A 68556-nucleotide genomic window follows, 5' to 3' on the forward strand; every position below is an offset into this window, starting at 1 on the left:
GTAGATTTAATTGTTAATCTTAATTACTTAATCTATTAACTCCTATAGGGTATCTATATCTTCTATTAGAATCATTGCGTCCTAGACTTTAACCTTAAGTCCCTATTTATACTATACTATAAGCGCCCTATTATTCTACTTAACTTATATAGCTAGTGTCTAAAACTGCGTTATATACTTAATTACTAAGGTTTGTTGCGTAATATCTTAGAGTTTTCTTTCCGCTGTGGTTACTGCCTCTAGGTCTTTAAATATTTATATAAGTTACTCTATAAACCCCTCCTAGCTTAAGAATATAAATCATACCTCCTAATTAGTAGTTGTTATTCCGTTTGCCTGTATTTCCGTAAGGTAAGGCTTAAACTACTTAAGTGCCCTTCCTAATAGGAATAGTCCCGCATATGCTATTCGATCTATAAGTATTAGTAGCTTCGCTCCTTCTTATATAACTTTAAAGTGCATTTATATAAGAAATCCTTTAAGCTTTAATCTTTCCCCTAAGTACCTTTCGATTAATAGTAACTTAATCTTTATTACTCCTATTCTATTAACCCTTTCTTCTAGCGCCGCATTATTTGTTATTAACTAGTTAACTATCTCTTATAGTTATCTAACCGTTATAGGTTGTTATAAGTTAGTATCTGCTATACTAGTGTCACCTCCTAACCTTAAAGTAGTTGCCGCCGTTAATAGCGTTATAGTGGCTGCTTTTAGTGGCATATTATTCGACTTTCTGTATTTAATACCGTAATTAGGTAGTAATTATATAACGGAACCTTATAGCAAGTACTATAATAGGCTTATTATTTGGCTAGGTATATAGGTAATATAAATTAAAGTTAATAATATAATAATAACTAGTGGGGTAGTTACCTAACAGATTAACTCTAATTATATTTTAAGAATTACTATAAGGAAGGAACTATCTAGGTAGGGATTAAGGGTCCTTAAATACATAACCGTACTCCTATAAAATCCTTCTTATACGTAATATACGTATACTTTATCCGCTCTATTACGGATTATATAGATCCTATAGATTATATTACGTAACCTTAGTTACTATTCCTCGTTATATAGCTCTATCGGCTCTATCTTAGACCGTACCTAGATTAACTAACTAGCTTCTTCTAACTCTTCTCTAAGTAGTCGTAATATTATACTTAAAGCGTCCGTAACATAGAGCTTCTAAGAGCCTTATAGTAGCTTCTTAATATCTATTTTAAAGATAATTAGTTTAGGGCTCTTAACTTTCCAATCTTAGCCTTAGGGAAGCTCCGGCTATAAAGGTAATATTAATACTAGTAGCTAGTATAGATTTCCTCATAAGGCTTAGGTCTTAAGTTAGTAGTTAAGTTAAATTATTTAAAGGGATAGGCCTGCTTAGCTTATAAGCAGTCTATATACTACTACTATACTAATTATAGGCCGGTGGTATTCTAGGAGGGTTCTAGTTAGGTCCCTAGTTAAATATATTAGTATATTCCTTTAGTATTTCTAGCTTAAGAGAAGATCTTAAAGTTACCTCTATCGCTTAATTTTTTAATTGGCCTAGGTAGGGCTAAAGGGGCTCTAGTTACTTTCTAGTAGTATTATAACTATTATAGAGGGTATCTACGTTTTCCTTAGTAGTAACTATAGGTATATAAGAGTCTTTAAGCTCCTAAAGTATTTAGGTATTAGGGCTTATTCAGCCGTCTTACCTAGAGGTTTATATTATCGCAATCTCTTGCTATTAAAGGGACCTCTTACCTTTACGCGATAGCTTTCTATAAGGTGTTTATAGAGTTTCTATTTAGGTTATTATAAAAATTTTAAGGGAGAATAGTGGATATAAATAAAAGATAAAAACAAATAATCTAGTCCTTAAGCCTACTACTCTTTTAAAAAGGAGTAGGAAAGATTTAAATATAAAGGGACTTTATAGATAGGGGGCTATAAGGACACGATTATAAAATAAAATAGATTAGTAAGAGAGACAAATCCTTAAGGAGGTAAGGCCTTTAGGATTATAGAGACTATATACTATAGGCACGTGCCTTTAATACGTAACTAGTGACTATCTAAGGGGAGTCCGGGGGTTGTTCTAAGGGCAACCTAAGGTGTCCGTAATAATATCCCTTATACTAGGTATATAGGTAAATAAAGTTAATAAGCGTAATTATTAGGTAAAACTTAAGTAGATAGTTATATAGCTATAAGGTATAGGTGGCCTAAGGGCAATATAGGGGTAATTTACTTATAAGGCACGTACAAATACTTAGGGAAACCCCTTCCTTACCTTGCATACAGACTCCTCCTTTTCCCTTAAGGATTTATCTATCTATATAATATACCCTATTATTCTATTAATTGGACTCCCTATCTATACAGTAATATGCACAACTAGCTTCCAACCCCCCCCTTTAGCGAGGGCTCCAAATTTTTAAATTTGGTAAGCGCATCCAATCTCGCCTGGTTGCCACCAACTGTGCATAGTAATTGTAGCGAAGCCGTATGCTTGGCTGCAAGAACCTTGCTTCTGCAGTGTCGTGATCTTCGTTAATATCGTAAGGTTCCCACCCGAACGATATTGCCAAATTTCATCGGCAATTGCAGAGACAGCGTTTTATTTGCGTTTTGGCAGAGGCATAAGCAAAAGAGGAAGCGTGCGTTGGGGAGCGTACGTCGGGGGAGCGTTGTCAAGCAAGTTCTGAATTTGATTCTCCCGGTCAACTAGAATAATTCTCCAGGGCAACATCTAGTCTTTAACGAAAACCCCCCTCACCAAGATCTATTTCTGTCTTTGGACCTGAGCAGCGGCCGCTTTAACCTGAGCCGACCTTTTAGCCAGGTGAGCTTAACTGATCCCTAGGCCAACGCGCCTCTTTCCGTTTTGAAGCTGTTAGCGAGGGCTAAAGGCGCTCAATAGAGACGCCAAGCCTAATTTTGGAGATCGGGACACCATAACGCATGACGTTAGTCCATTATGGCGCATTAGCCCTTGTGGCACAGCGAACGTACACCCTTGCACATTTGTCAAGACGACGCAATCTACGTCAACGGGTAGAAGAATACCTGAAGGGGACAGAGCATCTTTTAAGTGCACGGCTTGTGTCACCCTCTAGGCAGGAGTGTACCTTAACCTTGGAACTACTTAACCAACTCCGATTCTTTGTGAAGCGCCTGCCTCCACCCTGTCCTCGACCTCACTCATCAGCCGTCTCCGTAATGGCACTCACTTCACCCTCAGTCTCCAAAACGGTGCACTTCGTCGGCAGTATCTGTCTTCCAGATACCCCAACAGTGTTTCAAGAACTTTGCTTGTCGCTATTACCTCACCTTCGTCGTATCCCGGATGGAGAAACAGGCAAGCGCGGCGGCTTTATTCAATTCCAGAAAGACATCTTTGCCGATTACCCGTTTCTTCTCCGTGAGACTATCTCAGCACCAGCAGAAGAAGCAGGCCTAAGTGAGGCACAAAAGTCCATCGAAATCAACCTGAAGCCATTGGAATATGATCAATTTGCAATCTCATCCTACAAAGAGTTCTGTAAGCTCCGCGATGGGGGCGCCATTCCACAGCATGTCAGATTCCAAGTGTGCCTTCCGACTCCAATTAACATCGTCTGCAACCTGGTTCACCCGGCTTGGAGAGCGAAAGTGGAACCAATCTACGAGAAAGCTATGCTGGGTGTCTTGCGACGCATTCAGGATAGCATCCCCGCCAAGGACTTGTCCATTCAGCTTGATGCACCATCTGAATTCGCCTATCTTGAGGGCGTGGCAACCGTGCCTGTGGATTGGTTTTCTCCTGTCAAAGAAGGGCTCATCGAGCGGATGGTCAAACTTGCTTCGGCCATAGATGATGGTGTCGAATTGGGATTCCATTTCTGCTATGGCGACTTTGGCCATAAACACTTCACAGAGCCTAAAGACGTTGGACTAATGGTTGAGGTTGGAACAGCACTTCTGCATGCCGTTCCCAGACCTATTAATTGGATCCATATGCCCGTTCCCAAGGACCGTACTGATGCAGCTTACTTTAGCCCGTTAAAGGAGCTAGAACTCGGAACTACTGAACTGTATCTAGGGCTTCTCTATATGAATGACGAGCAAGGAACTAGAGAACGGAAGGAAGAAGCGAAGAAAATTGTCTCTGAGTTCGGCATCTCTACGGAATGCGGTATGGGTCGAGCAACAGAAGATGAGTTAAATAGTGTCCTACAGATTGCAAAGAAAATTCTTAACTAAGGGTAGTATAAGACAAAGAAATTAAATCTTAGTAGGCTAATGTTAGATAAGCTTATATAATGTAAAGGCATATTGCTAGGATATATAGTAGGGAGTAGGTAAGCCGAGTATAAGTTATAAGGAGAGTTAATAGGAGAGGACGATATGGTAATAAAAGTAGGTAATAGCTTAAGTATAGAGACGAACCGATAAGGAGGGAAGGGCTATAAGCCTGAAGTGCTTATAAGGAGGTGCTAAGCCTAGCCGAAGGCTAGGCCTTGGCTATCCCTAAGCGGCCCTTAGGCGATATACTTAAGTAAGGGATTAAATACCCCTTATATATAAAGATTAATCTATAAAAAAAAATAAGCCCGTATATATTTAGTAAATAAGTTATAGGCACCTTAAATTTTATATACTAGCGTCTATATATTGCTTGGCAGTATCTACCTCAGTAACGCACAATGCTGAGACCTCCCGCAATATTCGCGAATATTAAACGCAGTCACTACGTAGCTAATTCGCTTTCAATATCGCTAAACTTATTAATATTTATTATACATTTATTATCTATTTGTTTAAGAATTATTTTATAACGCTATTACCGCTTATGACTAACTGGGAGACTTGTACGTGTGTATAATCCTAATGAGTAAACCCACCTGGACGACCTACCTTAACTACACTATTGTTTATAACCGCTATACCCTCCTCCATTGGTTCTATAATGCCGTCTAAGGCTAATATACGCGCCGCTGCCGTAGAAGAGCGTGAAATTGCTAAAGAGTAAAGGGAATAAGCCTGAGATAAAAGGGAGATTTAGAAGTATAAGGAAGAGCGTAAAGCCCGCCTAGCGGAGGAGGCTCGCCAGTATAAATACCACCTGGCTCAAATGGCTTAATTATAGTTAGGCTTGGCCGCTTCGGCCTTATAGGCCACTATAACAGCTGCTATAGCTAATATCCTTGGTGAGCCTCTCCCTCCTAGCGTAAAGTTGCTTAAACTCCGCCTTCTTGGCGTTATAAAAAGGGATTACCTGGATATTTTTAAGGGTACCTTTAATCTAGTAAACCTTACCCGTCTTTAAGTCTATATTACTTAAATTAAGATTGCCGATAAGATATAGATTAAGAATGGTACTCTAGTTATAAGGAAGGCAAAGGTAAATAGGAAGCTATTTGCAGATAAAGGCGTCTGGTTTAAAGGTTTTACTAACTACGTAGTTATTACTGGCACCCTCTATATATGCCCGCTGGACCTTATCGCTAGTATGCTTTTCTGGATAAATATGATTTGTACCTTATTAACCTAGTATATCTAGGTAGATTGTATACTTAACTTAGCACTTGACTATTATACCTTTATGATAACTAATGGCTAACTAGAGCCCACTAATTAGCAAATACTAGCCTAGTATATAGCGCCATACCTTATGATGTTTAGTGCTATTGGCTTTACCGCCTTAAAGAGACCTAGGTTAGATACCTCTTATACCTCTAATACCTGCTATAGGTTTAATAGTAGAGGCTGCGATGATATAGCTTATAAATACCCGCATAAGTGCTTAAAGTGTGGTAAAGATCATACTATATTATTTAAAGCTTGCGCCTAGGAATAGTAAGGCGAACTTTATAAAGTAGGGTCTAGCCTAATAATAACACCAACTTTAATTATATGCCTAGGACCTAGGCCTAATACGTTACTATTATTCTCTACCTTTATAGAGGTGAAGGCTCTCTACTACTCTCCATTACCCCTAAGGATCTTAGCGTAGCACTCCCTTCTATTTAACTACCTGGGCAATCTACTAGCCACCTTAGTAGGCATCCTAACCTATAGCTGCGAGATAGGAGCCGAGTCTATTCCTACTTTAAGATCTTATAGGAACTATAACTCCTCTTAGGATAACGCCGACCTTATCTCTAAGAAGATAATATTAGACCTTAAAAAAGGATATATTAGAATTGTAATAGGGCCTATTGTAGTTTTACCTCTTGGCCTAGTGCTAAAATTGGATAGAGGATACCGCCGAATTTACGATCTCTTCTTTCTACTAGTATTTTTAGTTAATGACGTAATCCTAGAAGAATATGGAGCACTAGTATATACTATAGTTACCGCTATTTAAGCTTATGTTATTTCTGTAGGTTATGGATGTCTGCTGCTTAAAAGAGATATTAAAGACGCGTTCTGTATAGTCCCCCTATCTTATAGGGCAAGAACATTAATGGGCTTCTTCTGGGAAGGTGTTACCTACTAGGAATGCTGCCTATCCTTTAGTCTTTGAACTGCGCCGCTTATATTTAACCTCTTCGCGGAAGGCCTGTACTGGATACTCTATTTATAACTGCTTTATGAGGTGGAATACTACCTAGATGACTTTATCTTTATCCTTACTAACCTGAATAACTTAGCGGCTGTTACCTAGACTTATATCTCTGTTACTAACTCCCTAGGTATCCCTTAAAATAGCTCTAAAGATATAGCAGGAACTGTTATTAAAGTTCTAGGATATACTATTAATACTATATAAATGCAAACGCGATTATCACTATAGAAACAATTATGTGCTATTAAGAAAGTTACTACCGCACTTTAATACGGCTTATTATTGTTCCTTTAAGCCTAGTAGCTTGCGGGCTACCTTATATAGTGCGCCTACATAATTAGACTTGGTTGATTTTACTCTAGATCCCTTTAGATCTTTATTACTGCTTAGCCGGAGACTTTAGTAAATAAGCATAAACCTAGGCGATTTAGTACTAAGTTGCGAAGTGACTTATATGTCTGGCTTAACCTACTTACTACGAGTAATGGGGTATTATTTTTTAACGACGTTAAGTGTACCCGTATTTATCTCTTTATTAACGCCTCTACCTAGTTCGGGTTTGGCGGCTTTTACTTTTTTAAGGAACTTAAACACGAGAATGACTGGTAGTGGTATATAGCTAACCTCCCTTAATCTTAGGCGTTTAGTATATTACTTAAGCCCAGTTAATAAGTAGACTATATTAATTTGAAAGAGATGCATGCTATTGCTTATGTATTTAATCTATAGTCTACTAACTGGCAGTATAGCGCGCTATCTATTTATACTGATAGTATAGTGGTTTACTAGGGTATTAAGAAGACCGTTGTCTGTGGTATAGCAAACGAATCGCTCTATAAGATTATGCTGGCTGCTATAGCTTATAATATCACAATATCCGTAAAGTGGATCCTAGGTAATTCGAATGGCTTAGCTAATATACTATCTTGATTTTAGGCCGCGGCTATCTATTAGTTCTGCCTATACTAGGCCCTTAATTTATTACTACTAAAGCTAATAAGTTTTTAATAGGTGCCGTAAACCTAACGGACTACTTATAACCGCCTATAAACTTTAAAGATAATATTAACGCGCTATCCGACCTCTACGCGCTCCTTCTTTAAAACGGCCTTGCGCTAGCAACCCGTAGGAACTATTCCTTAGTAGTTAACAGCTGGGAGTTATACTGCGTACTTAAAGGAGTCTCCCCTTACCTGGCTAAGCCGCGTAAACTAGGCGAATGGATTGCCTATTACGCGTTCGGTACCTCCTAGCTATAGATAGGCAGGCTTAAGGCCGAAACCTTATAAGCCTACGTCTCCGCAATTCGCTTGCGCCACGTAGATTACGGCATCTTAATTATAGCATTTAAGGATTCTATAGTATACCGATTACTCGCCGGAGCAGCCGCTATTTCTCCCTTAGTAAAAAAGGATAAGTAACCTATTACTAGGGATATTTTAGCCTAGGTAGTGATATACGGCCCATTGCTACTGGATGTTAATACTGATGCCGCATTTACCCTTGCATTTGCTAGATTTCTACGGATGGGCGAGATTATATATACTACGGCGGAGCTTAAGAACCGAACAACCTTTCTAGCGAAAAAGGCTACTTAACACAATATTACCTTTACGCCTGGTAGGATAACATTCTGCCTTAAATAGAATAAAGCCGACAAGTAATACTAGGGCGTTAACATTACTATTATGGCGGTAGGCGGCCTATTATGCCCAGTTGCTGCTATAATGAAGCTGTTTAATAGGGACCCTTAACCCCTTAACTCTCCCTTATTTAGTTTTAATGGTAAACCCTTTGCCTTTTTAGGGGTTCGCAAGATTTTTTCCTCCCGTTTAGTAGCTGCTGGGATTAACCTAAGTAGTTACTTAAACTACTCCTTCCGCTAGGGCGTTGCCTAGTTCGCTAAAGATTTAGGGTATTTATATTAGCAAATTCAGCAGCTAGGTTAGTGGTTATTAGAAGCCTTTCGTCTATATATTAGGACTAAGACCACTAACCTCTGTTACCTTAACTCTTACTTTTAGCGTAGTATACCGCTCTTAGCGTAAGGATTATTATGTAGTAGGTTAAGATGTTAAGAGGGCCGCTAAGGCGCTAGTGGTAAGTAAGCTAATAGCGATTTTCTATGCCGGGCATGGAAAATCCTAATTAGTTGGCTTATAACTTAGGGTTGGTAGAATATAGCAGAATACGATAATATGGCAGAACTTAGCAGAATGCGACAATATGGCAGAATTTGGCAGAATGCGACAATATGGCAGAATTTGGCAGAATATAATAAGGTGGCAGAATTTGGCAGAATATGGCAGAATGCGGTAATATCTTGTTAGGCGTAGGAGCTTTGCTTGGGGATATCTGACCGCTTTAGGGCAAATCCTTAGTAGATTTGAGTGCTAGGAACTAGTAAAACTGCTAAGAACTAGCCCTAGAGCGACCTTATAGCCCTGCGCCTCCTAATTATATAAAAATTAAAATATCCCCTTACGTGACTGTGATAGATAGATATTAGCGTCTATATATTACTTGGCAGCATCTACCTTAGTAACGCACAATGCTGAGACCTCCCGTAATATTCGCGAATATCGAACGTAGTCACTACGTGGCTAATTCGCTTTCCCTACCCGCCATCCCTTGTACTCAGTATACATTATATATAGATAGCGCTTTAAGGCAATTCTTTAGTAGGTGCTAGGAACTAGCAAAACCACTAAGAGCTAGCCTTAATGCGACTACTATAGTTAGATAGTCTTACAGCTATAGGCTTACGATCGGGGATATCTGGCCGCTTTAGGGCAAATCCTTAGTAGATTTGAGTGCTAGGAACTAGCAAAACTGCTAAGAACTAGCCCTAGAGCGACCTTATAGCCCTACGCCTCCTAATTATATAAAAATTAAAATATCCCCTTACGTGACTGCGATAGATAGATTAATATAGTAGTAATTAGTACTAGGCTAATATACTCCTTTAGTTTTAAACTTCTAGCAAATAGGTTAAAACTATATTATTAGTCTTAGTATAGCATTATTCTTTATTCTTTTACTAAAATAAGCTTTATGTTTTTATTTTAAAGCTTAATATAATAAAGCTTTATAGGAAATACTATGGTGGACTTGTTAATAAGCTGGGTATATAGATATAAAATACTAGGAGTTAGTAACTACTTAGTATGCTTTATAGGAGGCTCTACCGAATTATTCGATTTAGGTGTAGTTATTTAATTTATATTTAAGGTAGGTCTATATAGAATAGATTTATCCTTAAACTTATCCTTATAGAGAGGTTTTAGTAGACTAATTATCTAGATAGTATCCTCTAATGCTTCCCCTAGCAGTTAGTTAATATTCTAACCCCTAGGGTTATAGAACGAGGTCTTGTTAAATATAATATCTCTAGTTTGAATAACCTTATAGAGGCTTAAAATCCAAATTTAGTAGATATTAGTTAAATTATAGCCGATTAGGTGTTTAATTAATGCATAAGGATTTAGCTTATCTCCCTTTTTAACTCGTTTGTTTAGTGTATAGGTCTTACAGCTATATATGTATATATAGGTAAGTAATAGCAGCTTACTGTAGGCGATCTCGTATGGAGTTTTTTACCCTAGCTGCTTATTTGGGGTTTGATTAAGTGCGTAGCTAGTAGTAAGGAAAGCTTCTGGTCCTAGAGATGTAGGTAAAGACGCTTCCAGCTATATAGCCCTTAATCGTTCCATAAGGGTTTGTCTAGATTATTTAGCTCTATTATTTTATTCTTCTATATACGGGGCTCGGCATTTAAAAGTAATACCTTTATCTGCACACTATGTCTAAAGGGTATCTCCTATCTATCTAAAAGCTCGTTCGTTATTGCTCTAGAAGAAGACGACGTCTTAATAAAATCGTATTTTAATTAGCTAATGAGTCTTGCGAATAGTAGGTAGGATAGTAGCTTTGTCCTTATTCTTAGAGGTATATATAAAATTAATTTTTAAATACGTGTAATAGAAGTACATTACGTATCTATCGCCGTTATACCCTAGTTCTCCAAGGGTAATAATATTAAATGCTACCCGCTTAAATAGTCGAGTAGTTAGAAATTTATATTCTCGTCTTTAAGAAATCTACTATATATACTTTGCTAATAAGCAAACTTTATATTTAATTTTAAGCGGTGCTTATTTAGTAGTTAATTCGGTTAGCTTTGCGCTATTAACGTGCCTAGGAAGCTGCTTAATAGCATTAGGTCCTGTATAGCCAAGAATTTTATACTATTTAGTAGCTAAGGCTCCGGCTAGTTTATGGGCTATATAACTAGGCTAGAATCTTCTTATTAAGAAGGTCAATTAAGGTGTTAAATCTAGGGTATTTATAGGCTCTCTATACATTAGTGCCTAGTAGCCCCTTAGTCGTTTTATATAGTAAACTATTTCGCTAGTTACTAGACGGTATAGCACGTTTCGTCCTAAGTTAAAATAGATATCGTTATTAGTAGCTCTTAATAGTGCTACGATATTTATAAAGAAGCTAGGTGCTAGTACTATATAAGATAGCTTTAATTTTAACTTCCTAGTAGGTGTGTTAATAGTAATGGTTACTATTCTATAGGCTTATTTTTTTTAAAAATTTCCGCTAGTAATTAGGTAGTCGTCTTCTATAGCTAGGTAGGAGAAGGTAAAGTCTTCTTAGTTATTATAGACGTGGGTATTTACACTAGGGTTAATGTCGGTATAACTCGCTTTATTAACGTGCACGAATATTACTTATAGTGGTACGTATGCGGTGTTAAAGTTGGTAGTTAATTGATTCTAGAAGAAAGGGGTTGCTCTAAGGTTAGACCAGTTAGTCTTGCTTCGTAGTCTTATAACTATATTACGTAATTAATGTTCTGACACTGGAGTAACTCTAAAAAGAAGGCTAATTTATACTCTAAAGTTAAGTCTTCTAGACTACTTGTAGCGTATACGCAATAGCTAGCTCTTCCGTCTATAATACGTAATAGCTCTACCTTTAATCCTAAGGCGTGTCGCCTGTCGGATTCTGCCATACCGTTAAACCGGCTAATTAGGATTTTCTATCCCCGGGATAGAAAATCGCTATTGGCTCGCCTGCTACTAGTGCCTTAGTGGCTGGCTCTAGTCCGTACCTACTAAAGCCGAATCCGTTTGTTTAACCTACCCTACGGCCTATAATTTAACTTAATTCGTGTTAATAAGCTATAATAGTGCTGTATAAGGCTTGCCCTTTGTTATAGCGTCTACAGGGTTAGTATCTCCATTAATCTACTTAACTTCGGTAATCTGTCTTTATTTGTAAGCTTGGCGAAGGCATATTATATTAATCATTAAGCGTTTCTCTTGCGTAGTTCCTAGTTGGATAAGATAGTCGTATAAGGACTTTAAATTAGTATAAAGAACGAGTGGCAAGTTGACCTATAGGACCTTGTCTAGCGTAGATTTGATTACAGCGCCTATATTAAAACCGTGCGCTATACTATATAGCTTTAAGGCTAATACACTCCTAGTGACTCTTTTGCACTTAATTGAGGACTAGTAGACGATATTTGCCTTATTTAAGGCGTCTGCTAGTATAAGTATATAGCTAATTTGCGAAGATAGGTCCTTATTATTGGCGAAGGAAGCGTCTATAAATACTAGGAGTTATAAGGTATTAACGTCTAGCTTAATAAACTTTAGGCCTCTATTTACGTTCTTAATCTACCAGCTTAATTGCTTATTAAGACTCTTTATATTATCTTTAACTGGGTTAATTGCCTAGGTAGTAAAGGATAGGTTAAATAAGGCCTCTAGCTAACAGACTAAGGCGATATAGGCTCCTCTGGCGCGTTAAGCGATATACTAGTCCTTTAGCGTAAGTAGGCCACGCGTAACTCCTTTGGAGCTAGTGCTGTTTACTAGCGTAGTATTAACTATACTAAGGTTCTTACACTAGCGCTTTTGCGTTAGCGTGATACTCCTATCTTATATTAATTAAATAAGTCCTCTATTAAACTTAATTGGTATATTAGTGGTTAGTTACTCTCGCTCCTTAGCTATAAATTCGGCCTTATATAGTTTGCTTTATTTAGCCTCTATAAAGGTGTTATCTGCGAGGAATAGTATATTGTTAGTCTATAGGCTGACGATTCCAAAAGGCTTATCGCTATAAAGTAAGCAAGGGTTATATATAGACTGGTCCATTCGCAGCTAATTAACGTAGTGTAAATAGTAGGTCTTAAACCAGTAGTTTTTAGCTTTAGGTACTCCGTAAAGTGGCCTTATAACCTTTAGAACGGAGTCCATATTAATTCCTAATTGTTTATTTAGCTTATATAGTGGTTATACGTAGAACTCGCGGTTTAGGTTTGTAGTAGACTGGACATAGGCTTATAAGATGTCTTAGAGGTAGAGTCGTGTCTACGGTAGTATAGCAGCGATATAGAGAATCAGCCGCTGGCTAACTCGTTAAATTGTTAGTAACTAAATAAGGACCAGCTCTTTCTCTAAGTTATTATAGGCCTATATAACGAGTCGTGATTTCTTAAAGGCTTTATTGGTTCCCTTATTCTTAATCTTATTAACAAACCGTGAATTAAAGAGTCTGACCCCCTTTAGTATATCGTGTAGTTTAATATCTTAAAGACGCCTTTCTTAAGTAGGCCTATAACCTCCTTTTATTATAAAGCGCTAAATTAGGTATTACTATCGTTCTATAAGTAAATAGTAGTGCTAGCCATATCTGCGGTATTATTGTCCTATAAGTAGATAGCGATATCTGCAATATCCGCAATATCCGCAATATTACCCGTGAAAGCGTCTATATCTATTATAGTATCCATAACAGTTGTGTCTGCGACGGCCGTAAGCAATAGGTATTTACGGGGGCGACCTCTACCTCGCTTTAGCGGTAGCTGTGGTTTAGCCTTAGGTAACGATTAAGGTTTGGCTAGTAAAGGTACTGGTTTATCTAATTTAGCAGACTCTTGTGGTTTAACTAGGTCTTGTGGGTCCAGTAGGTAAGGTTTTATAACCGTAGAGCGGAAGGTTATAGGCCTATTTAGTAGCTTTACGGTACAGGTCTCGCCATTAACGGTAAGTAGTATATATGGTCCGTCCCAATAACTACTTTAGCTAGTATTACCTTCTCTCTAGACTAAAATAGGCGAACTAGGTAGAAGGCCGTAAATAGCATTAATTTATGGTTTATTTTGCATATTAAGAGCGTTAGCAATCTATTGTTTAGCTTATAGCTTCTAGATTTCTACTATTGCTTTCTTAATAGCCGCAGCTCGTTATGTAACTAAAGGTAATGGTACGTCTAATTTAACCATTTGGGGGTAGGCTCTAAAGACTAGGAGTATAGGGACTAGGCCTTCTGGGCCGGCTGTGTTATTAATAGCTTTAAAGGCCATTTATAGGGCCATCTCCTTACTAATTTCAGGGATTTTAGTCGTAATGATTTAGTAGGCTTGTTGTAGCGGGCCGTAGTAGCGTTCTACCATTCTAATGGAATTATGTGATTCGACTGGAACCGACTTTATAGTTGCTCCTATAGTAGCTATATAGTGCTTAAACTCCTTACTAATAAAGTTCTTCTTAGTGTCTATAGTAATTAAGTCTGGTAGTCCTAAATAGCTATTAATCTAGCACATTTAAAGAACGTCCTAAATGTACTTAGCGCTGATGTCTTATAGCCATCTACCAGCTTAAAATTAAGTTGCTTTGTTAACTATATATAGTAGGGGGGAGCCGCTAATATATATAATGTCGACAATAATATTATAATTAAAATTAACGTCGTCTTATAAGGTAAAGCGAAATCTACCTAGGGGTTTGCTAAACTTCTAGCAGTAGTGGTAGAGTCTAGTTAGTTCTTTAATAGCAGATCTATTAGTGTTATAGCCGTAGCCAGCCTTATTAAGAAGCTTTTACAGTCTATTAACTAATAGGTGACTAAATCGACGGTGTAGACGTTATAGTTCTATGTTAGTTAAGTAGTAAGGGTTTATATTAAAAGACTTAACCAAATAAGACTATAGGGAGAAGCTCTATAAAAGAAATAGGTGGCCAAATCGTCTGACTACTGGCACCTTTTTAGTGCGAGTAATAATAACGTCTTTTAGGTTATCGTATTTAATATAGAGTCTATCTATATCTACTAAGTAAAGTAGGAAAGGAGTATCTACTTTAATGATGTGGAATTATACCTTGCCTATAGGGCTGTTAACGTCTATAGTTTTGATAGACGTAGAGGCTCTAATCCCGAATTGGATAGTTACTTAGCCCTTAGTTAACGTGTTAAGACTTATAGACTTATCTACGGCCTATAGAGCTTGGAATTAACTATAGCTAGCTATAGACTTACGTAAAGCACCTATATTAATTATAATTCCTATAAAAACCGTCAAGGTATATTGTGACGCTATAGCTGTAGCCGTACTGTAGGCAAATGGGTTGGTCTCCGTGTGAGGTTCCGTAGTAAACTCCATAGTGAGTTCTAAGGCCGTAAGCAGGTATATATAAGCCTTATTAGCTAGCTCTACGCTTATAGAGGTTGCTTTCTTTATAGTAAGTATTCTAAAGGTAGTGATATAGGTAGAACTATTATTAGGTTCTCCAGCATTGCTCCTAAAGTTATCAGCGTCTTATATATAGGCTTTAAAGTCTAAATTATTATCTTTATCTCTTTTGCAAGCAGCGACGTATTACTTAAAGTGGTTATTAAAGTTGCCCTTATTGCGGCCCTTAATATTAATAAAGCGTCTCTTATAGTTATCTCTAGACCAATTATACTCCTCCTCTATATATTTCTATAAATAGCAGTCCTCCTTCTTACAGACGCAGCGCTTGGCCTTTAGTCTACCATTAGTTCTATAAGAGCGATTGCTGCCATAGCAATTAGTATTTTAGTCTCGACTTTAGTTATTCCAATAGTAGCGTTAATCTGTAAAAAAGGCTTAATAAGACGGTCTTATTAAGGCCTATAAGGAGTATTCTTTTTCCTATATAATAATAGAGGATTATAGCTTGCTAATTAACTAAGAAAGGTCTTTTAAGGGGTTAAAGACAGTAATACGGCATGCTAGTACTCCCTAGCAAGCGGTAACCAACTTATTTATAAGAATGCGGTTTATATAGAAGTTTAGGTATAGTCTATAACATTACTTTAGCAGTTTATCTATAAGCAGTTAGAAGTTCTAATAGATTAACTTATTAGGGTTCTCGTCTATAACTTCTTAAAGGGTTATACTGTTCTACTTCGTAAGGTTCTTACGGTAGTATTCTGGCCCTTTAAAGAACTATCGCATATAGTTACAGGCTTTAGTAAAAGGTCTTAACTTAAGGTTGCTGTTATAGTAGTGGTCCTAAGTAAGCCCTTTTAGTATACTAGGGAATGCTACTATATAGCCTTCTAGTAGCAAGCCAGATCTCTTATAGATGTTATAGAAGATAGTTAACTTAAAGTTAAAGCTGTCACTAACTCTATTATACTTTTAGTCGTCTATGTAGATCTTTATAATTATAACCACCTCTTTACTATATCTAGGTCCTTATCTAGGTCCTTACTCTACACTAGGTATAGCTAGTTTAGGTAGTATATATATATATAGCTACTGCGGTTGCTACGGCTGCTATAGCTACTATAGTTACTATTCTCTTAGCTATAGCAGTTAGTTAATAAGAGCGTGGATTTAGTTATAATTAGAGGATTAAGGACTAGGAGGGGTAGTAGGGGTAGTAGGGGCAGCGATTGGAGTAGCTGGCGGTATAGCGGTAGGAGTAGATCTAGGGGGGGTAGTAGGGGTAGTAGGGGCAGCGACCAGAGTAGCTGGTGGTGCAGTAATTGGAGTAGCTGGCAGTGCAGCAATCGGAGTAGCTAGTGGTACAGCGAGCTTATCTAGGGTTGCATTAAGTCGGTCTTATAAAGCCACAGTAATTATTAGCTTAATATTATTAAGGGCTAGACCAATCTCTTCGTCTGTCTATTTATGAAATTCTTCTTTATTAGCGACGTCTGTTAGTACCTTACTAAGGGAGTATTTCTTATCTTGCTTAATAATTTATACTCCTCTCTTAACTAGGTATTTACGGATTCCCATTTTAATATTAGATTGTACTTATATAAAGATCTTTAGCATAAAGTCCTTAAAGTCTTCCTAAAACACTGTCCACAATAAAGAGTCTATAAGGTTAGATTGTGTATATAGGTATATCTTAGTCTCTATATACTCCGCTAGATTATTATCCGTAGCCGTCTCTAAGTCGATTCCGTTACTATATTTAGCAATTCTTTCCTTTTAGTTAATTTCTATATTGTCGTGTTTTTGTATATATTTAGTTTAAGGTTAAGTAAAGGTTCTAAAGGTTTAAGTTTAAGGTTAAGGTTTAAGGTTGGGGTTAAGGTTGAGGTTAAGGTTAAGGGTTATGTTAAGGTCAGGGGTGTGGTTAAGGTTAAGGTTAAGGGTGTAAAGGTGTATACGTATCCTATTGACAAATCTACAGTTCTTAGATACTATAGATAATTCTTAGCAGAGATACGGTCCTCTAGGCGATCTAACGCGTTAATAGTTAAGTTAATACGTGGTTTTAAGCTTTAAGGGTCCTCTAGGTGATCTAGCGCATTAGCGAGCTAATATATAGTCTTAAGCTTTAAGGATAACGTAGCTCTCTTTAAGTAAAGATACGGTTCTCTAGGCGATCTAACGCGTTAGTAGTTAAGCTAATACGTAGTTTCAAGCTTTAAGGGTAACGTAGTTTTCTCCTTTAACTAAAATAGGGCGATAGCTCTGCGATTTAACGCGTTAGCAGTTAAGCTAATACATGGTTTTAAGCTTTGCTATTACGTATTTCCTAATCTATACGTCTACTAATCAGTGTTGGTATAACTCGCTTTATTAACGTGCACGAATATCACTTGTAGTGGTACGTATGCGGTGTTGAAGTTGGTAGTTAATTGATTCTAGAAGAAAGGGGTTACTCTAAGGTTAGACCAGTTAGTCTCGCTTCGTAGTCTCGTGACTACGTCACGTGATTAACGTTCCGACAGTTAAGTATTTAGGTATTTTAAAGTTTAAATAGAAATTAACCAGTACTAAATACGGTAGTATAGCTAGTCAGGGTTTTAAACGGTAGGGTTTTAGAATTAAAATTAATTATAGATTCTATACTCTTTACTTTCTATTCTTCTTTTTAAATATAGTTAATTATATATCTAACCTAGGGTATAGAGGATATTATTTCTTTTATTTTCTTAAGGACATCTAGCCTTAGTTTCCATTCTTAAGGGCGCTTTTGCTTAGCAATATAGTAGCAGTCGCTATATTAATATTTGTGACCGTAGATGTATTTCTTATACCATTTTAAATTAGAATTTAAATCGGGGTTAAAATCTAAATTAGAATTAGAATTGCCTTATAGGGTTATAAAGGCAGAGCTATTAGCAGTAGTAGACGACGATACTACTTGCTATATGCGGTAGTGCTCCTTAAATTCTTTAATTAGGTTAATAATAGATAGGGCTTCTTCGTCCTTACGTTCTTTACGAATAAGGTCTACTTCTAGAGCTCTTATAAAGCTAGAAGAGATGGGCTTAATTACTTAAACGAAGTTGTAGTATAGCCTAAAGCCTTACATGTTTAGTAGGTCTAATTACTTAGCAAGCTTATAGACGTTCCGCTAGCTATTTAACCATTTTTCAATGCTCTGTTTTTTATTGTAGGCTTTTAGAGCTGTATATTATATTAGGACGTCGTACTTTTAACCTAATATAATAGGAGCTAGTGCTTTCTTAAGTGCCTGTAGCTATCCGTGTACTATATTTAGGCCATTAATAAGTAGAAGGTAGGCTACCGACGTTATTTGCATAATATAGTTGCTAATATCGTTAATAGCCTATTCTTACTTTTAGTATATTTGGAGATCGTCCTTATATTTAGAATAGAGCTAATTATAGGCAATAAGTTAGTTTGGTTCTAGCTTCGCTATCAATATAGCCGTTAGCAGTACGTCTCTTAGTATAGGTTAACTTGGTGGTTCTAGCGTTAGAAGATTCTTTTCCTTCTTTAATGGGTTAATATATTGCCATACCTTGCTTGTTTTAGCTATGTCTTGGATAATAAAGAACCACTATATCCAATTAGAAGGCTCGTTAAGGATAAGGATAACTTTTAATTCGTTTATAGTTATTATTTTTAGGATTTTAACAGGTTAGGTAGGGTCCAATTAGCGTCTTAGCGAAACCCTTATTTTAACGTTTTTTAATTCATTAATTCGTTTGTTGGTCGGGTACGTACGTTAACTAGGGTTAATCGTCCGTTTATTTAATAGGTAAAGAAGCTTAGAACACTATAAAGCAGGCTGGTTTTGGATAAATCTTATCGCGATAAGATGTAATGGATATCCTTATCGCGATAAGGATATCTATTACGTCTTATCGCGATAAGTCTTGGCATACCCCAAATAAATTTTTAGTCGCCTTCTTCTTCTTTATTATTGTATAAAATATAGCTTTAGAGCTGGAATTAGAAGCTCTTAACTCTATTAATACCTCTAAATTAAAAATAAGAGGTTGCTCGGCTCTTTTAATATGGGAGCATACCCGTCTACTAAGTAATAGTGAGCCCGTACGAAATAAAAAGGCCTATCTTTTACTCTATTATAAATACTGTACAGAGTTATACGCTGTATAGTTAACTTCTAACTTCTAAAACTACTTAGCGTTAAAGCATAGCATTATAGTTAAGCCTAAAACTAGTTATACGAAAGAAGTAATACGGGATTAATTAAAAGATCTTTACCTTAAAGCGTCGTCTTAAAATAAGATAGAAGAGCTAGATTTAGAAGTGCTCCAAGCGGTCCTAAATAAGGAAGTTATTAATAAAGCTCTCGTTACATTAATTATTGTATAAAACTTACTATTTTAGATAGTTAAGTAGCCAGAGTTCTATGTCCTTCTATAGTTAATTAATCCTAAAGTAGATGGCTATATAACTATAGCCTATTTAAAAGTTAGTAAAAAGATCTATAACTTATGGATATTATAAAAGGATATTATACGAAAGAGGCTACAGTCTACACTTATAAGCATTTATCTCTCCATTAATATCTAGACCTCTCTAAATAATTACCTTCTCCTTGCAATTTGTGGCTATTTTATTAATAGCAAGGAAAAGCTTATAAACGCTCTCCTTGGCCTTCGTACGGTAGCCTTTTATAGTAGGGATAAGTAATGGAATACTCTCCTTTTAGTACTTACGGATTATAGGATTACGTAAAAGCTGGGTGCTATTATATCTAATAACCATACTATAAATAATAAGCTCTGTTATATAATAAGCAACTAGCTTCTCTAGGAAGAAAGAATTAAATAGAATCCCGTCCACTAACGGATCTGCTATTAGGGTTATATTCTAAACCTTGCCATATAGGCTTTTTTTTTAAAAAACCTAATTAGTCTTAACGATATTAAGTTATATAAAGAAGGAAAGGAGTTAGATCTAAAAGAGGAGAAAGTAAAAAGTAATACATTTCGGAAGCTTAGCGCACTTAGAAAGCTTTATAATATTACTATATACACCCGTAGCTTAGCTAGTCGTATAAGGGAGTTTAAAAGTCTTATAGAGAGAAGAATTCCGCTTAATAATTATACGAGGTGGAATAGCTAGTATCTTATACTTAGTATAGCAATTTAGAAAAAGTCTGCCATTAATACATATACTAAACGTTATCTTAATACACTTAAAAAGGACTATCTTAGTCTAAAAGACTAGGAGGCTCTTCGTACGATAAAAAGTTTTCTTTAGATATTTTACTAGGCAACCTTAAAATATTAGGGATACGAAGCAATGCTTAAGAATGTACTCTTTATAATGGATATTATAATTAAGCACCTTAATAAATCTTAGGTTAGTTTATCTTCTTTCTATTTCCTAATCTAGCTAATATTATATAATAGAAGGAGTATATATCTAATAAAGAGTTCTCTAAACGCATTAGAAATACCTAAAATACCTTTAATAGGTATTACTATAAAACAGACGACTCGCCCCTTTACGCCGCTGCACTTATTCTTTATCTAGCCCGTTATGTAAGATATATTAAGTAGGTTTAGAAAAAGGAGTGGCGTAAGCCTACACTTAATAGCGTTAAAGAGCTTTGGGAGAGATATTGGAATAGGAGTTCTATACCTAGAAATACGTCATTATATAAAAAGCTAGCCCCAGTTTAAGACCTTAATGAGTTTAATAAGATTGCCGAAGATCTTAATAGTATAATGTTTCGACCAAAAAGTTAGAATAAGTACGAGAACTTTATCTCTAAGATATTATATAAAAATTTAACAACTGCGCTTTGGTAGTGGTCTTAAGAGTAACAACGAAAGCGCTAGCCACGGCTCTTACTTATAGTAATCAAAATTCTCTTAATCCCAGCGATAAGTAATAAGCTAGAGAGAGTCTTTTTAGGAGGACGTCGTACGGTATTATAGGAGAGAATGCATATAAATCCTAAAACTCTTAAGAAAATAGAATATTTAAAGAATTGGCATTAGAGAAGAACTATAAGAAGAATAGGGGATTTTTCCTTAAGTATTTAGCTATTATATAGTTGGGGGGGTAGATAGCCTATATGTTCCTACTATAATATCCGCAATATCCGCAATATCCGTAATATCCGCAATATCTACAATATCTGCCAAATTCTGCCTGGTTGGGGTGGAAAAGCTCTGCATAGGCCATTTTATCCTTATCGATTGCGATATTTTATGCATTTTCTATTAGATAAAGGATATTTTATGCTCGCTTATTCGCATTATCCAAAACCAGTCTGCTATAAAGGTAGTAAAAGTAGTGACTTCTTAAATAAGGTAGTAGATTAATTACTTTAATAGATAATATAACAGGTAGTGCGATTTAGGTAATTACTTAGTAAGTAGTATAATCTGGGCTTATAACTATAAACTTTGCAGTGTAGGAGAATTAAATTAACAACTTAATTATAAATCTATGGAAATCAAGTGGTATATATATATAAGAAAGGTGCAGACAATAAGGGGTAATTAACCGAGTCAGTAACCGAGTTAGTAACTAAGTCAGTAAGCGAGTTAAGAGGTAGGTAACTGAAATGGAGACAGTTTAATATGCAGTCGAGTCAGTGTGGTACTCTGGCGGTGTGCTAGTAGTCGGTTACACAAGACCTTACTTCTCTGGCAGAACGATTGACCGCCTACGTATACAGCTTACTGATTGGTGCGCACGGAGCACTGTTCTAAGGACGTACGTATCTATGCAAGGGATAGACGATTGTATAGGAAATTATATGGACGTTTGATTAATCGATTGTATAGGCGTTCGTACGGCCGATTGTAAAACCTTCCTGGTATATTAGTGCTGCGTGTTAGTAGAGCTTTCTATATAGGGCTTTAAGTAGAGCTCTAAGTAAAGCTTTAAGTAAAGCTTCGTGCAGAGCTTTTGTAGAGCTTAAGTAGATCTCCGTGTAGGGCTTTATATACAGCTCCGTGCATAGCTTACCCCTAAGCTCGTCTATAAAGGTCCTTATAAAGGTCCTTATAAAGCTCTTTACCTCTAAGCAGATATAGAGCTTATAACTATATTAGGGCCCGTATAACAACGTACAGAGGGCTGTAGAGTAGATGTATAGTATACGAAGAGGGTTATTTATAAAGTTATAAAGCGATATTTACAATATATAAAGCGGTAAAATTATTACCATATAAATAGGGCGTAAAATATTAAAGTTAGTAGCGGTTAGTTAAAGTCTTAGATCTTATTTTACGCGTATAGTTATAAAAAATCTAACTACCCTTCTACTGCGCTACTATAAAGCTATTATATAACCAGCTACTTATAGATAACGTAGATAGTAGAATAAAGAGGCTATATTAGAGATATAGAGCTTTAATTGCGTATAGTTGTAGTATAGTTAGGGGTAGTTAATATTTTAATTAATTAATTTTGGTAAGGGAGCGCGTGTCAAGACTTTTTATAGTATGCAAATACTTCTATACGCAAGAATATATTATAACACTGCCAATCTATGCCAATAATTTATATAATATTTATTTTTAAAATAAGTATATTTCTATTATAATAATTTTGTCCAAAAATTACCAATATTCCAATATTTTATTGGCTGGATTTTCGCTTATTGAAAACCACGCTGTACCTACCTCGTGTATATATAGAGACTTGAGAGCTACATTTACAATCAAGTCGCTCGTTCAATTCCCACACTGTAAAAGCTTACATCATTCGATCTAGATGATAGTATATTCGACTGGGCCGCACTGCACAACTAGTACAGGTTATGTATGTATTGCTTCAGGTCCTGATGAGAAATAATAATGAACAGCGATAACCTCGCGAGAGATTTCAGTCTATGCTAATAGGTTAGCGTGTAGGTTTCGTTGATATTTGATGGAGCTTGCATTGTCTACTCAGGAGATACAAAATAGGTATAAATAAAAAAATAAAAAATAAAAAAGGACTAATTACCTGCCAGATATTTGAATGTCCCTCGTGTAGCTTGAGGCGCAGACGGCGTCGACTGCATTAACGGCATCGGGAGTTTCCCACTCGATGCAACCACAAATTTCGAATTATCCGTATCCTTCGTGGCTGCAACAGGCCGACAGATTAAGGCCAGTTGTTCGACCCGTCACGGTTCGGGTTTCAAGATTGCCGGCTTTCTGCCAAAAACCACATAGCTAAAGTACCTATTAGCGACGTATAACGCAGAGCCATTGTCGGTAGGGCCGGCTGTGAAGACTTACAAATGATAGTAACTGTGCACCTCCCTGTTCTTTACTTCTTCTCTCACGTCCTTCAAGAAGAGCTGTACTCTTTCCGGGCTCCATTCTAGGGCCCTCGTAAACAGCATCATAGTCAATCCTTCTAGTCCTTCATCCATATTCACCATCTCAAAAAGGCCGATATTTTTCAGCCGCTTGTCTTTCGGCCATGGCCCGACAGGGAGCTTCACGATATGTTCTTCAACGTCCACGAAGCCAGCGTCCGTCATCCATTGTTTGAGATTTCGGCATGAATGTGGAGGAGTGCCAAACTTCTCGCCGGCCGCAAAGAAATGCTGACCCCATATCGCGATTGGGTTGTCTTCGGCCAACGTTTCATCATCAGAATGAAATTGTGGGTGCTTTTGGTGCCATTCCACCCAGCCGCCTGGCTTGACGTGTTTGAAGGTCTGGCGGATGAGGCGAGGCCAGTCACGGATCGCGCAGATGAAATTGCGATTGTGGATGAAGTCGAAGGCGTCGGGATCGAAGGTCCAGTCGCGTTCAGCGTCATCGATTTCGAAGCGGCAATTCGGAGGGACCCTGCGGCATGTTATTGGCTGGTGATGATTAAGTTTTGGACAGTGGAGCAAGCCCTACCACGTAGGTTGAATGGCGCTGAGGTCCGTGCCGACCACCTTTTGTATTTCAGTACGAGTGGCTTATTTCCTTTCTTCGAATACCTTAAGAACTAAACACACCTGTGCTTCTGGATAGAGGTCGGCAAAATCAATGGCCCAGATACCTATTCAACATCAACTCTAGACCTTCGTTGAGTTGATTGCTATTGCCAATTTCTAACGCACCAGTGCCCGTGCCCAAATCCAGAACTGCTTGCGGGGAAGGTCCTATAGGAGCCCAAAATAGTTTGTTATCAAGTAGAAGAGTATGCATGGCATGCTGCATGTCTAGTCTCTCGAGCTCCCTTTCGTCGTTTGGAAAGGCATACTCTATTGGCCCGAAGTCAGTGATCATATTACTTTCGGGAGCCTCCTAGAGGAACATACGCGCACTGCCGTAGGAATGATATCTTCTCCCGTTCTCAAAAATCCCTCTCGTTACCTCGGAGCAAAGGGAAGTTAGGGAACTAGACCGCCTTTACGCAGCAGCGGAGTGAATATAAGGCTACATGCATTCAGGAAGTATCACGTACGCTGATTCCGCGTAGGCCGAATCACTATCATTTGACTTATTGATAGAGTTAATGACAAGTGTAGTTTGATAAGGCTCGACGGAGCTGTATGAGCGAACGTACGTCAGCTTCGAGCGAAGGACCGCCGAGTGGTTGCTCTTCCTGTTCTGGCTGCTCTTCATGGGTAGTGAAATCCATGCTGGGTTTATTGGAAAAGCTCCTAGAGCGGAGAGTCAGGATCTAAGAAGCAGGAAGATTCGTCGGCTTTTAGCTTGTTAGACAGCCCATGATGTCCCGAGAGAGGATAGTGTCAACCCGCGTACCAGGCGTGGTCCCATGGAGCCGGGATAAGCGGGCACATGGCCTTACCCACTTTTGGAGGGGTTGGACCGGGGAAAACAATGACACATTCCTTGGTGGAGAATGGTGCGCCAATCGATGCCAAAGAAGACTGGTTTTCACTTCCGCCATGAAGAAACCTTACCTAATTTTCAGTTCTGTGCATACAAGCGCATGTAGGCGTATGCACGTCGAGCGCTCTTGTCGCTCCTTGGTAGGGAAACAATGACAGGTACATGCAGCAACTTCTATATAAGAGTGGTGCGTCCAGGACACGTATCACTCTCCCCCCAAGGACCTTGCTGCGCCTGGACAGAATGAGCTCTGAATACCCTTACCACGTCCTCGTAGTCGGGGCGGGTAAGTTATGCACCGATCAACCCATTTCTCATGCTAACGCGAGCTGGAGGGATTACCGGCCTGCTTATCGCCCAGGGCCTCAAAAAAGCAAGAATAATACCCCGAATCTGATTGTCATGCCGTAAAGTTGATTCTGACCGTACATTGGCAGAATGGCATAGCATGCACCGTCTTCGAAAGTGAGCCCTCAGCAACCCACTACAGAGCTCGCGAATGGGGAATGTCAATACAGTGGGGGATTCCCCTGCTGCGAGACTGTTTGCCCGACGACCTGTTCAACCGCCTCTACACTGCCGCAAATGATCCGTCCTTTGAACCGCCTGATCCAGGCAAGTTGCCTACCTTAAATGGGAAGACTGGCGAGTTAATGAAGGACATCCCTCTGCTACGAATGTACCGTGTCTCCAGAAGGAAGTTCAGGCTCTTGTGTGCCGAGGGTATCCAGGTCGAGTATGGCAAGATTCTGAAAGATATTACCTACGACGATACTCAATCTACCGTCACCGCTATATTTACGGATGGGTCACAGGCCACTGGCTCGTTGCTGGTTGGAGCAGATGGAGCGCAATCCGCCGTCCGCACTCACATCTTCGGACCCGAGAAGGCGAAAGCTTCTAGCGTGCCATACTCGGCCTTGAACTTAGCCGTATGCTATAACGATGCTGAGAAGGCAAAGTTTGTACGCCAATTGCATCCTATTATGGCCATGGCAATACACCCAGATGGGTACTGGTTATGGATATCTAGTTGGTCATCTACTTTCCATGCCATTTCTATCGTTCTTTAGCAGTAACCATAATCTTCTAGTCCAAGACACGCCGGATCCTAACGACCCAGCAACGTGGATGTTTCAGCTCCAAACGACCGGACATAAGAAGCCAGGCGAAGATGTTACATCTCTCGAAAACTTGAAGAAGAAGGCCGAAACGTTTGCTGAACCGTTCCGCTCCGCAAACCTCTGGATCCCGGAAGGGACTAAAATCTACGAGAATAACCTGTCATATTGGATACCTGTTCCGTGGGACACACGGGGTGGGAGAATATTGATTGCGGGGGATGCTGCACATCCTATGACATTCCGTACGTACTTCCAACAATCCTCAAGTAGCTGTTTCGAATCTCGACAATTGACCTACCTACCTAGATCGGGGGCAAGGAATGAATCACGGTATTGCCGATGCCTCCTACCTGGCACGTAAATTGAAATCCGCCGTAGCTGGCGAGACTAGCTATGCCGAAGCCGTCGATGCATACCAGGCGGAAATGATCGACCGTGCGGGGGACGAGGTGAGGACTTCGGTAGCGAACACAGAGATGTTACATGATTGGTCCCGCATGATGAACTCTGCTATCATGCAGCGCGGCGGACATCCTAGGGAGAAATGAAAGTTGAAGGATTTAGGGGAAGGCTAAGTCGCGAGACATCTCGTGCAACGATCTTGACCTTTCTGGGCGGCCTTGTTAAGCACGAGAAGCCATGTATCTGATCCTGCGTTCGTTTAATGTGCGGGTTGCTGAGACTTAGCGAGATGCGGCTAATCTTAAAATTGTCTGATTGAACTTATATCTCTCGTGTTCCACGCCTTGTGAGGTTCAGAAAGTTATTGCATCCACTAGGGCTCACTCATACGCCCCGATGCACATGAAATTCACTTTGGCTTTCCCACAAGACTTGCAAAGAAAGTGCTCTCTATTTTTTGGGCTAATATCCGCCCGTAGTTAGTAGCGGGCTGTCTACCCTAAGTTGCATGCTTAGCGTGGACGCTTGAAACTCGCATAACTCGTTCACACCTCCACTAGAACAAAGCAGCAAGATGAATGGCTAGCAGAATAGACCCAATTACTGCAGCTACATCGTTCCTAGCTATCCCAACCACTGCAGCGTTACCCGTAGCCTCAGCTGCAGCTACAGCAGTGAAAGTAGCTATTCCGTAGTTAATATTGAAGGAGCCTATGAGCTGCGGAAATGATTCTACTAACCACTGGTATTACTCCGGGTTGCTTTCAACGAACTGCAGCTATCCACCAACGTCGTATTTTTCTCCATGTCCGTCAACAGGATAGTTGCATTAGCAGCCTTGGCCTTCAGATCTGCAATCTCCTTTGCACTTAGATGCCTCCTCGTCTCAAGCTCGTTCAGCTTTGTTGCGTTGTTTACCAGATCCGTCAGAGCGGTAAGACGGGCCATGTCAGCGCACTGCGCTTCGAGCCGCAACTTAGCATCCACCACAGCACAGTCGGCGACTAACGTGCTATTTGCGTTCAAGGCAGTGAGCTCTGTTGTTGCGTTGCTTGCTCTCTCTTTGAGTTCAGCGACCTGGGAGGCTGAGAGGTGCATCTTCGTTTCAAGATCTTGTAGTTTCGTTGCGTTGTTGACAAGGTCCGTCAATGCGGTCAATTGACGCAAGTGAGCACATTCACGATCCAGCGTGGTGTGGTTGTGCATATGAGCGAGCCCAGTATGAGTGTGGTTTGAATGATCTTGGTGCTTCTGTTCCACAGTAACATGGTCTGTGCCTATGAGGGCGGCATATGCTGTACAAAAACAGACCGCCAGGTTGATATCGAAAAGTAGATAAAATACATATGGAACAGATTTGATACGAAACGAACAGGACCAAAGAAGAGACAAAAAACTGAAGATCGCTAAGCAAAGAGGTCTCGGCCTGCGAGAAGCTCACGAAAATAAGTAGTATTGCTGAGGTGATTTGACGTTTAGTGAGAGAACGCAGACTTGGCATGCCTTGAACCCTATATACAGCCCACCTTCCTAGGCATGTGTAAATATCTATTGTTGCGATACAGCATTTCGCTTGTCTTAGCTTGGCGCTGGGGATGCGATAGCAGTGGAAATTGAGCAGCTCACTATGGATCCCAAACATTGCAAAACGCGCTAAATATATTCTGTTAGTTAGAAACTATGTGATAGTAAGTGGTACACCAGTGGAAAGGAGGGGCATAGAAGAACTAGCGACTAATAAGACGCGTGGCTTTACCATTGAGTCAAGGTGCAATTCAACGTCTTCGAATTTGCTGACGACTACCTCAGTACCATCAGTTGATTTAGAGGAGCTGGGTGAGCCTTTGCAGTCAGGTTGCTTCACGCCTCGTTTCAACTTCGACGCTGATGACGACCATGGGGTTCACTTCAAGCTCCTGCCGTTTCGCCTTGGCATGCAGGTCCCTGGTCTGTTTCATACACTGAGAAGAGTCCTCCAGCCACTACCTCAGGTACCAAAACCTAACCTGCGGCTTGTGCGCCTTGGTTTGGAATCATAACAATTGGCAGCAAAAGGTGAAGACTATCAACGTCTGATGAACCCCAAGCCATATCCTACAGCACCAATAATATCTTTGGCCCACCCGACCCATCCTCTAGTCTTTTGAAAAGCATTGAGCGCCCCAACCAGATTCCTGCAGAAAGCCTCGCTGTCTTCCCAATCTTCGGCATACGCCTCCCAAATCGCCGTCCCCTGGCCCTCGGGGGAGTCTTTCGCAATAAGAGCCCACTCTCCATTCTCTTCCTGCCTTACATTTAGTTTAGGACCAATGACAAGGCTTCGACCCAGGATTCGCGAATCAGCCGTGAAGCGTGTTGCTGCATCCACGACATCTTCCACTTTTCCTAGAGCTCCTCCGGCTAGGGCGATTCGGGCACCAGTCGTAACAATCGGGGTGTCAATGAAATACGGGCACAGCAGATTGATTCGCACACCTTGCACGAAAGAGGAAGATCGGAGGGAACGAAAGAGGCCTAAAACGGCATGTTTGGCAGCGCCGTATTGAGGTTGGATAGGAATTGGAGCCAAGGAAGCTATGGATCCCAGTAAAAGTAGGTGTCGGTCTCTTGGGTTTATGGTAGGGTCTGAGCTAGCATTGCAATCCGTCGAGCCGGGATTTCTTGGTAGGTAGAAAAAGGCCAAATGGGTGGTATATAGAACCCCATTGAGATTAACGTCAATTATCTTGAAGTCCGGCTTTGGTGGCTCTGCAGCATCCAGTTTACCTGGCTTTTGGAGTGGATCCTCGCCAGCAATTCCAGCGTTCGCGACGACCGTATCGATTCCTCCATGAGGGCTGAGCCTAACTGCTTCTTTGAAGAGATTGACTTGTGATTGCCAATCTGTCACATCGCAATGCACAAAGTGCACACTGCTATTCCCTGTCTCCTTCTGCACATTTCGCACCAAACTGTCTCCTTTTTGAACATTGATGTCTCCAATGACCACAGTAGCTCCATTCGCTGCCCACTTCCGCACGAAGCCAGCACCGAAGCCGCTAGCCCCGCCCGTTATTAAGATTGTTTTGCCCTTGAGCCAGGCAGGGTCGTATGGGATAGACAGGTCGACTGGAGGGGACTGACGAATTTTGTCCACGAGAGGATACTTTGTTGACACAGCCATCTTCGAACAGCGATGATTCAAGAGGACGGCAATGAACCTTGCTCTACTATCGTTCAATGGCAAATTTGTGGTGTTTCGAGGTATGCTTAAATAGAAAGACGCTTCACTTTGTATTGTAGAGTGTCATGGGCGACGGTCAAATACTCCAGCTGGCGAAACGCCGAGGCACAATTTTGTGGCTGGGTCCTTTCCAGCAATCATTGCGATACATGCGTATTGCAGGCGGAATGCATCCCCACCCCTCGCAGCAGCTCCACATGACAGAGCAAATGCATTCTGCCAGGCATTCCCCACATGTTTGGTGTTTACATGGAAAAGAAAAATGCCCGTCTTGGCAAGGCCTTGGACCCTGGCCCGCAGGTCAACCTTTCTCTTCGCCCCACCACTGCCCCTCCACAACCCTTATAGTTATTTGCCTTGTACCAATTGCTCAATTGCTGTACTTCACACCACACATCCCTAGAGCTCGCCAGGGCGTCTTGATCGTGTATCTTGACTAAATCAGCATACATTACCTGCTACCAAGTCAACATGGTCCACAATTTCAGCCGCCCATCGCCTCTAGGAGAACAAAGTATATCTATTGTCGCAACACTCTTTTACAAGTCCGATAGCCCACGACACCCCCGCCTTCACGCTGACTTTACAGCCTACAGCCCCCGTGACACTCTTCCGGAAGCCTCGTTGAGCCATCTAAAAGATGGCGCCGTTCCTTCCGAAAACATGAACGATTATCCTCTTGAGCCGCCAACGCCCGGTCCCGCCCCCCTCGATCACCTATACGGCTCGTACATATCGCAAAGTTGCCTCACCGACTTTCTCGGAACCCTCTCGAATATAATACCCGGGTTTCAGGAGCACACGGTCACGCATCGTAACCTTGACGGATCCAAATCTGCCCGCGTTGTAGAGGTAACCTTCTCCCTTCCCTCGCCACCACCCATAAGTCTTGACTCCCTTCGCAAAGACGATATCATATCCCGGTTCGAGCGCGAGTGGAATGTCGAGGCCGTTTTTCAACACAACTCCGTGTACCGGCGGTACAAGCGGCTTGCAGTCTTCGATATGGACTCGACGCTCATACAACAAGAAGTCATTGATGAGATTGCTCGGGAGTTGAGAGTAGAGGCACAAGTCTCTGCCATCACGGCAGCAGCTATGAATGGGGAGCTTGACTTCGAGGCTTCCCTACGAAAGCGATGTGCCCTTCTGAACGGCGTCCCTAGCACGGTGTGGGAAACGCTCAAACCTAGGATCACCATGGACCATGGTAGCGCGGATCTTGTGAAGGCTTTGAAGAGGTTGGGCTTCAAGACGGCGGTGTTGAGTGGGGGTTTTACGCCTATGACGGGTTGGTTGGCTGGGCAGCTGGGCTTGGATTACTTCTACGCAAATCATCTGGTCGTGAGCGAAGACGGGAGGCATTTAACAGGCGAATTAACCGGCGACATTGTTCACGCAGAGAAAAAGAGGCAGCACGTTCTGGAAATTTCGGCAAAGGAGGGCATTCTGCTCGACCAGGTCCTTGTAATAGGAGACGGGGCGAATGATCTACCCATGATGAGCGTGGCAGGGCTAGGGGTAGCATTCAATGCAAAAGCGAGAGTGCAGATGGAGGCTCCGGCCAGACTGAACACTCAGAGCTTGTTAGATGTGTTATATTTGTTAGGCATCTCCAAAGAAGAGCAGGGCGTGTTGCTGAGGTAGAACCTCTGAACGGGAGTAATGCTGGCGAACCGGTGAGATACCCTAATCACAGAGATGTTTTCATTGAGTGATATAAAATAATCAGATCGACGCTTAAAGTTTCAACATAAGACGTCGGGGAGAATTCAGAGCTTGCACGTTTATTATGCCCTTATCACAGCCACACATCCCCAACTTAAACATTCTTAGCCAGCGCCCACTCTGCTATAAACTTCGCATGCACAACCGTGGAATCAAACACTCTAACCCCTGGATTACCATTTCATTGTCGTCCTTCTCCTCGTTCGCCAGCAACGGTGCTAAATCCGTACAAGCAAGCACACATGCTCCTACCCCCTTCCGCCCTAGCCCATCCAGGACCTTCAGTAATTTCCTTCGCGACTCTTGGCTTACGATTCCCTTTCCCGGTTCCTCAAAAATAATATAGTTGACCCACTCCGTTTCCTCTGGTTCCCGCACAAGAACATCTGGCTCGAAGCGCTCTTCTAGCGGCTTGAGATAAATGTCACTTTCTATCAGCACTTTTATGGCCAGGAGTGCAACTTTACGAATCCCGGTGACCTTAAGCTTAGAGCCAATAGCATCCATAGCATGCAATACCGGCACATTGATCGCGGTAGCAACGTCGTTCGACACTTCGCGGCGTCTATGAGTAGCATTACTGCTGCTTGCTAATCATTGGCAGGAATCGGGCGCGAAAGGAGTGGAGTAGCAGAGGCGCAGAATGGGAACCGCCAAGCCTGGCGCGAGCAATGTCATTGATAGCTGTGTAGTAGTGTTGTCCTAGGATAAGCCATGCCACCTGAGAGGCCAAAGGTTCCTACCTCGCCAGGCTACTATTTGCAGAATTGACTGGTGATATAAAGGGCCTCAACTCTGGCTTGACGTGAAAGCGAGGAGAGTTGGTGGCCTGTAAATGAGGGATGGAGATGGATGCTATTTGGGACAGCAGTTAGTACAATACAAAGTAGAGAATTCAGGTTTTCTAGTATCTAGGGAAACAGATTTAGCGGTTGTATTTAGGGCTGATACTTGGGTTGTACCTCGTGCTGACTCGCCCCGGGGAGTTTAGCCCCCCGCAATAAATGTGCTATGGGAGCACTCATATTTTCATGAAGAATATTGATCAGTTGGTAACACTGGAGTTTTTGATAATTGTTTTAGAGGTTAATTCCTGAGGCAAGGCTTGGAGTATTTGATAGCCCCTCGGCCAAGCTGGCGGTGAGTCAAGAAATTTCGNCATGACTCCGAAGCTCCCCCACCAAAAACAACAGTAGCTTCAAGCCCCGCTGCCAGTCCTTAAAATTCTTCCACAATGTCTGTCAACTTCCCCAAGGAAGAGGAGCGCATACTTGAGCACTGGAAAGAAATTAACGCTTTCCTGCGCCAGGTCGAGCTCTCCAAGGGGAAGAAACCGTATACCTTCTACGATGGACCTCCCTTCGCGACTGGTCTACCCCACTATGGACACCTTCTCGCGTCCACCATAAAAGATATTATACCTCGATACTGGTCTATGAAGGGTCGATACGTCGAACGGCGGTTTGGTTGGGACACACATGGCGTACCCATCGAGCACGAAATCGACAAGAAGCTCAGCATATCGGGCAGAGATGCTGTGCTGCAGATGGGGATTGAAAAGTACAATGCGGAATGCAAAGCTATTGTCATGAGATATGCGAGTGAATGGAGGCAGACAATTGATCGATTGGGAAGATGGATAGATTTTGACAATGATTACAAGGTAGGTGACTCACTTGCCGGCTCATCCAGAGTCACTGTTGATAATTATTATAGACCATGGACACCTCATACATGGAATCAGAGTGGTGGGTGTTCAAGCAGCTGTGGGAAAAAAACGCAGTCTACAGGGGATTCAAAGTCATGCCCTTTTCTACTGCCCTGAATACACCGCTCAGCAACTTCGAGGCACAGCAAAATTACAAAGATGTCCAAGACCCAGCCGTCATCGTCTCATTTCCTCTCCTCAATGACCCTCAGACCTCCCTTCTTGCATGGACAACAACACCGTGGACTCTTCCTTCCCATACTGGCCTTGCCGCTCACCCGGATTTCGAGTACATCAAAATAGCCGACCAGGCCTCCGGAAAAAATTACGTTCTACTAGAAGCCTTGTTAAAAACATTGTACAAAGATCCTAAGAAGGCAAAGTTCAAGATATTGGAAAAGTTCAGGGGCAAGGATATGCTTGGTTGGCAGTACGAACCCTTATTCGATTACTTTTACGAAGAGTTCAAGGATGTCGGATTCCGGGTGCTGAACGCAACATATGTCACCTCAGATAGTGGTGTGGGCCTTGTGCATCAAGCTCCTGCTTTCGGTGAAGAGGATTACAAAGTCGCTCTTGATGCTGGAGTCATTAGCGAAAGGCGACCGCCTCCCAACCCTGTGGACGAATCGGGATGCTTTACCTCTGAGGTCAGAGATTTCGCAGGGCAGCATGTCAAAAAGGCCGACAAAGAGATTATCAAGTATCTTAAGGGTACGGGCCGATAGATCGTCATGTCAAAAAGGCCGACAAAGAGATTATCAAGTATCTTAAGGGTACGGGCCGATTGATCGTCGACAGCCAGATATTTCACAGTTATCCATACTGCTGGCGGTCAGACACTCCACTGATCTATCGTGCGGTGCCCTCTTGGTTCGTTAAAATTCCAGAAATTATCCCGAAAATGCTTGAGAATATTGAAGGCTCGCATTGGGTACCATCGTTTGTCAAAGAGAAGCGTTTTGCGAATTGGATCGCGAATTCTAGAGACTGGGCCGTATCCCGGAACAGATACTGGGGCACACCGCTCCCGATTTGGGTTAGCCAGGACCTTAAGGAGGCTGTATGTGTAGGCAGTATACAGGAACTGAAAGAATTGAGTGGGTATGAAGGAGAGTTGGATGATATCCACAGAGACAAGGTCGACAAGATTACCATTCCGAGTAAGCAGGGCAAGGGCGAGCTTCGCCGTGTCGACGAGGTGTTCGACTGCTGGTTTGAGTCTGGAAGCATGCCATACGCCTCTGGCCATTATCCATTTGAAAACCAAGACCACTTCAAAGCATCTTTCCCGGGTGACTTCATTGCTGAAGGACTAGATCAAACTAGAGGTTGGTTCTATACTTTGACAGTACTAGGGACACACCTCTTCGGCTGCCTACCTTTCAAAAACTGCGTCGTCAACGGTATCGTGCTCGCTGAAGACGGCAAGAAGATGTCTAAGCGCCTGAAAAACTACCCTGACCCGGTCCTGATCATGAACAGTTATGGGTCTGACGCTCTCCGCCTTTACCTCATCAATTCTCCGGTTGTCCGTGCCGAGCCCTTACGTTTCAAGGAGGCTGGTGTCAAAGAAATTGTTTCGAAAGTTCTCCTCCCACTGTGGAACAGCTACCAGTTTTTCGACCAACAGGTGGCTTTGCTCAAAAAGGTCGCTGACATCCACTTTGTCTTTGATCCCGAGGCAGAAAAGACAAATATAAACGTCATGGACCGCTGGATCTTAGCATCGTGCCAGTCTCTTCTTAAATTTGTCAATGAGGAGATGGCAGGCTACAGACTCTACACTGTCGTTCCTCGTCTGTTGGGCCTTATAGATAACACTACAAACTGGTACATCCGCTTCAATCGCCGCCGCTTAAAAGGCGAGTACGGTGTTGAGGACACCATGCACGCACTTAACACCCTTTTCGAGGTCCTATACACGCTCTGCAGGGGTCTGGCGCCCTTCACACCTTTCATCACTGATAATATCTACCTCCGCCTCCTTCCGCATATCCCGGAAGGCCTACGCGGCGAGGATGACCGTTCAGTTCACTTTTTACCTTTCCCAGAAGTTCGCTCGGAGCTATTTGACGAGGTGATCGAGAGGCAGGTTAGTCGGATGCAGGCCGTTATTGATCTCTGCCGCATCTGCAGAGACAGACGCACCATTGGATTGAAGACACCACTAAAAACACTCGTTGTTATCCATCCGGACCAGCAGTACCTTGGCGATATCAAGAGCCTCGAAACTTATATATGCGAAGAGTTGAATGTACGGGATTTGGTGTTGAGTAGGGACGAAGATAAATATAACGTGCAGTACTCTGTGAGCGCGGACTTTGCGGTTCTAGGGAAGAAACTTAAAAAGGATGCTGTCAAGGTCAAGAAGGCGCTACCAGGCTTAAGTAGCCAGGAGGTAAAAGATTTCCTAACAAAGGGAGAGATGACTGTGGATGGCATTCGGGTTGAAAAAGAAGATCTCATTGTAAAGAGGGGCCTACGGGAGGATGAGACCAGCAAAAATAAGGAGTTCAACACAGATGACGATGTCTTGATTGTTCTAGATGTCGCAAGTTACCCCGAACTTGTGCAAGAAGGCCTGGCAAGAGAAATCGTCCGTCGCGTCCAGGACCTGAGGAAGAAGGCGGGACTACTTCCAACAGATGACGTAGGCATGGAGTACCGAGTTCTCAGTGATCCAGATACTGTTGGTATTGAGAGCGTTTTCGAAACTCAGGGGAAAGTGTTTGAGAAGGCATTGAGGAGGAATGTTGATAAGCACGTTGTTACAGAGGTGGAGGGTAAAATTCCGGAGGGAAATGGCGAGGAGGTCATCGCACAAGAGGAACAGGAGATCCACCGGGCAACCTTCTTGTTGAGGTTGGTAAAAATATAGAGCTGTTTTGCTTGGATTAGACGATGAGATGCTGGAATGAAGTTATGCATAGCTAGAACACAGTAAAGATAGATGATATCTGCGCATTTCGCCCTGGAATGGCGAGCGCGTTCAGCAGCATGAGATGCATAACTATATAGGATTTGTTACGTCTAGTCTAACCTTTGGCGGCAGAATACTTTCTCGGATACCGTATCCCCATCGATATATCGAGTTTCCTAGCGCCTTCTTGCCTCGCAATTTGCCAGAGCTCCCGCGATATCCGTGGAAATACACAGGTATGCTTCGTGAGACCCAGTCATGTACTACTGAGTTCTCATATGAGAATGCAACAAATCCGTGTCGTGATTTGTTTTGAAAGAAGCTGAATCACGGCCGCTTATAGGCAGCCTGCAGTTCAATGATTAAGACTCATGCCTTGATGAGACATAAACAAACAAGACTCACAAGATAGCAATTCTTCAACTTCAGAAATTCAGGAAGACACTTGTCTTTGTATACATTGTTATAGTCGGCGACGATGCATTTACCGTAGAGAGCGCCCTAAAATATTAGAGACGAGCATTTGAGAGATGTCAGCCAATAGACTCACCTCTTTAGAGCACTTGGCCACAGCGGATGCAAACTTCTCAATGGGTCGGGATTTATTAGGCATGGTGGATGCTATTGAGAGGCTCAGATAGACGGTTGGTAAGTGGAGCGCACAGGCCAAGAGCGCCATCTTGAGAAAACAACAAAGCGCCCGTGCACACGTCTCTCAATCCTGTCTTCACGCGTTCCTTAGACACAACGTCCCCAATTCTTTATCGCCTTCTTCTTCCTTTCTTGCTGTTGTTGTTGCTCTTCCTCTTCTGATGCCAATGATTAATCGCCTACCGCTTCTCTACTCAAACATCACCGGCTATTCCATGATCTCCTCCTGTTCGTTAACGCCGCTCTTATGCCTTTGGGGAAGCGCGTCAGACCGAGTCCCTTCGAATGCCCACTTCCACCACCGATGAGCTGCCTCCCCTTTCCAATTATGGTATTTTCAAACCTCTAGCGCGCTACCATTTGCTCACACCCTAGTACTAAACAATTGCAGATGTCGAAATCCTCTACTCAATCGTCACAACCGCGCAAACCCTCCCGGGCCCGCCCTTCCGCGCCCTCTTCACTGCCTACGACACTGTCCTTGCGCAAAATGGTATCGAACCAGATCATGACCAACTCTACTTCCGCTTCTTGTTCCGTATGCAAGAGGGTCGCACCAGGGACGATAGTCTGTATGCGCGCTTCGAGGGACTGTTGGGACGGATGGGAATTCAAGTTGAGGTTGACAAGGACGGGGAGGGAGTTGAGGACATTACAAGGAACCTCGAACACCTCGGGCTCAATGGACATGGGACAAATGTCCAGGAAAAGAAGGGGTCGTCGCGACGCGCATCTTTTAATTCAATGTATGACGCAGCCACAGACACGGCGCTCGCGCGAAGACGGCTGTCGAGTCAGAGCACAAAGGAAGAGCGACCATCAAGTCGGGCGACGGATCTGGGGGTATCGAGACGCACTAGATCGCATTCCCGCTCGAGACTACTGTCACATCTCCCCATTAGGGGCAGGCTGAACCAGAGAACATTTTCCGACAACTTACACAATCGACCGAAGCGTAGCGGATCTATTTCAAGTCAGGACAGTCTAAGGATTACAAGAAATAACGAGACGGGTCATCAATACGAAGATTGTTCGGCGGATCAGTTAGAAGATCAGAGCCTTGACTTTGGTCAGGAGCTCACCCAAGATCATGGCGCCCAATACGGAGTAGGGGAGCACTATATTCCACCAGAGATGCTCTACCAACCTTCTGAAACGCAAATGATATCTGACGCAGAGACCTTCCAATACCATCGCTCACTCCCCACAGCGCGGACGTTGCTGCACTCCTGGCATGAGAGAGCGTTGGAACTTCAAGACAAGCATAAGCGCATGAATTCTGCCGCAGATTCCTATGATCGCGACACCCTCTTACGACAATCGTTTGGTCTCTGGCAAACCGCGCTTCACCTAAAGCGCCAAACCGCTGAGACCGAACGGTTCTTCGAGCATCTTGAGCGCCGTGCCGGCAAAGCCCGTGACTTATTCTTACTTACAAAAGCATTCACACACTGGGCGCAATGTGCTTCAGACGAGGTGCAAAGGACCTCCGTTGCGCGGAGGCATATCCTGAGGACCAAATATTTCAATTCTTGGCGCGAAATAACTGCGGTCAATGAGCTTAAAGTACGACGACAGGGGCTACGGAAGTTCTTAGGCATTTGGCGTCAGCGCACAGCCATATTGCATGATGCGAATGCCAAAGCCATTTCTATGCATCATGAGAGTCTAGTGTGTCGAATTTACTGGCGATGGTTCTGGGCCTTCTGTGATCGGAGAGCACCGTTATGGAATGTCGGGAGAATTAGAATAGTCTATTTTACGAAATGGGCAGACATCATAAGGCAGTTAAAAGAGAGGGAGCATTGGGTGGAAAAAATGAGAGCCCACGATGTCCAGAGAAAGAATTTAGTTGCCTGGAACCACCGTATGCATGTTGTCCAGAGCCTCGTATCTCATGGAGAGTCTTTCAGAAGAACCGCTCTCCTCTCCTCAGCTTTCAACAGAATCAGGGTAGAGGCAAAGCTCGCTCCTTTAGCTGTCAAAGTCACTCAAGCTGTTAACCAGAGAGTCATCAGTTTTGCGTTCAAAACATGGCGTCTTCGAGCTCAAGACTCTCGCCTAGCCTCTACTGTGGATAGATTGCGAATCATCCATAATACCTGGACCTCGTGGAACGATCGACTTCGCTGTCAAGCATTGACTTTGCAGATAAATGACCGAGTTACCTTACAAGCACTCTACAAATGGGTCTTGGCCTCGCGCGCCTCCCTTTTTATCAGAGTCCACAATGCGCAACATAAACAGAAATTCCTTCTTACTTGGGCAAGGAAGACACGGGAACAGCGCGCAACGCTTCAAGACATGGAACAAAGCTTTACTGAAACGCGCCGAATTAAAAACTTTAGGTCCTGCCTGGGGAGATGGCGGGACGCAACACACGTCTGTCAAGACCGTGCTCGCTTGGCATTGTCTCTCTACGAACCCAAACTCGTTCAACACACATTTCATTCCCTTCTGGAACGCCGTGACCACTTCGCGCAACTCCATCACTGGGCCGAAGACGCTAGATTCTACGTCCTAACCACGCATGCCATAAAACGCTGGAGTGATGCTACCCAACTCGCACGCCGCCTCCACCGCCGCGAAGCGTATGCGCAAGTCCGCCGGAAAACTAAGATGGGCCTTGTTAGGCGTGTTTTAGGGCTGTGGAGAGATAAAACTGCCCAGCTTCTAGTGAAGGAGAGACAGGCTACCGAAGTCACCGAGAACCGCCTCCTCCGTACTGGCACAAGCCTTTTTGTCATCTGGCGTGACCGCTATGCATCGCTCCTCCACCAAGAGAAGCAAGCTGACAATCTTCGCCGTACCGAGCTGCTCCAACGCTTCTTTGCCGCTTGGTCGCAGCGATGGCGATCCATTACCGAACTCAACGAACAGGCTGCAGCACTAAGAGAAGAGAGCGTTGTTGTAGCTGCAAGTTCTTGCTTCAAGAAACTTGAATGGCGTATCTTTCAGATCCAGCGGGGTGATCAGAACGCGCTTGCGCTAAGAGACAGGAACTGGGACAAGCATGTGCGAGCGATGATTAGATTCTGGGCTGAGCAAGCGATAGAGCGGGGAGCGCAACGCGTTGTGTCGCCTTCGCCGACGCCAGGTAGGGAGGTTGGCGGAGAACGAAGAGTAGGGGATGGTGACCCGAATGCCGGCTATTTAGCCCATGAAACAGGTGATGAGACGACTGCTCGAGCTGAAAATTGGACTGCATTGGATGAGAGCGCGTTCGAAGTTGGAGACTTAGATCTCAACTTGAGCTTTTCTCCAGATGCCGCATCTCGCCCCGCAGACGCTTCGCATCCGCCGTTTCTGACTTCCACCCCACTCCCTGGATATCTCCGCACGCCGTCGAAACGTAGCACAGCCCGTGCCAAAGCCAAGGAAAGACTACTAGGTACAATCGGCCCAAATATCAACACTGGCAGCAATATGCAGTCAAGCCGGAGGCCCCATGGCGCAGCGTCGGCGCCTATAGTTTCGTTCGCTGATGCGCCAACTTCAATGACTGTAATTACACCTTTTGAAAGGAAGTTAAGAGCGCAGGGATATGGAGGACGTAGCCAAGTAGGAACTGCTAGCTCAAGTGCGAGCAAACGGATTGGGCGACGTACGGACCGTGGAGTCCTTAGATTTGAGGACATCGCTGAAGATAGTGATGGGTCTAGAGACAGGTGACCCGGCGCTTGTTGTAACCAGTACTGAAAGTGAGCGCGGCGCTTCGGGTTGGGTGTTTTGGGTGCCTATTCGATACGCTATCACGTCCTTTTACTTTCTGTATCTTGGGTGTCCTGAGATCGATATTCTTTTGGGAGCATGGAGGTCTTTTGGATATGTACGCATACCGCCTGGATTTTCGAGATACCCAAAAGTTGAATAGATTATTGAGATTCAACTTGCCTTATATTTAACCTGGTTAACCGTGAAATTTAACTTTATTTTCGCTCCTTATCATGATATAGTTCAGGGTTAGGCAGCGGCACGGCAAGCGCTTTTTATAACCTTGAGCAGCTTGAAAGGAAGCATTACGCAGCAATTATTGAATACGATATTCCTTATCCGTACTCCTAGATCGAGCCAGACGATCACATCCTTGCTTCGGACATTCCAATTAAATCCATTAATATTAAGGTTAACAATTCTCAGAGCTAACTTAATTAGGTCTAGGTTGTAGCTATATACACTAAAATAGCGTTAATATACTATTAAGTTTAATGGCTAAAGGTTCTTAAGGTCCCTATTGTATTTAATAAAGAAAATAAAACTATCTAGTACGTTTATTGCGGCCTTAAAGCCCCGTCCTTCCATATCGCCCACCGACTATGAATATGCTGCCTTACACTCTTACCCCAGAATGCAACCGGCACAATAATACCCCCTAGCACCACTTGCAGTGCCGTAAGCTGCACCCCAACTCCCAGATATCCCCGCGCCCTTATCCAAGGCATCAATACAAAGCTCATCCCGAAACTCGTGGCGTAGCTTCCGCCGCCCACGACGACTAGCGCTGCCGCAGCCCAACGTGGAAACGCCTCCGTCACCCAGAGCGTGTTCGCGATTGCCAGCGCCGTGAAACTGAAGGCATTAAGCCCGTATGCAATGTAAAATGTCGAGAAATGCCACTTGAACTTCACCGCCAGTCCGTATAGCAGTGTGCTAAGCCCGCCAGTCAGCACTGGCAGAACATAACCGACGAGATAGTGTTCGGCCTCGCGGACACCGCGGTTACGGTGCGAGAATGACCTGCAGAGCGATGCGACCATGCGGCCAGCTGCGGGCCAGGCGAGGAGGGCTCCGACACCGGCGCTCACGTTGACAAGAACGATTAGGTTGGAAGAAAGCTGGTAGGGGGTCTTGCTGAGAATCAGCTCGTAGGTCGTACCGATGAACATCATCCCGGAGAAGTTGACGCCGGTCAGTAGCAGCACCCAGAAGATGAGTGGGTTGAGGAAACACATCAAGATCTGCGGATAGGAGCGGGCCATGGCGATCCAGCATCCGGCGTTCGAGCGTGGGATGCGGAACCAGTCAGCGAAGGTGCGGAGTGCGGATTGCGACGGTGTGTTTGGCAAGGCCTTGTTGCGATGCTGGTCGTCGACGTCGCTGTAGATGGTGATTTTTTCCGTGGCGCTTTGCAGGATGATACGTCCATCAAAGGCGACAGCGGGCCGCTTGAAATGAGTCTCGGGGGAGAGGAAGGCCATAATGCAGGAAATTCCGGCAGGTATACACCAGTATAGGTAGAAACTCCGCCATTTGGTTCCTTGGTTGGTCATGAAGGGAACGAAGGATAGAAAAGATGCGCCGCAGAAGCCCACAATCGACCACACCATGGCAATTGCGCTTGGGCGTTGGTGTATAAACGTTAAGTCAATAACCATAAGCAAGGCCTATTTCTGTTAGTATATCACCGTATGGATATTCAGGGATACCAACATACTGTACTTAAAGAGAAGCCTTCTGTCAAACCAAGAACGCATACTGACGCCAAAAGCTCGTAGTAACTTCTAGCGAACCCGGCAGCAAGACTAGAAAGGAACATCAGAGTGGCAGCAATGACGAAGACAGGCCTTCTTCCAAGGGCCAACGATAGTGGAATCCAGATGAAAGCACCAAGACCCATAAAAAGAGTAGGAGCTGAGACTAAAGTGTCTATAGCAAAGGGCTTACTATTCTAGGAGGAATATCAGCAAAGTTATTAGATAACGCAGGAGAAAAGCATTCTTACTTCAACGGAAAATTCTGCGCTAAGTCCATTCATCATCAGGCTCGCTCCCTGGGGCAGGGCGAGTCCAACGAACGAGAAAACTCCAATTGCCAATAGAGCCAGGACTCGCTTTTTGGAGCTCCAGTTCAGTGGATCGCAAGGGCTCTCTGACGGGATGGGAAGATTAAGAATTTGGCCATCCGAAGTAATGAGATAGACACTGCCAGAGAGATCGAAAGAGTCGCGTATTGGTTTGTCTATGGGAGGCATTGTATCTTGATACTTTGACCTACTTTTAGTTGATGGCGCTGAGAATATAATATCAAGATTGACCTAACAACTTGTCTTCATTATAAACCTGCGTGTACTATTTTTCAGTGGAGGAGATACTTGAAACACAAAATCCCTGCGCGGTTTTTGTTACCCATGACCTAGGACGTACAGATTTCTCGGGATGTGAAAGCTGCGTTGAGGTACAGGAGCTTCTTCGGCGGTAACCTGTTTCACTAGCCAGAACTGTATTAGGGATTCACGTCTTGAAAGCCTGAGCAGCAGCATTTTTCTAAATCAGCGCTACATGAGCTCGCGGATTATGCCGAAAAGTTTCGTCTATAGCAAGCTGGCTTTAGAATGCGCTCCAAGTCGGCGTATGGGACAAGCACGGGTCCTTAAAACGTTTCAGAGCGCGAGGCAATCTTGAGAGCCAATTGCGATGACAAATCTGCGCTGTACTAATTTCGGCTATCACCCCCCAAAACGCAAATACAACGCTGTCCCTGCAGAGAGGTCGATGAAATTTGGTAATATCGTACGGGTGGGAACCTTACGATATTTGACAAAGATCACGACGCTGCGGAGGAAGGCCGATCGCAAACAAAGGCGTTCGCCACGATTGCCATGTACAGCTGGTGGCAATCAGGCGAAGTTGAATGTGTACAATTCGAAACCTGCTGAAGGGGGGTGGAAACTGGTCATGCACATGGCTGTAACAGTGAAACTGGAGGGAAGCAGGAAGCAAACATGCCCTTGCTTGTTGACCCTCAAATAGATGGGTTTCGCAAATTTCCTTATACTACTGTAGTTAGGAGGCCTGCGGGGAATTCGAATACTGCTTAGAGGATGCACTCTGCAAAGGAGCCATGCTTAGCTCCCTGCACGAGCCCCGCATTTTTTGAGGTTTCAAAATCGTATGAGTCTACAGCTCTGGGCACAACCAGCTTCACCACCCTTTGGCGGGATTTCAAATTCGGTACGCACATCCAATCTCGCTTAGTTGCCACCATCTATACATAGTAATTGTAGCGAACGGCTGTGTTATGCGCATCCAATCCCGCCTGATTACCACTGCACATAGCAATCGTAGCGAACGCCCATGGTAAGAACTTTAAGCTGTCTACACTCCACAGTATCGTCATCTTTATCAAATATCGTGAGGTTTCCCCTACGATAATGCCAAATTTGAGCGCTGTATTCTCGCGTTTTGGCAGCTGTTATAAGTCCACAACGTAGGCGTAGGCGTAGGCAAAAAAGGGGAGGAAAGAAACTTCAACAAGTCGGTGAAAGGGTTTCAGGACGGTTCTCCCAAAATGGCCCTTGCGTGCAGCCATAGGCGTTCGCTATAATTACTCTCAAGCGAATCTCGCAGCGCTCGCTAGTCATGCGCATGACTGTAGAAGTTTTCAAGCTTTTAAAATAAGTTATTATAGCCTAAGTAAAGTTGTAAACCTAATTATCTTAAGTTAGTGGGTTTCGGTACAAATGAGGTGGGCCTCGCTCCCTTCGCTACCTCCGCCGCTAATTATCATAGCTTCATACTCCCCCAGCCTCTATATACATAGCTCTAGGCCGTAAAGCTTCCTGCTGATTCCAACCCTACCTTACAATGCCGGGCATAACGACACAGCATTTCCCGTTCCTTCGCCTTCCACTTGAGCTTCGCGAAGCCGTATACAGCCACTACTTCGACCCGGCAACCCACCTAATTGCCTGCGAAAGGGGCACTGGGGAATCGTCATACCGTTTTGACTTTAATCTCTACCTAGCCAGTAGCCAGATATACCGGGAAGCTCAGAAGGTCTTTCAACGCGAGTTAAGCTTCATTCGAATCGAGATACCTTGGCGAATAATAGGTGGGCTAGATCTCCATATTTGATTACAACTCGCTGTTGTTAGAAATATCTACTGGAATTTTCTAGTCGCCTTCTTTTCTAGCCTGACCGCTGTTTAAATTACCTAGCTAAAAGGGAGACATGACAATTAAAAGACGACGTTTGGTATTAAGGCGGATAGATGGATTCTAAGCATCTTACGAGCAGTAACATTAGAAAAATTAAGGCTGACTTCAACTGCAGAAAATCATGTCGCCATTAAGGGTAATGTCCCTATTGTTACCTCCAGCAAATGCGCAGAACAGTTCAATAGTTACTGCCTCCTCGTGATCGTCGACAGCCCGGTCATAGAATTTGCAACCACATTCACGATGATCATACTACTCAGTGACCTACATCTCTTTTGCAGGATATGGTATTATTCGGCTCTCAGAAAACCTAGTCTAAACTCTTATCTACGACTTACTCTTCGCTTACAAAATCCCTACTTAACTTCTCCCAGTGAAGCACCAATACGGAAATCTCTCCAACGACAACTACTGATGCCTTTTGGGAAGGTCAAGGGGTTCAATAAGGTTTTGATTGAGGGCGGTGATGAGTCGGTTAAGGTCCAGTTAGAAACCGCAATAGAGATACCATACGATCCCCCCGAAAAATGCTTTGAAGATACTATAAGGCTTATGGAAGAGGGAACAGAAGCATTCCAGAAGAAGGGGTATAAGCGGGCACTCAAGCTCTTTATAGAGTCTTTTCGAGCAATGCACGTCTTCTGGAATGGCCGCAAACCGTCAATCTATGCAGATGCACACCTTGACATTAGGCTTTCTGGCGGTACATATAACGGGCAACTCGGCACATTGGTCCGCCTAAGGTTGCAGATAAAATTGTTCGCAAAGGTCATTAACGTCTACCTAAAGCTACAACAATGGAAGGAGGCAAAATTCTGGGGCATGCGCTATATTAACTTCATGCGCGAGGTCATGAGGCCCGACCGCGGTAGTTACGCAACTGATTTCATTGCCCCGGGAGACTTTGGAACTGCCATGGCTTTGACATACTTACGAACTGCCATGGCTTGCAAAGTCCTAAAAGGTATGGGCGTCGAGGAGCCGGCTGAGTATAATGAGCCTGACTGTGGAGATCTATTTCAAGTTGCGGAGTCCTATCTTGATAAGAAGGTGATTGGCAGAGACTTCGAGTCGAATCAGATCCCTGTGATTGAGGAAATATCGAAATCTAAGTACACCTGCCTGTGTTCTCGGTGGGCTGGCGAGTGACCAATTCAACGTCAATCGGACGCTTACATGGCAGTTCCTTACAGAATCGTGAATGTCGTGGCTCCACTCGCTCGCACCGAACGCTAACCTTGAGATCTGAGGAGTGCACATCATCTCAGCGTCAAGCATACCGGATTTGCCTTGAGTTCCGTTTCAGGAGTTCAAGATTTAAGTTCAAGCATTTTGCAGGTCTCTAGGGTGCGAGATAGTTAACCAAGTTATAATAACAGTGTCAACGAGTTAGTAAGATTATTGTATAATAGCGTCAAGTAGTCATTCTATATCATGCCATTGACGGTTTTTATCCCTCTTGATGTTCATGAACGCATACACACGCAAGGAGCTACTTGCTTAATTCTTATCACAGTATATGATTTTAGGTAAATCTCCGACATACTTCAGAAACCTCAAGCATCTAAAGTGATCCACGATGGCTTAATCCGCATGCCGTTCCTCCCCCCTAAAGATTTCTCAGCTGCGCATGTAAGAACAACGTGTTCTGCTGGCGCTGCAAGTAACCTAGACAGGCTTGTTACTCAATCAATTCAATTCAATTGAGGCCTTGAATTGATTGAATTGAAAGCTTTGTAAGCAGAAGGTTCGGTTGATTGAATTGATTGATTCAATATTGAAACGATTGCAATTAATTGCAACTACGTAGTAGTTAGTAATTATCACGAGTCTCGGCATAGTGTTGATGCAGGGGGGCCTACCTGGCGGCGCCCGAATCGCTTTCTACCGTCGTTTCCGTCGCTCCTGCCGTTAATATAGGTCTATCGCGAGTCTTGGCATAGTGTTGAGTTACTATCCTGTTGTGTACCCCCTGTTCATAGTGGTAATAGAATTGATATTGTTGGTGGGCAAATCTAGTTATAAAACTTTTCTTACCTGTCAAGATCCCGGCGATAATGTGATAGTGTAAACAACGAGTAATGCTCGGGTAACCCTTTTTTGGTAAGGGGGTCTAAGAACAATAAGGTTTAAAGCATTATTATATGTTATGTTCAGCATATTTCTATATAATATTAAAAGATTCAATATTTATCAATCAATTCAATTCAACTAGAACCTCTATATTGATTGAGTTGCCAAGCCAGCGAGCTCTCAGTTGATTGAATTGATTGAGACTTGGCATTCAATTCAATTCAATATTGAAACCTGGGTGATTGAATAACAAGCCTGAACCTAGAACGTCCAATAGAATTTTCGATCACGAGACGTGGGGTCGATCAGTATTCTAGACTGTAATTCCCACTAGCTCTTAGTGTTATGGTCATCACGTTCACTATCCCGTTCGCCATCTATAAGATAGGTAGGGATGCATTTTTAACGGTTATCTAGCGGAAAATACTTTAGGTAGAGAAACCTAGGACCTAAATATATCCCTTTTTACTTTTATTATCTATAGCCCGCTTCTGGTCCTAAGGACCCCGTTCTAGAGTAGCTGACATACGGACTAGTAGTGCTCCCAGTTATTTCTATCTTAGGTCTATTTCTAGAATATTAACTGTTATTTATAAGGACGCTTCCGCCTTTTATTGCTATATTTAAGCGTGCTCTTATTATAGTAAAATTTTATATTTAAAAACACTATTAAGCCGACCTAAGCCTTTCTCCTTAATTTAGAAGTTTGATTAACATTTCGATAAAAGAAAATCGGTATATTCTACGGATATAGTTTTACGCTAATATAATCTAAAAAGAGCTCTAGTAGGTCTATATTAAAGGGAGAGCCAATTTACATGCCTTATATTATAGAAGGTATAAAGGAATACTCTTATTCTAGTAAAGAAAATGTAACTATAGTGCGTTTTTATAAGCCTAGTTAAATCCGTTTTATAAGATCTCCTATACCATTACTAAAAACTATAGTAATAGGAAATTTAGCTAGTAATACTAAGGAAGAGTTAGGAAGGGCATTTACTTACAAGTTAAGTAGATTAGAGATAGTATACTAAATATTTATTTAATTTTTGTTAGTAAATCTAAGAGTTGCTTTAATATATTACTTAGATAATATATTAATAATAGCTCTTGCGATATAAGTATAAAAACTAATAGTTTAATAGTAATCTATATAGTATAAAGGCTCAGTTAAAAGAATAGAGTCTATTAGTAGCCAGTAAACGAGAATTCCAAGACAAGGTCTAGAAGAAGGTCGAGGAAAGGACACGTCTATATACATGGCGCTAAGGCTTGGCAAAGCCCCTAACTAGGATCTATAATAGTGCCGTAACATATAAGAGCTAATAAGGAACTCTAATTAACTGCTAGTCTCTTCTATTGTATCTAAAACAATAAAGTAAGAAACTGTAGTAGTACTAAATTAATGCTATAGCTATATAAATAAAGATAGTAGATAAAAGTGTAGAGACTAAAAAGCCCCGCTTAAATAGAATATAGGCTTTAATAAAAATGCTAAGGTTTGCTAGTATAGGCGTTACAAATGGTCGAGCTAAGGCATAGTAGTTATATTAAAATTAAAGGTTAAGTTAGCAATATAAGGCGAGATCGTAGTAGTTTTAGATTAAGAGGTTATGGAGTATATAGTAGGAAATCTATCCGTTTAATTATAATATACTATTAAGGTTGAGTTTAAAAAAGAGACGCTTTTATACCTACGCGAGCTAGACGTAGTAGCTAAATTAATAATGCTAATAATACCAGAGCCTAAAAGATTACTAATCTAAATTTTAATAAACGCCTTTATATAAGGGGACGGGGCATTTACTAAGGGAAAGAGATAAAAAAAAAGCTAGCGCCGGTTTAGTAGTAAACGTAATTATAGTTTAGGCGACCTTACTAAGGCTTACTTAAATTTAAGCTAAACTTAGACTAGAAAATATAAATACTTATATAATAATAAAGAAATATATAGCTTTATTTATTATATAGAACTTATAAAAACTTACTTTTGGCTAATATAAGCGTAAAAGTTATCGCATATATATAATCGCCTCTACATTTAGGCATCCTAAGAGTATAAAAAGGGCCTAGAATATATCCTTATATATATTACAAAGTAAGTATAAGCGGCGATAATATATAGTAAGGTAGATATTATTATAATAATTCTTCTTTAATTAACGTCTGATACGGATACTATCTAGCCCCACGCAGACTACTCCGTATATAAGGGAAAAGTAATATTAACGGGAAAAAACCCTTGCTGCTAGAGGGGAGGAAAAACCCTATAAGCCACCTTAGTAGGATAAAAAACCCTAATTTGCTATGTCTGTCCGTAGCGGCGGCCCTATAGATCTACGGCTATATCCTGTCCTCCTTAGATATTTAAACTCCTTAGGAACCACTGCTTCCTTCTTTAGCTTACCCTAGCTAGGGTTTACTACGTCCCAGCTAGGCCTTACCAATTAATTGCCGTACTGCTGTTTCCCGTATCTTGGCTATCCCCTATATACTATTTCTTATCTAACCATTACCATATACGCTATACCTTCCCCCCCCTAGGGCCTATTAAAGGCGTAAGGGGGATTCATCCGTTCTAACTACTGTAATACTAATAAGCGAGCGGGATATTATATATTTGGGTATCTTTTATGCCTAGGCCCCAGCTAGGCCCTTTTTAAGGGTCACCACTCCATTAAAAGAAGATAGGGAAAACCGTAGGTCGCAATCTAGGCTGCTAGGTAGTATTTAGTAGAAAAAACAGCGAGTGACTGCATGCTCCGCGGGCGATCGCCTTAGGGGTTAGGAGGGGCCGTATATTTGCTTATTTGTCTACTTATTCGCTCGCGATCGCTTATTTATTAATATAAGAGGTCGCTAATACTTTCTATTAGGGGTCGGGGGATGCTATTAAATGCCGTATATCCACGTTGGATTGTATAGGTGCCTTAATAGAAGAATAGCGTAGCTGAATTGTAGAGGGCCACAGTAGTAGTTTTCGAGATCTCACTATCTAAAAAATTTTTACTACCGCCTATAACGCTCACAACCACGACCACTAGGTCCTATCGCACGCTATATAACATCTCTGCGTTGGCTCTAAGTCTAAACTTCGAAGACCTAAGTTTGTAGCCGTCACCACGTACAGGTGCAGAGTCCGTTTTCGACGGCCGGTAGATATTATTAAGCTATATATATAAACTGTATAAGGAGGTTAAGACGTTATATAGGGAGAGAAGGTAGGGAAACGGGAAGAAAGGGCATATATTATTAACTTAGTTGCTTAGTTAATATATATATAGGGCAAAATAGGGTTTAGGTTGTAGTTCTAGCAGAACTTAATAGAATTTGGTAGAACTTAGTAGAATATAGCAGAATGCCGTAGATTACCGTTAGATTGCTATTAAATTGCTATTAAATTGCCATTTTATGGTTAGTCTCTAATTATTAAGTTAGTGGAAATAGGTAGATGTGTGTAAGGTATTACGGGGGTATTTTATAATAGTACCCCCGCTTTAAACTCGAGCTTCTGCGAGATAGGGCTGTGGTAGTTTTAGGTAGAGTTTATAAAAGTCTTCTGCGGCTTATATAAGTCCTATAGAGTTAACGGGTTCCTATAAGGACTTAATAAAGCCTCTCTATTTCGTAAGATATATATATTAGCGTTTCTATTTATTATACTTAATATTATTAATTCTTTTAATAAAGTACTTATTCTCACTATCTACTTTAACTAGTAGAGGAGGGTTCTATATTTGTTTAGGTAGGGCGTTTAATATAGGGGTAGTAGGGTAGAGGACTAACGTATAGAATACGGGGTGGATTTTAACCGTATTAGGGAGCTTTAGTTAGTAAGCGTAAGAGGAAATAACCTTCTTAACCTTATAAGGGCTAGTATTCTTCTAATTAAGTTTTTTAATAGGTTGTTTTATATTTAGATTTCTTATATCTAGCTAGACAAAGTCGCTAATTTAGTAAGCTAATGCTAGGGTTTGTTTTTTATTCGCTGCGGCTTTATAAACAGATTAGGCCTATATTATTTTATTAGTAAGGAACCGTTATAGTTCCTCTATCTTCTCTATAAATTTATTTACTTTTATAACTTATAAGGCGTAATAAGTAAGGTAAGGAACATTACTAAAAGAGTTAAAACCTATTTATAGATATTAGCCGTAATTAGCTAGAAATAGGGAGACTTTTATAGTTTCTAAGACGGAATTATTTATAGTAAACTTAGCGAATATAAGCCAGTTAATTTAGTTATCTTATAAATATAACGTGTATATCCGGATATACTATTCCATTATAGCGTTTATACATTTTATTTAACTATTACGAAGACAATATATCACGTGTAAATGCTAGATAAACAAGCATCGGATTTGAAGAATTGATAGCTATATACGGCTGTCGTAGAGACTTAAGAGGATTACTAGAGAGCTCGATAGGAATGCAGCTGCGGTTAAATCTATATAGGGCCGTCGGGGCGGATATACTATCTACCAAGCGATACTAAATAAGAAAAGGAAACCAGATACGTATACCGCGTAGCGCGTGTTACGGGTAGTTCCGTAACAGTACCCCCCTCCTAGGGGGTGGCAGATCTGGAAGGTAGCAGTACGGTGCCAGTAATAGGTTCTAGCGGGTAGGAACTAGGTTAGGAGTTAGAATAAGAGTATAAACACTAGGCGATCTAATAATCGCGTGCGCCACAACAGAGGCAGAATCCATTCTTTAGGCGATATAAGCGATACTTAGTAGAGGACGATCGTAATCGCGATCGCGATAAGGCAGCGGATAGTAGACGGGAGCGGAAGCTAGGCAAGGCTCTTAACTAGTTTCTAGACTAGGGAGCAGGGACAAGGCTAGTAGTCTAGATCTAGAGGTTAACATCTATAGGCTTATAAGTGGCGATAGGTATTACGGACGCTTTAAGTACAATGTTATAACTACTTGGAGAGGAGTCGGAAGAAGCTAGTTGGTTAATACAGGCACGGTCTAGGATAGAACCCGTGGAACCATGTGACGAGGAATAGTAAGCGGAGTTACGTAATGTAATCTATATGATCTATATAATCTATAAGATCTACAATAAAGCGAATAGAGTAGATAGAGTAGACAAAGTAACGACTTTCTTAGGAGTATAATTGTGTATTTAAGGACCTATAGTCCCTACCTAGATAGTTTCTTCCTTGTAGTAATTCTTAGAATATAATTAGAGTTAATTTATTAGGCAACTACTCCACCAATTATTGTTATATTGTTAACTTACTTATAATACCTATATACCTAGCCTATTAACAAGTCCACCATAGTTCCTACTATAAGGCTTTATTATATAATTACTACCTAGTTATGGTTTTAATAAGTTAAACAATATACCACTAAAAGCAGCCACTATAACGCTATTAATAGCGGCAACTACATTAGGATTAGGTAACAACACTAGTATAGCAGACACTAACTTATAATAACCTATAATAGTAAGACAGTTATAAATAATAGTTAATTAGCTAATGGGAGATAATACGGTACTTAAAAATAGGATTAATAGGATAGGAGCAGTAAAGGTTAAGTTACTATTAATTAAAAGATTCTTAGGAGAAAGATTAAAGCTTAAGGGATTTTTTACGTAAATATACTTTAAGGTTACGCAGAAAGGAGCGAAGCTAGTAATAACTATAGATTAAGTAGTATATACAGGATTATTCTTATTAGGAAGAGTACTTAAATAGTTTAAGCCTTACCTTATAGAGATATAAGTAAACGGAATAATAATAACAAACTAGGAAATACGGTTTATATTTTTAAGCTAAAACGGATTTACGGAGCAACTTATATAAATATTTAGGGACCTAGAAGCAATAACTATAGTAAAAAAAAAGCTTTAAAACCTAACGTAATAAACTTTAGTAATTAAGTATACAACATAATTCTAAACGCTAGCTATATAACTTAAGTAAAATAATAAGGCGCTTATGGCACAGTATAAATAGGGACTTAAGGCTAAAGTCTAGGACGTAATTATTTTAATAAAAGATGCGGATATTCTAAGGAAATTAATAAATTAAGTAATTAAGATTAATAATAGGATCTTCTAAAGGGAATAAGCTAAGAGAGGCTAGGATAGAGTTCTATAGTTATATAAGACGCAGAGTACGTAATAACTAAAGCTAAATTAGAAACTATAGTATGGCGCAGAGCTAATAGACCTAAGTAGTACTAAAGAAACCTATAAGAGATGGAGTAAGAAACTATAGAAACCTAGAGGTTAAGGATTAAGTAATTATAGGACTAAGGAGCATAGGCTAAACTAAGGATCTTAGTAGTAGAAGATATTTAAGTAAACTCTATAACAGAAGCAATAGTTTAGAGAAGGAGCTTATATAAATTACGGAAAATAGGGTTATTTCGCTAAAGACTATAGAAGTAGTTAGAGTTATTATACAGTAAAGGGAACTAGACTAGTAGTATGTAATATATATATATAGAGGGATAATAGTACACTACAAGGAACAAAGGAATGTTTAATTAAAAGTTTTGCGTTTTATTATAATAACGCATACTAAATTTATAAAGACGCTAAGTATAGTGTAAGCTATTAGCTATAAGAGCTAGAGTTAAAGGGACTTAAAGGAACTAAAGAGTTAGATAAAGAATAAGATCGACTCTATAAGCTAGATTAAGATATTATAGTAACATACGGATAAGGATTAGTAATAATAATAATAATAGAGTTAAAGTACTTATTAATTAACGGTAATAAGGATAGTAAAGGAACTAACTAGGGGTATCTAAACCTTAATAACGCAATAGAAGTAGAGACTAAGACCGCTATAGAGTAAGGTTTAGTAACGGGTATTATAACACCGTTAGATATAGCATCTATCGCTTTATAAGACAGAAGGAGTAATATTTAGAGATAATTAAGCAAGTAGATAACTACTAGTGCTAGCTTACTACTTAATAAAGGTAAAAGGCCAAAGGCTTAAGATTCTTAAGACGAGATAAGAGACGACTAAGATTCTTAAGACGAGATAAGGTATACCTAAGGACCTATAATAGACAAAAACCGATAGAGTAGGGTAATAGCTTAGTTTAGAAATATATAAATAAGCTTAGAATAAGAATTCCTAACGGTATAAGATTTTTAAAATAAGATAAGTGAGATCTAGGACTCTTAAAATAAGATGAGGACACTAGTAAAGCCTAGTTAGACTAAGGCTAGAGCTAAGCTTAAGTTAAAAGCAAGCTTAGGATTAAAGAATCTAAGGGGTTAAGAATTTGGAGTATAAATTAGGACACCTATAAGTAAGAAGTAAGGAGCTTCTTTATAGATTAGAGAATCTATAGTATAAATAGTAGTTAGACTAGGAGACAGATATATAGACCTAGAAGACTTACTAAGGGAATATAGTGTTTAGCTTAAAGATTAAAAAGTTAATACCAAGATTAAGAAGTACAAAGACTTTAAGAATCTACTTATAAAACGCGACGTAAAAGAAACCATAAAGGAATTTAGGGTAAGAATTACTTTATAGCAAGAATAGAAACTAAATAAGAGATCTAGCATATTAGGACGTATAAAGGATAGAGTACTAGTATAAAGAATTACTAATAGGCCTAGGACAGGCATACTAAGAGTAAAGTAGCTTACTAAACTAGAATAAGAGAAGGATCTAGGGATTCCTACTAGGTTCAAAGAACGGCATACTAAAGGCTGTTACGACGCAGTAATAAAGAGATATTTCCTTATAAACGAGCCGTATATACTTAAGCAGCTATACTAAAAGTAGTATAGATAACAATATAATAATAAGTGGGAAGATTTCTATATATAGTTAGACAAAAAAGTTATCTAAAACCACCTAATTATAGAGAAGGCTATAACTCATATTAAGGGAGCCTTAATTATAACGTTAAAGGATCTAAAGGAGTAATTAGAAGACTAAAGAAGCAAAAGATAAATCTTAGTACCTATAAATAAAGTTACAACGCTTAGATTAATATAAAAAAGGTTTAAACTTAAAAACAAAGATAAGCTAAGAGTTAACCCAAAACATTAAGCATATTATATACTATTATAGATAGCATATATAGATAATACGTGTAATATATATAGAATACCAAAGGACAAAAATTAAAAGTATCTAATAAGGATATATTAGATGATAAATAAGGCGAAATATAGAAATGTTAAGTATATATATAGTTAGTACCTAGTAGAAGTTTAAAAATAAGGGGACTTAATACTTTAACTAGGAAGATTCCTTACGGAAGAATGCCTAGATAAACAATAATAGTAGAAATGTTTAGAGAACACCTATCTATAGTATATTAAAGATAAAAAACAAACTAAATATTAGCCTAAGTTAGACTAAGTATAAATAGGATCTAGCAGCCAATAGTTAGGAAAAGTAGAGGCCTATAGAACCAAAGGGAGCTAGTAGTAGAGCCTTAGACCCTTAAAGGAATTTAAGGACGATACCTAAATTTATAAGTTAAATAGCAAGATTAATAGTTTAAGGCATTAATAGATAGTGGAGCAATAAGAAACCATATCTCGCTAGTAGCAGTAAAAAGAATAGGATTACTATATAGATAAAAGGAATATTCTTACCTATTAGTGACGATTTTAGGAGATCCAATAGCCTATAAAGGAGGCATTATTAATCTTAAAATAGAACCAGTTTAGCTAACCATTAAAGGAAAATAAATTAAGATATCCTTTAATATATTACTATTAGGGAATAATAAGGCAATACTAGGAATACCTTAGTTACAGGAATATAATCCAAAGATTAATTAGGTTATAGGTTAGGTTAATATTAGAGATATATAACGCCGTAAGATATAATAGCAAGCCAAGTTAGTATAGTACTAAGTAGGAGCGACCTATAAAGAAATAGAAAAAGGGTTAAGCTATATACCAAAAAGATACCATAAGTATAGCAAGAAACTATAGTCACCTAAAAGCAAAAAACTATTAGAGTATATAGTATAGGACTATAAGATAGAATTAGAGCTAGGAATAAGTTTAAGATTCTTTCTAATCTATAAGCTTACCAAAGAAGAAGGTAGAGTATTAAAAGAGTTTATCTAAAAAAACTTATAAAAGGGATATATTAGACTATTATAGTTATTAACGGGTTATCTAGTACTATTTATACTAAAAAAGAATAGTAAACTAAGGCTATACATTAATTATAGACAGTTAAATAGCATTACTAGGAAGGATAGGTATCCTTTACCCTTAATTAGCAAAATCTAAGATAGGATAGGTAATATATAAATCCTTATAAAGATAAATCTAAAATAGGCGTACTATTAGATTAGGATTAAGAAAGGCGATAAATAGAAGGTAGCCTTTAGGTTAAAGGAAGGACTATATAAACTATTAGTTATACAATTTAGGCTTATAAACGTACTAGCAATATTCTAAAAGCGTATTAACAATATATTAAAAGAACATTTAGATAAATTTATTATAGCATACCTTAATATTATTATTATCTATTTAATAAATAAGAAAGAGTACGGAGAATACGTTAAATAGGTTTTAAAGAGACTATAAAAAGAACAAATGCTAGTAGTAATTAAGAAATGCGAATTCTTTACCAAAAAGACCAATTTTATTAGATTTATTATTAAACTAGGCCAACTTAGTATAGATCTAAAAAAGATTAAGGCTATAGTAAATTGGTAAGAACTAGAGAACGTTATATAGTTAAGGTTATTCCTAGGGTTTTACAATTACTATAGAAGGTTTATAGCGCAATAGTTAAAAGATATTAAACTATTTATATAATTAACAAAAAAAGAAGAACTATAGGCATAGGGAGAGGAATAGTAAGAACTCTTTAAAAAAGTTAAAGAGTTATTTACCTAGGAGCCAGTCCTTAAAATCTATTAACTAGGATTAGAAACGGTTATAGAAAAAAATATATTAGACTTTATACTAGGAGTATATTTTATATAAAAGTATCTAGATAAATAGCATCTAGTAGCATACTATAGTTGGAAGATAATACCACTAGAGTTAAACTATAATATCTATAACAAGGAGTTATTAGGTATAGTTATAATACTAAAGAAATAGAGAGCATTTTTATAAGGCACAGAAAAACTATTTATAGTTAAAACGGATTATAAGAACCTAATAGGATTCCTAATAATAAAGGAACTTAACTAAAGATAGGTTAGATAGGCAGAGATACTTATAGAATACTATTTCAAAATTTAGTATACTAAGGGTATAGACAATACGCGAGCTAATATATTAAGTTAAAAGGCTAAACTATGAAATAATAATAAGCTATTAGGGGCTTTACTATAAAAAGATACAAATAGACTAATTAGGTATAATTATCTAAAGATTACAGTAATATATAAGACTAAGTTAGAAAGGATCTATAAGATACTAAAAAGCTTTTAGGTATAAAGGATTCTAGAAGCATAACTAAAAGACCTATAGTTAGATATATATAAAAATTAAGAAGTAAAGTATATCTTAAGAAGTATAGCAGAGTAGTTTATAGAAGACTTCTATAAGGGACTAACTTAAGGACATAATAGAGCCATAGGCTTAGTGTTAAGACTCTAGGAGGAGTATATTATTAACAAAATCTAGAGAATAGCTAGAAGGGTTACTAAAGAGTATTTAGATTACTAAAGAAATAAACTAATAAGGTATAAGCTATATAGAGGGCTATAACCTATTAAAATACTAAAGAGACTATAGGAGGTTATATTATAGGACTTTATTATTAAGTTGCTAAAATTAAGAAACCCTATTACCGAACAAGATTATAACATAATCTTAATAATAGTAGATAAGCTTACGAAGTAGGGATACTTTATAGCATATACGGAAGAAATCTTAGTAGAAGATATTGCTAGAATCTATATTAAGGAAGTATTTATAAAATATAGAGTATTAAATAAAATTATATTAGATAGAGATCTAAGATTTATAACAGCATTCTAAGAGGTATTTTTAGCGGAATAAGGGGTTTAAGTAGCAACTTCCACCGCATATTATCCGCAGATAAACGGTTAAATAGAAAGATTAAACTAGACACTAGAGCAGTATCTAAGGCACTATATTAATTACGCATAGAATAATTAGGTATTATTATTACTAGTTATATAATTTATATATAATATAATACTATAAGAAGGAATAGGTACGTTACTATTTAAGGCAAATTACGGATATAAACTAAGAACATTACTATCGCTATATTAAGCAAAAAAAGTAAGTAGTAAAGCTAAGTAAAGAATAGAGACTTTAATAAATCTTTATACGGACCTTATAGAAACGGCTAAAATAGTATAGCAGAGAATAAAAAAGTACTATAATGCTAAGAGATCTAAGGGACCAGATCTTAAGGAGGGAGATAAAGTGTAGCTACTACACAAAAATTTCAAGAATTAATAACTAAGTAAGAAGTTAAACCACGTTAGACTAGGACCTTTTAAAATTATATAAAAAATTTTACTGGTTATATTTAAGTTAAACCTACTAGCTAAAATAAAGATCTACCCTATATAATATATTATAATGCTAGAGCTAGTATATAGAAATATTAAGCTACTAATCTATAAAGCAGATACATATAGAGGACAAGAAAAAGATAAATAGTAAGTTTTAAAGATTATTAGTTATAAGGATGTAAATAATAAAACATAGTATAAAGTAAAGTAGATAGGCTATAATAAGACTACCTAGGAACTACTAGAGAATTTAAAGAATGCTATAGGAAAGGTATAGAAGTATTAGAAGAAAATAGGTTAGGCAATATTAATAAGAAAGAATTACCAAAAAATAAGTTACTTAAGGGGGACCTAGGAAGAACAACTGCTAAACTACTTAGAGTTGTTTCCTTCTCTAACTAAAGAAAATCCGTTCTTTTATTACTAAGTTCCTATAAGCCTTATTTTATAAGCTTCTACTTCTTAGAATAAACTTTCTCACGAACTTTCTTAAGATAAATTAGTTAAGTAAACGCAGCAAGACAAGAATTAAGAGCCCGTTATTAAGTATTAGCAGCCTCTTTTTTAGCGTTACGTAAATAACGAAGTTCCACTAAAGTAACGGATAACTTATTATTAAGCTTTATAGTAGCAAGTTAAATACAAGACCCTATAATAAATTACTTAGGGAACTTAGAGACTATTAAGAACTATAGGACATATATACTTAGCGTTAAAAGCTAAGCGAATATTATAAAACGATTAAATATTTACTCTAGTACACTTTAAATAAAAGGAAGGTTGCTGGGACAAAGGACTCGCTAACGTAATATAAACTAACCCCTCTTTCGCATAATAAGAATACGGAGATAATATTATTTCACCCAGTAATAGTATAGAAGAAACTATACGCGTATAATAAAGAGTTAAGAAAAAAGAAGGTGCTTTAGGTATTATAAGTAACAATATTAACCAAATTAATTAGACGGATATCACACCTCTAGTAAATAACTTAAAGATGCTAGGTATCTTTAAGGATAAAGATAAAGAGGAGGGAGATAGTATTACGGACGCTTTAAGTACAATATTACAACTACTTAGAGAGGAGTTAGAAGAAGCTAGTTAGTTAATACAGGCACGGTTTAGGATAGAACCTGTGGAACTATTTAACGAGGAATAGTAAGCGGAGTTACGTGATATAATCTGTGTAATCTATATAATCTATAAGATCTGCGATAAAGCGAATAAAGCAGATAAAGTAAATAGAGCAACGACTTTCTTAGGAGTATAATTGTGTATTTAAGGACCTATAGTCCCTACCTAGATAGTTCCTTCCTTATAGTAATTCTTAGAATATAATTGGAGTTAATCTATTAGGCAACCACTCCACCAATTATTATTACGTTATTAACTTACTTGCAATACCTATACACCTAGCCTATTAACAAGTCCACCGTAGTTCCTACTACAAGGCTTCGTTACAATAGGCTTCTAGGCTAATTTCTAGGCTAGTGGGTTCTAGATAGGTAGGCAACAGAAGCAGCAATCGAGGCCCTAAACGAGCTTAACGTACTTCTTATACAATAGGCTAAATAGGGTATCACTTAACTCCTTAAGGGACTAGCGGAGGGCAGGGCGGAAGCCATAGTAAAGCGCTATAACGCGTGATACGTCTGGCTAGGAGAAAGCACTAGCCTTATATACGAATTGCTTAAAGCAAGCAAGGTATATAATAAGTAACTCCTCCTCTCTCTAGCGTATAGACAAGAAGCGCTAGATAGCTTCCTATTGTTCTCTTAAGTTATAGCAAAGGCGCTTAAAGAAGGAAAAGATGTCCTTAGGGTCCCAGAACTAGGTATCTTTAGCTAACTTACGGAGGTGTAGAATAGAAGCCTACTGTAACTGCTTAAGGCGATCTCATACGTAGTTAAATGCGTTAGTACTAGCAAGCTAATCAGATCGGAGCTTTGCTCTAATTAATGGGAGCTATATACGTAATATAAGAGGCTTACCATTAAAATAAGGTAGGTTAGGGAGGCGCGGGCGAGTTAGGGTAGGCGTAAGACGGGTCTAGAGCTAGAGCTAAAGCTAGAGCTAGAGCTAGTAAACTTTGGCGCGCGAGGCGTCAAGGTCTAATTAGAGCGACTAGATCTTAAAACACTAGTTCTAAAGCTCCTACTATAGCTGCTATACTAGCAGAAGAAGAGCTGGGTCGGATATAGTAGCTAGTAGGGTCTAGAGCTAGCTAGAAAGAAGGAAGAAAAAATCTGAACTAGATACGTCGAAGACTCTACGTGGAGAGTCCATAATAACTTTATGCTATTGTTAACGTCTGGCTGGACAGGGCGAGCAATCCTAATATTATAAAGACGATGTATTACGTACAAACGCTAGATAAACAAGCATCGGATTTAAAGAATTAATAGCTATATACGGCTGTCGTAAAGACTTAAGAGGATTGCTAAAGAGCTTAATAGGAATACAGCTGCGGTCAAATCTATATAGGGCCGTCGGGGCGGATATACTATCTACCGAGCGATACCAAATAAGGAAAGGAAACCAGCTACGCGTACCGCGTAGCGCGTGTCACGGGTAGTTCCGTGACATTAACTATCTATTTCTGGGTAATATATAGTAGATAGCAGTGCTTTAATACGGAGTTAGGTAGTTAGTTTTTTCTAAAATATAGAGATAAACTAGCTGCCTTTATTAAAGATAATCGTTTTAGGAAGTTTATAGAGTTTCTATCCCTTGCACCGATGGCGTCCTATAAAATGTGGCCCGTGCACGCAGTCAAGAACATCAAAACTTTCTTGTGGACAAAAAAGTTGGCGAGATGCCTGCACCCACCTCTCCCTACCTAAATTTGTATGCGCACGCATAAATGCACTTATGCGGCTTATAGTAATTAATTTAGTCGTTATTTTAAGGAGTATATAGGCGAGATATAGTGGTAATAGGTGCATTCATGCGTGCGCATAAATTTGGGGTGGGTGCGGGCATCTTACGTGTTTTCGCAGTCCTGGTGATGCGGCAGAACGACTTACCGCCTATATATGATTGGTGCGCACGGGCCACATTTTATAGGACGTTATTATCGGTGCAAGGGATATATAATCCAGGAACAGTTAGGCGATAATAGGTGTTAATATATTAGGGCAGGCGATTAAGTGTCTTATCTTAGATAGTTAGTCTATAACTACTATAATATTTATATAGCCTTTACTTATAGGGAGATTAATAATAAAGTTAATTAAGATATCCTTCTATCTTTAGTCTGGAATAGGTAGTGGCTTTAAAAGGCCGTTATACGTTTCGTATAAAGCTTTGGCTTATTAGTAGATATACTAGCTAAAGATATACCTTCGTGTCGTGTTATATATATTTGGCCAGTAGTACTCTTATTAGAGTAGCTTTAGGGTTTTTCCTTAGCCTAGGTGGCCGGCTACTAGTAAATTATATACGTATTTAAGGAGCTTAAGTTTAAGTTCGTTATAGTTAGGTATAACTAAGCGGTTTTAGTAGTATAAGCGGTTTCCGCAAGCTTCGTATTTACTTAAAGAAATCTTTTTAGAGCGTTTAATGCCATCTTATATTAGCTTAAGCGTCTCTTAAATAAACTCGTTATTTAGGTATTTGTTAATTATAATCTATTTAATTAATTAATTAGTTATTTTAAGGACGTATACTATAAGGTTTTTAGTAGGAGGGTTAAATAGCTTAGGATAAAGTAGGGTCTAATTTCGGTAAGAGCGCGCTTTTTTTAATGCTGGCGCGTCTTATAAGCATTAGGTTAGGGCATTAGGCTTCTAACCTTAAACGCCTAAGTAGTATATAATTAAGAATTAGAAGCGTAATAGATATTCTAACTAGCGAGCCTAATAATGACTTAGCTATTTTATAGTTGTAAAGTACTATAGGTTCTTATAGTTACTAAAGACCTTAATTAGAAATCCGGCGCCTTCTAGTTTAGGTTGCTATTACTTAAAGTATCTAATAATAGCTAGTAATTCTTTATCGCAGATCTTATAATTATATTCGGTAGGGCTTAGTTGCTTTAAGAAGTATACTATAGGGTATAACACTTCTTCTTTATTATATTGAGATAGAATGCCTCTAGTAATATAATTAGATAAGTCGGCTTCTATAACACTTATTTATTCTAGGTTAAAGTATTAAAGTATAGGTATAGTAGTAAATATAACCTTTAGATAAGCAAAGGCCTTCTTATATTCCTTATCGAAGATAAAAGCTTTATCCTTTTAGGTTAGAGTAATAAGGGGTAAAACTAGGGCGGAGAAGTTATTAATAAACCGTTAGTAGAAATTGGCAAATCCTATAAAGGCTTTTACATCCTTAACGTTTTCGGGTTCTTACTAGTTTATAATTGCTTTAACTTTCTTTAGGTCTATTTATATACTATTTATAGAAATAAGAAGTCTAAGGTATAGGACTTCCGTTTTATGGAACTTACATTTATCTATATCTAATTATAGACTAGCTCCGTATAGGGCTTATAAAATAAAGTTAATATATTTCCAATATTCGGTTAGGTTATTACTATATATTAGGATATTATTAATATAAGCAGTATAGAAGATGTCTAGGTATAAACACAGGGTATTATTTATATAATGTTAAAACAAGCTTAGAGTATTTACGAGGCCGAATAGCGTTATTAAGTATTTAAATAATCTATACTAAGTACAAAATGCAGTAAGCTATTTATCTCCTTTTGTTATATAGAGGCGGTTAAATATAAAGATAATATTAAGCTTTATATAGTAGCGAGCCTTACTTAGTTAGTTTAGTGTCTCTTATATTAACGGGATTGGATATTAGTTCTTAACGGTAATAGCGTTAAGAGCTTAGTAGTTTATATAGAAGCGTAGACCGCTACTAGGTTTCTTAACAAAGATTACTAGTATAGCTATAGGCGACGAGCTTGCTTTAATAAATCCTTTATTTAGGTTCTTGTTTAAATACTTTTATAGTACTTAGAGTTTATTTTAGGACATTTTATATAAGGGTCTAAATCTAGGCTGCTTTCCTTCTTTAAGTATAATCTTATAGTTGTATAATTGGTATTCCAGTAGCTTATTAGCTTCCTTTTATAAAAATACCTCTAGGCGGTTATAGTACTCTACTAGTACCTTTATAGTAGGGTTAGTGTGCTTTTTTAGTGCTAAGGCCTTCTTAATATTAGCTATAGTAATAGTAAAGATCGTATATTTAGGTTTCTTGGCGAGTTATACTAGTAGGGTAGCTCTAATTATATGGATATCTAGGGTGCCGGGCTTACTTAGATTATCTATAGTTTCTTATTTAGGTTTAGGTTTAATATTAGGTACGGAGTTAGTATTAGATTTAGGTTCGGGTTCTTTAAGAATCCTTTTTATAGTAGAATACTAGTCCTTCTAGTATTTTCGTGTATTAAGCTTAAGCTTCTACTTAGCTTAGGGCGGTACGGTACTTAGTAATAACTTATAGAATTTAGTAGAGTTTTCAGATCCTTAGTGAGTGTCAGTAGAATTCCTATATTGGTTAAATTTAGTAGAAGTCTTATACTAGTGAAATCTGGTAGATTCCTTAGGCGTAGAGTAGATATTGATAGAAATCTTATATTAGTAAAATTTAGTAAAATTCCTAGGTTAGTGGAATTTGGTAGATTCCTTAGGTATAGGGTAGATAGTTATAAATTTTTTAGACTAGTGGATCCTAGTAGATTTTTTAGATTTTGGTTTTAGGTCTAAGTAGCGAGTTATAAGGCACTTCTACTTATAATAGGAGGCGGTAAATAAAAGCTTAAGGTTATTCTAATTAATAGTTACCTTATATAGCTTTATTTAGAGTTGTTTAAAAATTACTAAGTAACCTAGGGTAGTAATAAAAAGTTTAATTAGTTCTTCGTGGTTTAGGTATTAGAGTCTTAGGTATACTACGTAGGTAATTTAGCCTAAGACCGTATGTTTACTATTAAATACAAATATATTAATATGCTGGTTAAGGGGGGTTAAGGTAAAACTATTATCTTACGTAAAGGTCTTATTAATAAATCCTATACTACTAGCTTCTATATTAATTAGGACTTAAGTATTAGCCTATTAATTATTCTACTATAGATAACAGTTAATAGTTATACTACGCTCCTAAGAGTTAGAGTTTGTAATATCTAAAGTATTTAACGAGATCTTAAGGCAGAACCGTCCTGGAGAGCGACTTAACTCTAAGATATGCCTTTTAGTGGCGAGTAGGAAGGGGTTCCTATAGAACATTAGTTGTAGCTTTATTCTTATAAGTAGTGCTTCCTAGATATAGGGCTAAAACTAGGTAAAAATTAGGGACGGTAACCGGAAGATTAATACGGTAAATAGTTGCTAGTATTAGCCGTTTATAAATTATGTTTAGGTATAGGGACGGAGTAGTAGTTAGAGAGGTAGAAGTTACTTCTATATTTAAAGTAGAGGCCTAGCTTAATGCGTCGTTCTTATTTAGAGGACCCTAGTAGGGCGTATCCTAGGGTCCTAGTATTAATATCTATAGCGTTAGGGTACTTAAGCTAAGATAACTTAGTAGACGCTTATAGGGCTATTATATTATATTAAGGAGCGTATTTTAGTATTAGGCGTAGTATATTATTATACCATTTATTAATAATATTTACGTAGGCATTAAGGGCTCCTAGTAGGTCTACGCCTATTAGGGAGGTTTTTAGTTAAGGGCTTAGAGGTTTAATAAGGCTGTTAACTAGTATAGAGTCGTTTTAGCTAGTTTTTTTTACGTAACGGTTAAATTCGGAGAAGTATACTAGGAAACTCTTTATTACTATATAGTTTATCTTTTTCTAAGTAGTAGCTTAGCGGTTTAGATCCCTATATATAGCTTTAAGAAGTATAACTAGGCTTTAATAAGGGTAGCTACCTCTCCTCTTAGTCGGCTTAGGGTGTAGTAAAGTTAGTTAACTTTAGTTAGGTAATAGTTAATATTACTAGTTAGCTTATTCTTAAGCTAGCTTAGAAATAATTAGAGTTCTTACCATTTACTAGTAAATACTAGGGGGTTAGGTAATTATTTGGATTATTATAGTGTAGTAACCGGTTTAGGGTAAGCAGCTATTATAGGTTTAGGGCTTACATTTCTTATATTTATCTCTAGGGATAGTATTTGGTTTTAAGGCCCTAACGTAGGCATCTTAAGCGTGCGGATTTCTTCTTAGAGGTCCTTAATTAGTTGCTAGTGTTATACTTCTTATTTAGCTTATTATTAATTTAAAGTGGCTTAGTTTTATATAAGGGCGTCTATAAAAGACTTCTATATTCCTACTAGTTGTTCTTAAAGTGCGGATATAATGCCGGCGGCCGTTATAGGGGTTTTGGGGTTATTTTATATTTTAGAGGTGGTATATAAAGTTAATATAATGTAGTATTACGGAGTAAGTATAAGCGGCGATAATATATAGTAAGGTAGATATTATTAAGCTATATATATAAACTATATAAGGAGGTTAAGACGTTACGTAGGGAGAGAAGATAGGGAAACGGGAAGAAAGGGCATATATTATTAACTTAGTTGCTTAGTTAATATATATATAGGGCAGAATAGGGTTTAGGTTATAGTCCTAGCAGAACTTAGTAGAATTTAGTAAAACTTAGCAGAATATAGCAGAATGCTATAGATTGCCGTTAAATTGCCATTAAATTGCCATTAGATTGTTATTTCGCGGTTAGTCTTTAATTGCTAAGTTGGTGGAAATAGGTAGATGTATATAAGGTGTTATAGGGGTATCCTATAACAATATAGGGTAATAAAGCAGAGGCCTAAGTATAAATAACTAAATTTAACTAACGGAATGCGTATTCTAACTACTTGTAGAGCCTAAAGGTAGGCCCTTTTTCTTCTTTATATAATGCCTTATTCTCTATAAGAGCTATATACCCCTAGATATAGATAAAATATATATTATTTCTTTAAATCTGCTTTAAAGCCTCTTTAAACTATTATATTGGCTAGTGGTAAAGGGATACCCGCTAATTGATACTTGGACACCCCCTAATTAATACTTAAATACCCCCTAATTAATATTCGGATATCCCCTCCTAATTGAGTTTAATTCCTTCCTAATTAAGTCAGAATATTACATAAATTTGAGTTGTTTGCATCTGTATCGCGAAAATTAAATAACTTTTATGACTGTTATACCTCGATTACGCAGCACCCTGTGAACTTATTTAGGTGCTACTACCTCTGCTTGATGTCTACGAACTGCCTGTTTACGAACTGCCCGTTTACGGACTGCCTGTGCGAGTACGCTCGCGCCTGCGATTGTGCCCCCGCCAGAGCCACGCCCACGCGTAGTATACCCGGTATTCTGTTTAAATGCGGATGGCTCGCGATAAATAGATGTATTAACGCAAACAGAGCTAGCTGGGCGGGTGCTTAACAGTTAGAGGCTGGGGTGGGGATAGGTAATGTAAATGCGAGGTGATGTTTTAGATATAGACGCGCGACGGTCGCGTATTGATGCAGATACAGATAACTTAAATTCACGTAATATTCTAACTTAATTAGGAAGGAATTAAACTTAATTAGGAGGGGGTGTCCCTTTACCGCTGGCTATTATATTACGTTACGTTAATATAACTACTATTAAAATAGCAAACGAACTTATACCCCTTACGTTAATTATAAGTATTATGGCCTAAGTTAAGGAATAGTTAACTATAATATAATAGTCCTTTATAGATACCTTAGCATAGTAACGGGCTATACTAGAAGCTTAGTACTAGTAATTAATAGAAGTAATCTGTAAAGAACACTATAATATAAAAGAACTTATATTAAAGACCCTAACACCGCCTATAAATAAGATTAAAACAACTATATTTAAGCCTAGCCTATTAAACGCGAACCTTAAACTAGTAATAGTAGCTTAACCTATATCTATAATAAATTGAATATCTATTATAAAATCTAAAAAGCTCCCTAACCCTTTAATATTTAATAGAAATTAAAATAATATAAGAGGCCAGTTTAACTAGAACATATAATTATCTAATTGATAGTGTAGAATAAAAGTTATAGGTAAGTAGAAGATAAGTTAAGGTAGAACGGTCTTTACGTAATAAAGGATAAATGCTTTTTAACCTCTTTTATTTAGAGACTAATTACTAGTTCTTCTCTAAAGGAGAACTAGCTCCCTATATAATCCTTCTAAGATGCTAGTAAAACCCTTTACCTTTTATTTGTCTAACTATGTCTTCTAGAACGTAGATAGAATATAGATAGAATATAGATAAAACCTCCTACTATTTTATCTAATATATACCTTCTAGGGGATTCCGTTACAATTGCCTCCCCTTTAAAGGTTTTAGTCCTCTAAGACTTTACCTCTACTAAGCTTTTATAGAGTTCCGGCTAAAACCACTAGGGAAATTCTTAGTAAAAAGGTACTTTATAATACGGCTTATAGCTAGTTCTTTACTAGCGTAGAACCTTACTTTATCTTTAGTTCCTCCGCTCTTCTTCCACTATAGCTCTTTATAATACCTTTATAATAGAACTAAAATAACAATAATAATAATTAGATAGGATTTGCCTTTCTTATTATAAGGGTTTGTTATAAGTTAATTTAGAGGTTGTCTTATACAACGCGTCTATAAGCTACTATCCCTATTTACCCAAAATAGGTTCTGATAATAACGTCTTTATTTTAATTTTCTTCCAGTTTATAAGCTGTCGCCTCTTACGCGTCTTTTTATTAATAACACTATTTGTCTTATCTTTTAGCAGACTATTTTGACTATATCTTAGCTTTTAGCTTCTATATTTCTAGCTATTCTTTTATAACTGCTCTATTCTTTTCTTATAATACATCTATAAGTAATAGGATCCCTATTTTATCTCCATTAATAATACTAACTTCCCGTAGTATTCTCTTATAATAGCTTATAGTTATACTGCGCGTCCCTAAACCGGCGGCGGTATTATTTTAGTGCTACCCTAGACTACCTTTGTTACTTCTATAGTAATCTCTCTAAAATGCTACTGTCGTTACGTTTACGCGCTTACGCTAGACCCGTCCTACGCCTATAAGATACTTTACTTTAGTAAAAATAAATCTAAGTGTTCCTATTGCCGTAATAGGAAAAAGACCTACATTCTAGTATTTTCCAGTCTATCCTATTCTAAATTTCACTAATTATATTAAATCCCCGCCATTTATATGTATAAGACTTATAAGCTCTAGCGCGCTATTTAGGATTTCTGCCTATATTTAAATAGCGATAGATAGGGATAGAAGGTATCCACCCTTACTTATAGGCTCTTTAATTTAATAAGGGTTTCCACTACTATAGAGATGTAATAATCTTAGATATATAGTGTCTAAGAGCGTATATATAAGCAGCTTACCCTTATAAATAATAATATTCGCACTCTTACGCGGGCCTTTTTAGCTAGGTAA

The 68556-nt window shown here is 39.4% G+C and overlaps 12 protein-coding genes across 12 annotated transcripts; 7 read left to right on the forward strand and 5 right to left on the reverse strand.

The window, feature by feature from the left end:
- Positions 1–3057: 3057 nt before the first annotated feature.
- On the forward strand, positions 3058–4270 carry K441DRAFT_665592 (uncharacterized protein). Its single transcript, XM_067649521.1, has one exon. The coding sequence runs from the start codon at positions 3211–3213 to the stop codon at positions 4231–4233; it is 1023 nt and encodes a 340-aa protein (XP_067500350.1). The 5' UTR covers positions 3058–3210; the 3' UTR covers positions 4234–4270.
- A 15673-nt stretch (positions 4271–19943) lies between these two features.
- On the forward strand, positions 19944–20180 carry K441DRAFT_577892 (uncharacterized protein; the record flags this gene model as incomplete). The annotated part of the gene is made up of 1 exon (XM_067644268.1): positions 19944–20180. A coding segment is annotated over one exon (237 nt), but the record flags the coding sequence as incomplete, so codon positions are not given.
- Positions 20181–23050: 2870 nt separating this feature from the next.
- Positions 23051–24740, reverse strand: K441DRAFT_232629 (S-adenosyl-L-methionine-dependent methyltransferase). The gene is made up of 8 exons (XM_067640653.1): positions 24579–24740; positions 24477–24511; positions 24331–24419; positions 24130–24273; positions 24025–24068; positions 23924–23961; positions 23306–23866; positions 23051–23239 (listed from the first exon to the last, which is right to left on the reverse strand). Exons 1-8 carry the CDS (start codon positions 24651–24653, stop codon positions 23191–23193), a joined length of 1035 nt encoding a protein of 344 aa, XP_067500352.1. The 5' UTR covers positions 24654–24740; the 3' UTR covers positions 23051–23190.
- A 272-nt stretch (positions 24741–25012) lies between these two features.
- Positions 25013–26715, forward strand: K441DRAFT_642600 (FAD/NAD(P)-binding domain-containing protein). The gene is made up of 5 exons (XM_067646698.1): positions 25013–25154; positions 25204–25241; positions 25306–25900; positions 25962–26234; positions 26299–26715. Exons 1-5 carry the CDS (start codon positions 25031–25033, stop codon positions 26538–26540), a joined length of 1272 nt encoding a protein of 423 aa, XP_067500353.1. The 5' UTR covers positions 25013–25030; the 3' UTR covers positions 26541–26715.
- Positions 26716–26816: 101 nt separating this feature from the next.
- K441DRAFT_232663 (uncharacterized protein) lies at positions 26817–28029 on the reverse strand. Its single transcript, XM_067640654.1, has 2 exons — positions 27135–28029; positions 26817–27078 (listed from the first exon to the last, which is right to left on the reverse strand). Exons 1-2 carry the CDS (start codon positions 27598–27600, stop codon positions 26951–26953), a joined length of 594 nt encoding a protein of 197 aa, XP_067500354.1. The 5' UTR covers positions 27601–28029; the 3' UTR covers positions 26817–26950.
- A 380-nt stretch (positions 28030–28409) lies between these two features.
- Positions 28410–29683, reverse strand: K441DRAFT_665594 (NAD(P)-binding protein). Its single transcript, XM_067649522.1, has one exon. The coding sequence runs from the start codon at positions 29555–29557 to the stop codon at positions 28460–28462; it is 1098 nt and encodes a 365-aa protein (XP_067500355.1). The 5' UTR covers positions 29558–29683; the 3' UTR covers positions 28410–28459.
- Positions 29684–29786: 103 nt separating this feature from the next.
- Positions 29787–31361, forward strand: K441DRAFT_232665 (phosphoserine phosphatase serb). Its single transcript, XM_067640655.1, has one exon. It carries the CDS (start codon positions 30089–30091, stop codon positions 31262–31264), a length of 1176 nt encoding a protein of 391 aa, XP_067500356.1. The 5' UTR covers positions 29787–30088; the 3' UTR covers positions 31265–31361.
- A 1158-nt stretch (positions 31362–32519) lies between these two features.
- Positions 32520–36133, forward strand: K441DRAFT_642608 (uncharacterized protein). The gene is made up of 3 exons (XM_067646699.1): positions 32520–33008; positions 33062–33727; positions 33790–36133. The coding sequence occupies exons 1-3, from the start codon at positions 32580–32582 to the stop codon at positions 35932–35934; spliced, it is 3240 nt and encodes a 1079-aa protein (XP_067500357.1). The 5' UTR covers positions 32520–32579; the 3' UTR covers positions 35935–36133.
- K441DRAFT_232683 (uncharacterized protein) lies at positions 36093–36621 on the reverse strand. Its single transcript, XM_067640656.1, has 3 exons — positions 36527–36621; positions 36382–36477; positions 36093–36298 (listed from the first exon to the last, which is right to left on the reverse strand). The coding sequence occupies exons 1-3, from the start codon at positions 36587–36589 to the stop codon at positions 36251–36253; spliced, it is 207 nt and encodes a 68-aa protein (XP_067500358.1). The 5' UTR covers positions 36590–36621; the 3' UTR covers positions 36093–36250.
- Positions 36622–36706: 85 nt separating this feature from the next.
- On the forward strand, positions 36707–40508 carry K441DRAFT_698885 (Sfi1-domain-containing protein). The gene is made up of 2 exons (XM_067653104.1): positions 36707–36958; positions 37019–40508. Exons 1-2 carry the CDS (start codon positions 36913–36915, stop codon positions 40297–40299), a joined length of 3327 nt encoding a protein of 1108 aa, XP_067500359.1. The 5' UTR covers positions 36707–36912; the 3' UTR covers positions 40300–40508.
- Positions 40509–40854: 346 nt separating this feature from the next.
- Positions 40855–42907, reverse strand: K441DRAFT_642616 (MFS general substrate transporter). Its single transcript, XM_067646700.1, has 3 exons — positions 42350–42907; positions 42062–42295; positions 40855–42011 (listed from the first exon to the last, which is right to left on the reverse strand). Exons 1-3 carry the CDS (start codon positions 42596–42598, stop codon positions 40899–40901), a joined length of 1596 nt encoding a protein of 531 aa, XP_067500360.1. The 5' UTR covers positions 42599–42907; the 3' UTR covers positions 40855–40898.
- Positions 42908–44123: 1216 nt separating this feature from the next.
- K441DRAFT_665601 (uncharacterized protein) lies at positions 44124–45831 on the forward strand. The gene is given in 4 exon segments (XM_067649523.1): positions 44124–44442; positions 44492–44503; positions 44677–45466; positions 45479–45831. The coding sequence occupies 4 exon segments, from the start codon at positions 44211–44213 to the stop codon at positions 45711–45713; spliced, it is 1269 nt and encodes a 422-aa protein (XP_067500361.1). The 5' UTR covers positions 44124–44210; the 3' UTR covers positions 45714–45831.
- The last annotated feature ends 22725 nt before the right edge of the window (positions 45832–68556 follow it).

Source organism: Cenococcum geophilum (assembly GCF_001692895.1).
Source record: "Cenococcum geophilum 1.58 unplaced genomic scaffold K441scaffold_44, whole genome shotgun sequence".
Lineage (NCBI taxonomy): Eukaryota > Fungi > Ascomycota > Dothideomycetes > Gloniales > Gloniaceae > Cenococcum > Cenococcum geophilum.

What these genes read in the sequence shown, in the direction of transcription:
- K441DRAFT_642608 (XM_067646699.1), top strand. Translation starts at nt 32,580, where the DNA reads ATGTCTGTCAACTTCCCCAAGGAAGAGGAGCGCATACTTGAGCACTGG. An exon ending in ATTTTGACAATGATTACAAG is followed by an intron (nt 33,009 to 33,061) that starts GTAGGTGACTCA and finishes TAATTATTATAG; the next exon opens with ACCATGGACACCTCATACAT. An exon ending in GAGATTTCGCAGGGCAGCAT is followed by an intron (nt 33,728 to 33,789) that starts GTCAAAAAGGCC and finishes ATAGATCGTCAT; the next exon opens with GTCAAAAAGGCCGACAAAGA.
- K441DRAFT_232629 (XM_067640653.1), bottom strand. Translation starts at nt 24,653, where the DNA reads ATGGATTTCACTACCCATGAAGAGCAGCCAGAACAGGAAGAGCAACCA. An exon ending in TCATTCCTACGGCAGTGCGC is followed by an intron (nt 24,274 to 24,330) that starts GTATGTTCCTCT and finishes TCGGGCCAATAG; the next exon opens with AGTATGCCTTTCCAAACGAC. An exon ending in ACCTCTATCCAGAAGCACAG is followed by an intron (nt 23,962 to 24,024) that starts GTGTGTTTAGTT and finishes GAAATACAAAAG; the next exon opens with GTGGTCGGCACGGACCTCAG.
- K441DRAFT_642600 (XM_067646698.1), top strand. Translation starts at nt 25,031, where the DNA reads ATGCAGCAACTTCTATATAAGAGTGGTGCGTCCAGGACACGTATCACT. An exon ending in GTACTGGTTATGGATATCTA is followed by an intron (nt 25,901 to 25,961) that starts GTTGGTCATCTA and finishes ATAATCTTCTAG; the next exon opens with TCCAAGACACGCCGGATCCT. An exon ending in TGCACATCCTATGACATTCC is followed by an intron (nt 26,235 to 26,298) that starts GTACGTACTTCC and finishes CTACCTACCTAG; the next exon opens with ATCGGGGGCAAGGAATGAAT.
- K441DRAFT_665592 (XM_067649521.1), top strand. Translation starts at nt 3,211, where the DNA reads ATGGCACTCACTTCACCCTCAGTCTCCAAAACGGTGCACTTCGTCGGC.
- K441DRAFT_642616 (XM_067646700.1), bottom strand. Translation starts at nt 42,598, where the DNA reads ATGCCTCCCATAGACAAACCAATACGCGACTCTTTCGATCTCTCTGGC. An exon ending in GCGCAGAATTTTCCGTTGAA is followed by an intron (nt 42,296 to 42,349) that starts GTAAGAATGCTT and finishes TATTCCTCCTAG; the next exon opens with AATAGTAAGCCCTTTGCTAT. An exon ending in AAGGCTTCTCTTTAAGTACA is followed by an intron (nt 42,012 to 42,061) that starts GTATGTTGGTAT and finishes TAACAGAAATAG; the next exon opens with GCCTTGCTTATGGTTATTGA.
- K441DRAFT_698885 (XM_067653104.1), top strand. Translation starts at nt 36,913, where the DNA reads ATGCCCACTTCCACCACCGATGAGCTGCCTCCCCTTTCCAATTATG. An exon ending in GCCTCCCCTTTCCAATTATG is followed by an intron (nt 36,959 to 37,018) that starts GTATTTTCAAAC and finishes AAACAATTGCAG; the next exon opens with ATGTCGAAATCCTCTACTCA.
- K441DRAFT_232665 (XM_067640655.1), top strand. Translation starts at nt 30,089, where the DNA reads ATGGTCCACAATTTCAGCCGCCCATCGCCTCTAGGAGAACAAAGTATA.
- K441DRAFT_232663 (XM_067640654.1), bottom strand. Translation starts at nt 27,600, where the DNA reads ATGCACAACCACACCACGCTGGATCGTGAATGTGCTCACTTGCGTCAA. An exon ending in AACCCGGAGTAATACCAGTG is followed by an intron (nt 27,079 to 27,134) that starts GTTAGTAGAATC and finishes ACTACGGAATAG; the next exon opens with CTACTTTCACTGCTGTAGCT.
- K441DRAFT_232683 (XM_067640656.1), bottom strand. Translation starts at nt 36,589, where the DNA reads ATGCCTAATAAATCCCGACCCATTGAGAAGTTTGCATCCGCTGTGGCC. An exon ending in TGGCCAAGTGCTCTAAAGAG is followed by an intron (nt 36,478 to 36,526) that starts GTGAGTCTATTG and finishes CTAATATTTTAG; the next exon opens with GGCGCTCTCTACGGTAAATG. An exon ending in AGTTGAAGAATTGCTATCTT is followed by an intron (nt 36,299 to 36,381) that starts GTGAGTCTTGTT and finishes GCCGTGATTCAG; the next exon opens with CTTCTTTCAAAACAAATCAC.
- K441DRAFT_665594 (XM_067649522.1), bottom strand. Translation starts at nt 29,557, where the DNA reads ATGGCTGTGTCAACAAAGTATCCTCTCGTGGACAAAATTCGTCAGTCC.
- K441DRAFT_665601 (XM_067649523.1), top strand. Translation starts at nt 44,211, where the DNA reads ATGCCGGGCATAACGACACAGCATTTCCCGTTCCTTCGCCTTCCACTT.